This window comes from Oreochromis niloticus, linkage group LG3 (assembly GCF_001858045.2).
Source record: "Oreochromis niloticus isolate F11D_XX linkage group LG3, O_niloticus_UMD_NMBU, whole genome shotgun sequence".
Classification (NCBI taxonomy): domain Eukaryota; kingdom Metazoa; phylum Chordata; class Actinopteri; order Cichliformes; family Cichlidae; genus Oreochromis; species Oreochromis niloticus.
The window spans coordinates 33,971,848-34,043,407 of record NC_031967.2 but is presented as its reverse complement, the minus strand read 5'-3'; the positions used below and the strand labels follow the sequence as shown (position 1 = coordinate 34,043,407).

General features: G+C 38.8%; 4 protein-coding genes and 2 long non-coding RNA genes across 9 annotated transcripts in view; 4 read left to right on the top strand and 2 right to left on the bottom strand.

Annotated features, from left to right (window-relative positions):
• Positions 1–5,788, top strand: part of LOC102079358 (low affinity immunoglobulin gamma Fc region receptor II-a) — a 9,906-nt gene extending 4,118 nt beyond the window's left edge. The window contains exons 6-7 of the mRNA XM_025904513.1: positions 1,973–2,044; positions 4,350–5,788. Of these exons, the coding sequence (XP_025760298.1) occupies positions 1,973–2,044; positions 4,350–4,405 (128 nt within the window). The 3' untranslated portion in view covers positions 4,406–5,788. The remainder of the gene's footprint in view (positions 1–1,972; positions 2,045–4,349) is intronic.
• Positions 5,789–14,537: 8,749 nt separating this feature from the next.
• LOC106097008 (myelin-oligodendrocyte glycoprotein-like) lies at positions 14,538–28,320 on the top strand. The gene is made up of 5 exons (XM_025904515.1): positions 14,538–14,660; positions 26,408–26,755; positions 26,907–26,987; positions 27,354–27,469; positions 27,571–28,320. Exons 1-5 carry the CDS (start codon positions 14,573–14,575, stop codon positions 27,589–27,591), a joined length of 654 nt encoding a protein of 217 aa, XP_025760300.1. The 5' UTR covers positions 14,538–14,572; the 3' UTR covers positions 27,592–28,320.
• On the bottom strand, positions 16,096–21,448 carry LOC109199438 (uncharacterized). Of its 4 annotated transcripts, none has more exons than XM_025904483.1 (8): positions 21,102–21,448; positions 20,301–20,384; positions 19,019–19,213; positions 17,463–18,508; positions 17,291–17,360; positions 16,574–16,748; positions 16,287–16,452; positions 16,096–16,209 (listed from the first exon to the last, which is right to left on the bottom strand). In XM_025904483.1, the coding sequence occupies exons 1-7, from the start codon at positions 21,145–21,147 to the stop codon at positions 16,287–16,289; spliced, it is 1,782 nt and encodes a 593-aa protein (XP_025760268.1). In that variant the 5' UTR covers positions 21,148–21,448; the 3' UTR covers positions 16,096–16,209. The 4 variants fall into 4 exon arrangements, with proteins under 4 accessions (XP_025760268.1, XP_025760273.1, XP_019210325.1 ...); XM_025904488.1 differs by having other exon boundaries at positions 20,301–20,375; XM_019354780.2 differs by having other exon boundaries at positions 20,305–20,384; positions 21,102–21,116.
• An 8,024-nt stretch (positions 28,321–36,344) lies between the features above and the next one.
• LOC109199444 (uncharacterized) lies at positions 36,345–39,077 on the top strand. Its single transcript, XR_003217809.1, has 4 exons — positions 36,345–37,089; positions 37,298–37,671; positions 38,041–38,156; positions 38,299–39,077. It is a non-coding gene; the product is annotated as an uncharacterized LOC109199444 (long non-coding RNA).
• A 6,084-nt stretch (positions 39,078–45,161) lies between these two features.
• LOC100689811 (low affinity immunoglobulin gamma Fc region receptor II-b) lies at positions 45,162–51,587 on the top strand. Its single transcript, XM_019354783.2, has 4 exons — positions 45,162–45,537; positions 49,011–49,274; positions 50,338–50,586; positions 50,721–51,587. Exons 1-4 carry the CDS (start codon positions 45,507–45,509, stop codon positions 50,819–50,821), a joined length of 645 nt encoding a protein of 214 aa, XP_019210328.1. The 5' UTR covers positions 45,162–45,506; the 3' UTR covers positions 50,822–51,587.
• A 6,631-nt stretch (positions 51,588–58,218) lies between these two features.
• LOC112845013 (uncharacterized) lies at positions 58,219–60,367 on the bottom strand. Its single transcript, XR_003217786.1, has 3 exons — positions 60,244–60,367; positions 59,467–59,635; positions 58,219–59,117 (listed from the first exon to the last, which is right to left on the bottom strand). It is a non-coding gene; the product is annotated as an uncharacterized LOC112845013 (long non-coding RNA).
• Between the last annotated feature and the right edge of the window lie 11,193 nt (positions 60,368–71,560).

Below are 71,560 nucleotides of genomic sequence, written 5' to 3'. Positions count from 1 at the left end.
AGCCACAGCTTTGCACTTACTGTCATATTCTTTAGTTACTGTAAACACACAGTTTATATCGTTGAATTTCTTATACAGAATCCCGCCGCTAAAATCCAAAAGTGCACTGCTGGTTAAAGTGCCTCTAAGTTTCCAATAAATTTGGGTACTTTACTTTATGAAACTATATACATATTAAGATTAAATTATGAGTTTCAAAGAGATTAACTGTTAGTTTTTCAGTGTGGCGGTAAAGACTTTATCTCTTGTTCTTTTGGCTGTCACCACAGCAGAACCGCGTACTTGATTTAGTAGATTTTTTCCCCCTGAATGACATTTCTGGGAGGGTTGTGTCACATCAGATAACACCATGCAGTCTCAAAGAGTCAGATTATGCAAATTTCCAGAAGAAAATTATATGTGCGTATTCATCGCATACAAGTATCAGTGCGTCTCTGCATACTGAACCTTTGTGGCTCTTTATTTAGTAAAATGAGAATATTGAAACTTAAAAAGTGATCGGACGTAAACAGTGTCTTTGATGCCCTTTTTAAATCTTGGTTCTAGCTTTTACACTCTTAAGCTTAACAACCAATAAAACATTTTAAAAATGATGATACAGTCTAAACCAAGGTGACTGAGAGCGTCATTTCCTGCATAGTTTCTATTCATTTCTAGCCGACCAATGAACTTTGCCTTTCAATAGATAAAACAACAATCTTTTAGATTTTAGATCCACCCAAATGTATTTTTGAACTTAAAAAAGAAGACACCTTTTGCTCACAATATAAATATAAATGCACATTTTAAAAATGTGATTAAATCAATTTAAAATGATCTTTGCTTTTTTTGCAGATATTTCTGATGCGTACTGTTCATATACACTCAATGAACACTTTATTAGAAGGGCTGTAATGAAACTGGGCTAGACACTGGACTATTTTTGATTTTGCTGAGTGTTGATATGATTCTACGTATTATTTTCCACATCAAAAATGTGTTTTGCTGCATTTCGTTGTGGTTATTTTGGAAAAGCCATGTACTTTCGCTTAGTTCATATCTTTCCCCCTTCTGATTGAAGATTTTGGGTCAATTGTTGGCACCAGACGTGATTTTAACACAGCCCGGTACATAGATGAGCTGATATACTTAAAACACAGTGGTGTGACTAACGTAAAAAAGTATGAGTGCATCATGTCTTACGTATTCTTCTGTGTTATCAACTGTTCGATCTCCTTGGTATGTCTTTGTGTTTCATGAGCTCACTGCAGATCTGATCTCTGTTTAGTCACTATTTGGATGATGAAAGTGTTGAAACTCACTGCACAGAAACCATTTATGTTGTATTTGTTTGATTTAGGTCAAAACAGAGGGCCTGTGTGAAAAAGCACAATCAGAAAGTAATCAGGTCGTTGTTGGTTCTGGTGTGTTTAGACATAACTGTAAGACCAAAAATAATACTTGTAGTATTAAACCATGAAACTATGAAACCCTCCCCCACACTTTTAGAGGTTTATGTAAAGACTGCACATGTTCTCCTTGTGTGGGTTTCTTTCGGGTAGTCCAGCTTCCTGCTCACACTGCAAGCCTTAACTGAACTTCCTCGACTGTATCTGCACGAGTTTATGCATCGCTGAGAGCTCATTGTTGGGAAACAGCATAAAAAAGCAGCAGATGTTTCCTGGTAAAACAGTCAGAGAGTGTCATGTAGACGCATTCAGGTCACTGAAGACAAAAAACCTGGAAGAGCGCTACAGCTTTAAGAATCTCATTTTGATGAATCAACAGCAGGATTTACGTTGCAAATGGTTTTCTGTAATGTACTCTCTTTACTGAGCTGATCTATATTTAGTGATTTAACAGAACAAATTATATAAATGAGATCGATTACATGTAGCAGAGAGCTATATGTTTAACTTTTTACATGGTTGTTTTATGGTCGAAAATCATATTTCCAAGCAGATGTTTAACAGTGAGAAGTGTTGTGCTGCAGGTGAAACTGACCCTGATGTTTCCTACACTGATGTCACCATCGTACCGGAAGTGCAGCCAAAGAGTGACAAAGGTAAAAACATATGCAGAGATCTTTCCCACACGTACACAAGAGCCTGAAGCATATCATGTATGTTGTTTATATTACCTTAGTTTTTCCTTTTTGTTTAAAGTTATAAAGACTTTATTTGTGCTATGTTATCTGATCATGAGTGAAACTTCTTTGATCTTTGAGTCAAGTGTAATCGTGCATGAAACTACAACATCATTGTTTAATGACACAATAGTATCGGTCCTTATCAAGGAAGCAGACAAGCAAGGGAAAAGTTTCATTTTGTTAATGATTTATAGAGTTAATGGAGTATCAACACATAATAAGATACAAACAATAACTAAACATAGAAACAAACAAATACAGGTGGGTGACTCAGAGGGGATTCAGAGAGTTTTGAAAAATGTGGTTTCACTCGTGGTCGGGGGGATAGAAACCAGACATGAGTAACAAAAATATAATCAAAATCTGTTGTGTTCCCAGATTGTCACGTGTAATGACTTTTGGTTTCTATTTAAATGTTACTATTTTTAGTTTCTCTGGGTTTACTTCTGCCTGGTGTATGGGCATTTCTCATTACATTCTCCTATGCTCCTCTCCTCGCTTCTTAGTCCCCCCTACCATGAGGAGAGAGTTCTCTCATGTTTGATATTTAGGGCCCTGATTTAAAGTCACAATATGACACAGTGTGGCAAGATAGTATCAGTGCTGTGCAAAAGTCCTGAGCTAACCTCATTTTTTTATATTTGGTTTCCAAGGTCTTTCAAAGATTTATTTTGGACACTGGCTGCTTTTTCATGCATTTATATATATTTTTTATTTATTTTAATTTTTTAGGGGGATGTGTTTTTTATTTGTTAAGCTACTTAAAAGGAACCTAACCCACTGATGAACCAGAGTTGTGTCGACACATAACAACGAACACATTTTTATTTGCATCTTTGTTGCACCTAAATATTCGCATTTTGTCATCAGATTCTACAAAAATGCCAAATATAACACAGTTTGAGAAACACAAAACAGCATTTTTACACCAACAAGATGATTCCCAAAGAACCATTGGGATCTGGGACATCTCTGCACGTTTACTGATGCCTAATCACAAATGGTGTCAGTGGTAGGGCTGCCATCAAGAAGCCATTCTTAAGGTAGGAAAACAGGAAGTGATGGAGTGAATCCCAAATTTAAATATTTGGTTCAAACTGTCATCAGTATGTACAGAGGAGGTCATGAGAGAGGTACAGTGAGTGTCTGCAGCCATCTGTAAAACACACTGGAGCATTCCTCATGTTTTTTTTTACTTCATTTCAGCCAGTGTTTTGGAGATCTTGTCAAAACTGATGAAATTATGAATACAATGATCCCAAACACTGCCAACGCACTAAAAACATAGAGTGTTAGAAAAACACACAAAGAAACACTGTCAGTCATGGATTGGCCTCCCTGAGCCCGGGCCTCAACATTTTTGAAGTACAGGATCATATAAAGGCAGCCAACATCTAAAGAAGAGCTTTGAATGTCCTTGAAGAACCCCGGAGAACTATTCCTGAAGACGACTTAAAGAAACAAGAACGCTGCCTAAGAGAGTTCAGACTGTGTTAAGGAATAACACAACCTTCAACACTGTAAGAACTGTACAAGCTTTTATAGCCTTATATCCTGTGATTCTATGTTTGCACGTTTCACTGCATCATTGCACCCATTTTCCATGTAAGACAGGCTGAACTCTGTCCTCTCTCCTTTAAATGCATTTTAGGGATTTTTCACATGGAGTACTGACTTTACTTTCTGGTCATTGCTCAGCCTCCCTCAGCGTCTTGCATTTGGTTCCTCTACAAGGCCATGACTTGTCTTCATGACAGAAACAAAGAAAAGTGGCTTATAAATGACTGTGCTGTGTCCTGTACCATCACAGAGATTGTTTTAAATGTAAACTTACTGCATTTCCTATTATTGGTACACAAAGATCTTCCTTAATAATAATGTTAAAAACGTTTTAGCATCAAAATGTATGCAGTGCTTACGGTAAAAGTATTCATTATAAAGAATTGCCCATTACTGCAAGTGAGTACTGATTCACTGCAACACTTCAGTGCTGAAGGTAGAGGCAGTCATATTTTAAGGGGGCGGGGACAACCCCTTCAGACTGTGTGTGAGAGTCACAGAAAAATGAAGCGTGAAACAAAGAAAGCCCACACATCTGTTCCCTGCCTGGTGTCACTGTAAGTAGATGTTTTAAAAATGTATAGCATGTAATGAAGTGTAGTTGAACTTTAATGTCTGCATGTTGTTAGTAGTTTAACAGTTTGCATCTTTGTGTCTTTAGCAGAAACAGATTCTGAAGCAACTTTCTACTCAACAATCAAACCAGCAGCCAGCTGAGCGGAGACATCAGAGTCTGTGCTGGGATCTATTTTTGTTTTGTCTTCATGTATAAAAACTGTAAATGTAAACTGAGCTGAGTCCTGCTGCAGCTAAAGACCCGCTTGTTTTGCATGCACTGCTGTAAAATTATAGACTTTTGTTCTTAAACTATTTATTGTTTATTGTACTTGTCATTTTTTTGCCTGTGATTTTTTTTATTTAATTTTTTATATAACTCGTGAATAACAAACAAACACTTCCAGCTTGGTAGTTGAAGAAGTGGATGACAGAGTGCTCAGTTTCTGTTTTTCAGCGGTGTAGTAACCTGTTCTACCGCTATGAATGAAGCTCAGAAAATAGAAAACTGGAAAATGTACTCCAGAATTACCCGACTGAGCCAGTCCCTTGCAATTTCTCGTTACAGTTTCTGCTTTCATGTGTACAAGTGAAACTTCCTTAATATGTTTATTATGTGTGGATCTGTTTATAGAAACTGAGCAGACAGGGACTTCCCACTAATTTACTAATGATTAGCTCACTTCCTGTTTGATCTTTGCCTCTCCTTCTTCCCACTGTATCTGATTTCATTCAGATACTCAGAGCTCATCAACAGATCCTGTCAGGCTGTAATTTTAATCAGGTTTTTAGAAATGTGGTTTTCATTTAATCATTGTTTCAACTGCATTTAAAACTCTTCTTCAATTTTACCATCTATATCTTCAAATCACTGAATTTATGCTTTGTACTTTCCCCCAAACACTGACTCATCCACTTGTTTGGCTCAGGCTTCTCCATGTGAGAGGAAACTCAATCCACGTGTCTTAGAAATATCTTGTCATCATACTAATGAAAGCAAGTCATGACAAAGCTGTTTTTTCTATTGCATTGTTTCCAGTTTTTTTTTGTTGTTGTTTTTTCAGGTGCCAAGTTTCTGTCATTTTGTTATTTAACAGTGAGTGTGTCACATGCTAGTCAGGTGAATGTAAACTATTGTCTTGTACTTTTCCAGCTCTCCAAGAAAATGAATTATTATTTTAATCATAAAGTTGTTTAATATTTAATTTAAAAGATCAAATTTGTGGTCTAAATAAATAAAATATATAAATATCGTGCTTCTTTTTAAATTGAGTGATCTGTCAGTACAAAGGACCACTTCACTGAATGAAAGAGCAAACACACAGTAACAAAGTATTTTATTCTATTTGCACAGTATTTTATTGTATTTGTATAGTACTTATTCTGTATTCCGGTGGCTGGTATTCTTTCTATTTTTGTATGTTATTCTGTTTATCTTATTCTATTCTATTGTGTTTCTCTCCTAATTTTTACAGCTCTTGTACTTTCTGCCATGACCAAAAATTACCCACGTGTGGGTCTAATAAAGGTTTATCTTATCTCTTACCTTTCATTCTGAAACCTCAGCTTGTGTAACATTTTAAGACAAAAACCAAACAACAAGCAGATTTAACAAAAGGTTAATTTATTTACGTGAAAAAGTGAGCTCTGCAATCTCACATCACTATTTACTGAGGTCATTTCTAAGAACTGCACTGATTTTGACAGTATAAAGTCACGTTTCTCACCGACGCCACCTGGCGGGCCCCTTTTTTATTTGCCAAACATGGATCACTCATAGTGCTCTCTCTCCCATGTGTTCAAATGTTGTTCTTATCTTAGTCGGAGTCTAAGGACAGAGTTTCCTGTGCAGATACGAAAAACAAAATGATCAGAGAACATGTCACATTAAAATCGGTTCTGATTCATTTTTCTAGTATAAGATAAATGGCTGAAGTGGCAGGAGACGTTGATGAGAGCAAATATAAAAACTCGCTTCACTTTTTAATTTTATTTATGGATCCAAATCTCAACAACAGCAGTTGCTTCAATGTACTTTATATAGTAAGTTAAAGACTCTATAATAATACAAAGGAGACTTTTCAAGTGGCATCTCCAGCTATAATCATCGCTGCAGAGTGTGGAGTCGTTCTAAAATGTATAACAACTCTGCCCCCTAGTCGTCAGTGTATGTGCGTTGGTGGTTCTTGGTGTCCAGGGCTGGGCGCTCAGGTATGTACCGGCTCACTCCTGGTGGCTGCTTGACAGGACTGGGCGCCTGTGCCTCAGTCAGGCCCTCAGGCCTCTGGGCCTGCGGATCGGTTCACTCTGGCGCAGCTGGCTCTGGCTTCTGCTCCGTGGCTGCTGGGTGACCTCTCGTTTGGGGCTCTCCTCAGCTCTTCCCAGGGGGGGTTACACAGTTGACCCTCTGATGGTCCCTCTTGGGATCTCGCACTCTGGGGCCTGGATCTCCTCCATACCTGCTTCATGCCCTGGAGGACAGGGCTATGGCTCCCCCCCACACCCCTACTGTACTGTATGTAGCGGAGATGACAATAAAGTTTACTTTGACTTCAGCACAGCAGAAAGCAGGCGCACCGAGGGCTCTCATGCTCACTTTATAGAATTTCGAAAATCCATGGGTGCATATTATAAGTCTGTATCATAATGTCTGGTGTTTTCATGTTTGTTGGTTTGTTTTTATTTTGTGTTATTTTGCCAGTTGGTTATTAGATGCCGCCCCGCCCTCTCCTCCCTGTGCCGCAAGCAGCAGGCGCACCTCGCAAACGGAGGGCGCCCTTACTCCCAGCAAATGGGCGATAGAAAACCGGTAAAACCAGAAAATCGGTCCCTATGCGTCCCCAAAATGCGCTGGCATGATGTCGGGGCAGCATGAGTACGAGCAACTTTTTTTTTTTTGCTGATGCCCGTGATGCTGCCCCCACCACGATGCCGCCCGGGCAACTGCCCATATCAAAAACCGTTACTGGATGGTAGGCTGAGCTGAAGATGTTCAAATTTGTACAATTTTTCTCAGTCGATTTGCCATTCTCTTTTCACGCAGTTCTCAAAACACTTAGGGCATTTTTCACAACACAGAATATCAAAAATGAATATTCAGTAAATCATTTCAACTCTATGAGAAATAGATAGAAACCTTTCATTACACTTTACAGACTGAGTCATCAAAATGTTTACCTTTTTTTCCCCTCAAAAACTTTGTGACGTTGGAGAGAGTTCTGCAAAACTGTAGGCCTAATGTGGAGTAACATATAATCAGAAACAAAAATCAGATGAAACTTTACAAAACTGATGAAAAGTAAAAATAATGTGTGAAACTATATGTGTCAGAAAAAAGAGACAAAGACAAAATGTACAGCCTGAGAACATTGAACAACTACTGTACAGTCCAGGTAAAGTCAGCTATGTACATTCAGTAGCCACTTTATTAGATACACCTCTTCCACTGCTAGTCATGGCAATCCAAATATCTAATCAGCCAATTACATCAGCAACAGCTCAAAGCTCACACGGTCAAGACAGCAAACATTGAGAAAATATCCAGTGAGCAGGAAATTAACTCACCTGACCATTCATTACAAAGAAGCTACTGTATGCAGAAGAGCATCTCTGAAAGCACAACACACCTGACCTTGAAGCGGCTACAGCAGCAGAAGACCACACTGGGGACCCCACCTTTCAGCTAAGAACAAGAAACTAAGGCTACATTTCACATGGGCTCACCAAAATTAGCCAATAGAAGACTGGAAAACACTCCAATGGCCTCCAGTCACCAGATCTGAATGCAGAGCATCTTTGGATGCTGTTGAAAAGGAAAAGTAACACAAGACTGAAAAGTATGTATTTCTATTTTTTGCAAGTAAACCTCTGACAGTGTGTTACTGTATTTGCTATTTCACACATATCTACTAAAAGTTTTAAGTAATTTGATTGAAATGCAATGCTGGAAAGATTTCAGGAAAGTGAGAGACCTAGAGTTGTGACTGACCAAAGATGATGCTGGATATCTACTCTCATGTGGACTGGGTAATGCATTAGGGACTAAAGGATTGTTTGATGGAAATGAAAATGATAAAACTACAAAGAACAACCTAAAAATCAAAGCAGAAAAAATATATGGTAGGCTGACATTTCACTGCAGCATCTAAAAATGGTACTCAGTAGTTTGTATGGCCCCCACATGCTTGTATGAATGCTGGACAGCATCAGGGCATGTTCCTGCCTGCATGGATACACCTCCACAGACCATCGATGACCCACCACAAAATCGGTTATGCTGAATGATGTTACAGGCAGCATAACGTTCTCCATGGCTACTCCAAACCATGCCAATTCTGGTATCCTAGGGCAAATGCCAATTGAGCTCCACAGTGCCAGTTAATAAGCACAGGCCCACTAGAGGGCAACAGCCCCTCAGGCCACCATCATGAAGTCTGTTTCGGACTGTTTGGTCAGAGACATTCATATCAGTGTCCTCCTTGAGGTCATTCTGTAGCTCTGGGAGTGCTCCTCCTGTTCCTCCTTGCACTAACCCATCAGGGTCCTGCTGATGGGTTAAGGACCTTTTATTTCCCTGTCCAGCTTTCTTAGAGTAACTGTCTGTCTGCTGGAATCACCTCCATGCTCCTCAGACTGTGCTGGGAGACACAGCAACACACCATCCGGCAATGGCATGTATTGATGTCCCAGAGAACATTCCTTTCAGATTCACTCAGATAGTTTTTTTGAAGAACACTGCACACAATGCTAAAATATTCCAAGTTTTCTTTTCTAATAGTTTTTTACAAAATACCTTGTTGGTGCAAAAATACAGCTTTATTCCTGATAAACTGTGTCACACTTGGTGATTCATCATAGATTCAGCTATAAAAATGGGAACATTTTTTTTTTGTTTGCTTGTTTTTGGGTGTTTTTTTGTTTTTTTTTTACAGGTTGCTAGTAACAAAATGCCTAAACATGCTATTTAAATTGGTTCTTTGTTGTCTGTTTGTCTTTTTTTAATCAAAACACTGGTTCATCCCTTGAGTTAGATCCCTTTTTCATGCTGGGACCCTTCATAGTCAGTTGCTTAAGAGACAAAAACATTCCTGTGACAATACCGCTTACACGTACTGGCCTGAAAATAAGTGAAAAGCAGCCAGTGTTAAAAAAAAACAACTCTGAAAAACATTCAGAAAGCATGGAGATTAACTATGATCTTTGGTCATTTTATTTAAGGATCACGTTTTTGGGGAAGAGGAAGAACTTTATTGACTGACAAAGGCGTTTTCGGCTTGTGGCCTCCATCAGGGTCAAGGTCACAAGCCGAAACGCGTTGGTCAGTCAGTGAAGTTGTTTCTCTTCCCTTTAAGTACACACACAAACACACACACACACACACACACACACAAAACATATTAAGGATTGTACATTAACATAAAACTGTTGTCGGAACCATACTGAATTTCACCAGAGAAACACACACACATAGAAAGAGAGAGAGAGTATGCATAGTATGCAAACAGCTACCAAACAGCCATCATAATTCGTCATATAATGAGAACAGGACAAATCAACAATGACTAATTAATATTAAAATCTGTAACACAATGTATTGTTTGGAGTTTAGTCTGTTACTGTTACTATTTTTACCATTTCTTCTTGGAGCAGCTGTAACCCACATTATTTCCTTAGGAATTAATAAAATATTCTGATTCTGATTGTTTCAGGATGACCTGCCATTATCCAATGACACATCTGCTTACCTGTATCTTTTGCTCGTTTCTCCTCCTCTTCTTTTCTCTTTTTTCTAAACTGAGCACCTGATGGCTTTGAAAGTTTCTTGTCCATCTTCCATTGGTTTTAATTTTGCACTCCAGTATGAACACCCATCCCCCAACCAGAGGATCACCACAACATAACCTAATAGACCTACACCTTAGTTCACAGATTCACTTTGTCTAAGGTGTATTTCTGGGATTTCGCACAACCCAGGATTCAAATCATGAATACATAATGGGCTTGGATTTACAACATTATGAATGAAATGTGCTCTATTTGGAAGCAGCCAGCCCCCCTCCCCTTTCGACAGGTTGTGTGAGACTTTAATTCATCAAACTGTAAATTATAAATTTTAAATTGTTATTGATCCCTTTACCCCGAGTCCTAAAGTGTATATTTATTTTCTTACTCTTCTTATATTTATTGTTTGTTTTCTTGCACTGCTGTAACTGGAGCCTCGTCGTCTCGTCTCTCTATATACTGGACTGTATATAGCGGAGATGACAGTAAAGTTTATGTCTGTGAAGGTTCTCAGTCATTCAGGTCATCGTAGTCAAAGGAGTTTGCAAAGAAAAGCGTCTGGACTTCTTTAAGTTGCTTGAAGACGTTAAAGTTTACTTTGACTTCAGCAGTGAGCAGGCGCACCGAGGCCTCTCGCGCTCACTTTTCGCGTATAGAATTTCGAAAAAACATCGGTGCAAATTATAAGTCTGTATCATAATGTCTGGTGTTTTCGTGTTTGTTTTTATTTTGTTTTATTTTGCAAGTTGGTTATTAGACGCTGCTCCAGCCAGCCAGAGACTCCCCCGCCGCCTCCCCCTCCTCCCTGTGCCGCAAGCAGCAGGCGCACCTCGCAAACGGAGGGCGCCCTTACTCCCAGCAAATGGGCGATAGAAAACCGATCGGTGCCTATGCCATTCCCACTATGCGCTGGCATGACGTTGGGGCAGCATGAGTACGAGCAAATTTTTTTTTATTTTTTTTTTTATTTTGCCGATGCCCGTGATGCCGCCCCCCACCACGATGCCGCCCCGGGCAACCGCCCGTGTCGCCCGTATCTAAAACCGCTACTGGTGCTGCGTCACATCAAAGAACACTCACTATCATAAACTCATTCCACTTTTATCATACTGGCTCACTAAGCCAGTAAACAGAGTTCTCTAATGCTGAGAAGACGCTCATCATGTATGAGGATGCCACAGGGTGTTTTACAGCATTACTTCAGTCTTTAATTCCTGCTTATGTTGAAAATTGTCCACTGTGAGGGTAGAGGGCCGATTGCCACATAGCATGTTACTGCCGCATTACAAGGAACTGTGTAATTCTGTCGATATCACGTGTGGGGAAAACACATAACTTTGAGGGGAAGAGGTATTTCGTCATTTTCAAGAGTAATTTCTCATGTTTTTCGTTATTTTTCCTGTTATAAGCACACGCTTAGCTCTGTGACTCTGTTCTGCTTCACTTTTTATTTTTTATTTTTTTATTTTTTTTTATCATTTTGACACAAAGGCATCAACTGTATGAGTTTGTAATTGCCGAGTCTTACTTTGAACCTGTCATTTCCAGCAGAAAAACCCCTGGGTCTTAATAGGTTAAATAAAAGCGCAATATTATAACTGCTTTAGGATTTGTTCTTATTTTGGAAATCAACATATTTAATTTACAAGGTTTATAGTGTTCTTTCGACAGTACATATCCAAGAGAAATCATCATAATTATAAAATTTCTGAGTTAAAATCGAGACCTTGTGACAGTGATATATATTATTTGATTGCTTGTTTCTTTGTTTGCAGAATGTTTTGTAGTCATGCACCAACAGCCGGCCGAGGAGGTGTAGCTTTGAAGTGTTTTCTGCCAAAACTGATTTCACAAAAGAAGATCTATCTATCCATCTCTCTATCTCTCTATCTATCTATCTATCTATCTATCTATCTATCTATCTATCTATGTGTACACTGTACATTGTACCTGTCAATGGAAAATTGTACTTAGTAGTCAGTATAATCTTTTAATGATATAAGTTTCCATATATGCTTAGAGGTGTATAATCGATTGTGTAATGATAGGATGTGTGATCTTTAGTAGGCTTTGTGTGCATTCCAGAGGGCTCTGGCTTTCACACCCACATTTTGGGAGCATGGGAGAGGTCGTACCTTGTCTTATTGTTTTATGATAGGATAAACGTATCTATGTCTGTTTTACTCTAAGTGCATTTTGTTTAGATGAACTGTTGGACTTCCAGACCAGCAGGTTTGGGGAAGTCATTTATGGGGTCACACCACTGACCCCACACACACATACACACACACACACACACACACACACACACACACACACACACACGCTCACCCAATGATGTATAAATAAAGACCAGGGCAGTGGCACGGTGCAAGTCTCAGAGCCCTCACTTCTGTGCGAGTGCTGTGACTGCCCTTGCTTGCAAGTAACTGACTGCAGTGTGTGTTTCTCCTCTCTGATTCGAAGCTGAAGAAGTGTCTTAGAATACATCTCTTGACAGTACCACATACCAAAGATGTACATTTTCGCAATAATTATCACTTATTAAGTGGACATTACAGTTTTTCTCAGTTGCTTTGGTGCATTTCTCACAACAGAATTGATCTCTGCACCACTACTAAGACTCTTCTCAAAACAATTAGTGCAAACTGCAAAACATGGTGGATAACTTGCAAAAGTGAGTCACTTCATCAAAAAGAAAAGTCAGTTGTTCAAAAGCAAGTCAGTTGCTCAAAATAAGTAGTCAATGCTTCAAAAGCAAGTCCCTTAATCAAAACAGATAATATATTCATCAAAAGCAAGTACTTATATCAATCAAAGTGTCTGGGCTGTCACAATTACAAGTCAGCACCTTTGGTCACAAAATCAAATGGTTTGAACATGTTCTCATTGTGACGGATTTCTTTGTAGGTGCTTCCCAATGACATGTCAAGTCTGAAAACCATAAATTGTAAAGGAAACTCAAGACACTTCATATGCACTCTTGATAATATTTAATTGAAACTGTGCACAGCATTGTGCAACTGGGGAAATACAATAAATCAAACATTTTACAGCAAACATAAACTCACTTAGACAGTAAACCTTACTGCAGTAGTTATGAAACAAAAAACCCCCCTGAAAAACAGACACTGCTGCATATCAGTCATTGATATCTAGACGCTCCTGTCTGTCTGCCCACATATTTGCATCAACATCACAGCGAATGTCAGCTCTGTCGTTGCATCGGGGAAAGTATCATCTGGAGTGTCGAATCCACCCTCTGCAGGACTCTGCTGTGATGTCATCACAAGCTTTTGTAGATTCAGTATGCACCTCATGCCAATCCTGTCTGTTGGTTTACATTATATATATACTTGTAGAGTAGGGGATACTGTAACGCGATTCACCTATGACTGGGTAGAAGAGGCTTTTCATTGGTTGCAAGTAAGAGTAACACACACCAGTTTTCATTAGTGTGAGATAAGGTTCACCTGAGGTAAGTAATTTATGGAGATTTTCATGGAAACTCCTTAAAAATAGGGTTTTCAAAATGGATGTACAAATTGTTTGACAAGATGTTCAACAATTTTGAGTGCACTGACACAAGCAATGACATGAAGACTATTAGTTGTAAGGACAATGACTATTCAGCCGGTACAAGTATAAATAATTGTGACATTCATGATAGAAGCAAGGAGATAGTGATGAATAGCAAGTCAAAAGTGACCATTCTTTAGATATTTGTACTTACTCAACTGCTTCATGTCCAAAGGCATTTGCCTTTGGACGAAATGAACATGAAACCGCCACAAGGTTGTGCCAAAACGACTACATGTTGTGGAGGTTGAACTAACTATTGTGCAAAGTTTAATTCTGTTGTGAGAAATGCACCAAAGCAACTGAGAAAAACTGTAAGTGGTGTTCATTTCTAGACTTAGTGAATTTTCTATTTGATTTTTTTTCTCCCTGAACCAGGACCCTGAAGAGGATAAGATGTAAAGAGTGGAAATGTGTGTAAGTGTTACACTGAAGACACAGTTACAAACAAGTCTAACAGCAGAAGTAGAAAACAGAGAAATTAAACAGATGTCAGTGCGTCAGTCTCTCTGTTTACTTTCACTTTCAGACTCATGTGCGCATTCAGATCTGTTGAGCAGCCTGTTTTATAAAGTGTTCTCGTCTCCATGAAGAATACGATGGTAACGATCTGTTACTGAAGCTTCTGTCTGAACAGGTGAGCTGCTTCTTCTCTGTCGTTCAGCTTTTGTGGAACTCTTTATGATATTATTAAATATTTGCCTTTTTATTTGCGCGTTCTTGAACTGGAGGTGAATTTTAAAAAAGATGTACGAAGGGGCAGAGTGAGAGCAGACTGACCGACATTTATCACCAGCTGTGAGTCAGCCTCTGTCTGCTGCATGGCACCAGGAAACAGGGGGCACTGGGGTCTGGGAGAAAAAAATAACTGCTTCAGCTGGTGTGCGAAGTGGGCGGAGGGAGGGAGAGTAGAAAGATATGGTATTTATCAGCTGCTGTCAGTCAGTGTCTGTCTCACACTCACTGTAGATGGATGTAGCAGAGTTTAGGTGCAGTGTCTCTCTATCAGCTTTAAAGCTCACCTTTATGCTGCTTTTCGCTCTCACACCTGTTGAAGGTAAGATTGCTCTGCCATATGAGTCTACTTTTGTTTTAAGCTTTAATTCATGTTAGTCGTATTTTTCTAGTGTTTCTGATGCACCTTGAACGTCTGTCAATGATGCAAACTATTAAACTTGCTTTAGTTACAAATATAATTTAATGGTAGTATTTACAAACAGTGGCAAACTCAGTGATGATGTAGTAGCAGTCTGTTATACTGCACTGTTAGACTTTTCATCTCCACTTTACGGTAACATACTGGCGTCACTGTTGCCAGCGTCATACCGTGACGCCGTATTACGGTAGCTTACCGTTCTGCAGGATGATACTGTTTTTTGCTGTTGTGGTATAATACTCTTGGAGAAATTATGGTAACGCACCGTAGCTTTTTTTTTACGGTATCTCACTGGCGAGTGACGCCAGTGAGATACCGTTATGTCGTTATGTCGTAAATTACGTCAACAAAGTAACATTATACTGTGATTAAGAAATTGGTATACTACCGTTTATTCACGGTATGTCACTGTAAGCCCGCTACAAGGTAATAAACTGCAATATATTTACCAGTAACTTACAGTTATCACGCATCATCAGTACCAAAAATATTAATCTCTGCTAGAGGATACCGTGTTCCTACAGGCGGTCATTTACTGTTTAACACGTCGTAATTTACCGTAATTTAAGGAAACAGTAACATACTGTAAGAGACTGGAGGGTTCAAAAAAAAATTGTATTGTATTAAAAAAAAGGTACCATTTATTTATTTACATAAAAACATATATATACCCACTAAAGATCGATTGATCGAGATAGATAGATACACACACACACACACACACACACACACACAATAATTCATGTGCTTTACACCACTTTTTATTTCTGTTCTGATTTTTCCCTGCTGAAATACACATTTCCAAAATCAAGAACTGAAAAGAACTGAAAACATATTTTCATTGAGGAAGCACTTGTTTTTACTAAACCATGTAATCCATTATTTTCTCAGATGGTTGTACAAACAATAACGATATTATGTCATATCCATATCATGGCAGACAACATATACCCAAGTGTTGGGTTTTCTTAGTTATGTTTTGTAGGGTCTTAAACCTACATTGTGAAGTGCCTTGGCATTCATTTTGTTGGCACCATACAAATAAACTGAATTGTAATGAATATAATATCAAGCCCCACACTTCTGCCTTTATATACACTTTGTCCAAAATACTGGCTCACACCACCAAATCAATGCACAAAGCAGGGTCCACAAGGACATGGATGAGTGTGTGTGGTGTGAAGGAACTTGACTGACCTGCACTGAACCCTGATCTTGCTTTGTGGACTGAGTTCATTGATTTGTAGGGTGAGCCAATACATGTGACAATTAAAGTGTAAGTAGCTGAAATAATTTTTAACAAACGGGTAAAAGAAGGAAAAAAAAATCAAAACTGTTGCACTCAAAAAACCTATTGGACAGAGACAGCTTCTTGTAAGATGGTGAGAGAGCTTGTCTTCATTGGTGTTCGTCTTGTGTAAATGTCCAGAAAGCATGGGCCATGGATCATCTGTGGAGACACAGGTAACAACACATTGGTCACTTAAATTATACAAGAAATTCACTAAAAATGGCAACAACAGTTGCCTAATTTGAAGTTCTCCACTCAAATTCAGTAAGCCGCTGGAGGAAAGTTGTGACATGAGGGTTAATGTGAACAACCTTTTGCTTCACAGTGGTCCCAGTCCTTCTGCTTGTCCCAACCTTGGAGGTACATTTTGTTCCCTCTTCAGGGTTTATCCTTACAAAAAACCTTAAAACATGCCATAATAAATAGTAACATACAGTAACATTGAGTTGTGATTTGAAATAATGAGTTACTTAGGGATAATCTATTCATCATCTATCACTATTAGCTAACTGTTCAAACATACCTCTGAATTAGTTCCAATGTTGCACACGCTGACTCCTGGTATTCCAGGTTCAATACATAGAATGAACCAAAGAAGACTGACATCGCATCAGCAAAGGTGTTCTCTTTGTCCATCTCAACAATTCCACGCCCCTCTGCACTCACCATCCAGCAGGTGGCGGTCATTGAACTTTGTCCTGTATGTACAGGGGCAACATGTTGTCATTATGCAACATAAAATAATTTCAATACTTCACTTCTTCACACTGTCTAGATAGTCATAAAGCAAATAGCTACGTACAGTTAATTATTAATGGCCTTATGTACATAAGTCCGTTTTAACATATTATAATTGTACATAATTGGGAATTATTCTGCACATTAAACACACCTAACAAAGAGTCAGCCCAATTAAATTACCGGAGATGAATCAACTGTATGGTTATTTTGGAGTTTATAGTTTGTGCTGCTGTTAAACTTTACAGTATTGACTTCAGTATTTCTGCTGTTGGTGTAGCTAGACTACTATGTTGATCAGTAATATGTAATGTGACATTTGATATTGTTACCTTGCTGGGTTCACTGAGACACATGTCCAACAACCTTGGTTTATAAAGGAAATTACAGAAATTTGAGCTACGAAAACAGAGACTGGATACCCGTGTCCACGAAAAGCTCCTGTGCCAAACAGAAATTTTAATACGGTCTAATCAGCTCTATTTCATAAATGACTTCTTACCAAGCATAATCAGCCTTGGGGTGATTGGCAGGTTGCTCTCTGCTTCAAGGGACATCCTGGTAGATGTTTCCTGCCAGAAAAAGGACCAAGACATTTTATGTAACAAAAAACAAAACAAAAACAGGACAGCAAGCAACAGCATTAAACATAGAGCTGTATGTAAGAAGCTTACATCTGCTAAGACAAAGAGGGAGTCTTCATCTTCCTTGTAATACTTCATCATGAGAAGTATGGTTGCTGTGCCAACCTTGTTGTTGGTCAAAACTCCCTCACTTTCTATCTGCTGGATGAGTGTCCTTATACCAAGGTTCCATTTGAGCTTCTGGCTGGAGAAATAGTTAATAATCCTTCTGCCTTTGGTTATGAGGGCCTGACCTAAGCGCTCACTGATATCGATGCCTGTGAGTTTGTAAAAGTGGTTCGAAAGATCTTTCCGAGTAAACAAGAATGGCCACTGCTCCTGAATTTCAGCTACTGAAAGTGAGGGACAACTGTTGATAAGCTGGTGCTGAGAAATATATATGAGGCACATGAAGTCATGCACATCAGGTCTCTCCACAGCTCCAGGTCCTTCTGAATTAAAAATTGTTAACAAGATGTGCTTCTTTTCCTCTAAAGAAGCTGGTGTTTCCCCCTCAGGAAGTTCAACTGGTTGCCAATTTATACAACCATAGCTATCAACAAGGCATCTAACTTTTTTAGGTGAGGTTGCATTACTGTTGGGACTGTAGTCTTCCTCATTCCTGGTTCTCTTTGTTTGACGAAGTCTATGTGTTGTATTATCTCGATTAACATGTTCAACTCTAGATTTGATGCTTCTTAGTAGTGAATAATGTCCACAACCCAGTCTTTCTCCCTTTTCAGTAAAATCTGCAAATGTTTGAGGGTATCTGTTTACAATGATTTTAGCAACTTCTTCACAAGATGCACGTTTAGGGTTCCTGCAGAGAACTTGCATGGCCTCCACAACAATTCTAATCATACTTCTCCTGTCCTCTGGATGAGCTCTGTCTCCTCTTGTGATTGCATGCGACAGTCGGAGTGGAAATCTTTCCCAAGGAATCTGTAAGTGTGAGACCCAAGAGCTGGAGTAATGGTTGTACATAGTGGTGGACGTGGAGGAGGAGGGGTGAGGTGGATGGCTTGATGTTTCAGCTGATGCAGCAGGGCAAGGCTCCAGAGTAATGGTGTCATTCAGGTTCTCTGGTCTGTTGCCATCTAAACAAATAAATAAATAAAGATCATTGGAAAAGCTACCTTAAAAAGCTACTATGTCAACAAATATGTCCTCACTAAAAGATGAACCCTTCAATTAGGATTGAGTAGTAACGGCAAGGCAGTTTTGGGGACCTTGTCTGAAGATGAAAAGAAGCAATCCCAGGACTGCAAAAGAACTACAAACTCAAGGTCTTACATCGAAAAGACCTTGAGTCAATATATTTTACAGTATGTCACAATTTCAAACCCTTAGTTGTACCACTACCAATGAAAGGTTAATGGTGTTAGATTTAGTGTCTACTTTTCTTTATGTTTTCCGTGTTAAGTATCTACCAGACAATGTGAGCCCCAAAACGCTCTTCAATATTATACTGTCAAAGTACATGTGTAGTATGGTGAAGAGAAAAAAAAAGCTAATCAAGCTAATCAGTGACATATGAGTCTATGAGTGACCTTCAAATCATAGACTCAAGTCTATGAGTCTGGGAGTTGTACAGAACCTACAAAAACCTCCTTTAAATGCAAGAAGTAGTTTACGTATTTGAATTGGTGTGAGAAAGGGTTTGAGATCTTCCGCCTCCACAAACAAAAGATCACTTTTTTGTTGTACACCAATAACGTCCGTCAGATGTTCTACAATGCAGATTATTTTCTCTCTGTCTAGTGTCAGCAGGAGGCTTGTAAGTTCCTCTTCAATTTCCATCCCTGAAAGAGAATTAAGAGGAAACTGAATGGTGTAGGGAGACAACAAAAAGGCCTGCCATGTTATAAAGTGGTGGTGGGTAATAATCCATCAGACTGTCAGCATTTACACAAACACTTCTTTCTGTAGGGCAACGCAAGCAGTGAAGTCCAAGGTCAATGAGAAGTACTGAGTGATGCAACTCGAGCACAAAGTACAATTCAGAATCGTTAACAAGTATAACAGCTATCTTCCCAAAAACCAAGCCATCATCAGTGTCATGTACAATGGAAACATAGCCTTTGACATACTTGGTACCTTTGTAGACAACTGCTGACACATCCAAAGTTTGCCACAGCTTCTTGAATGAGAGCGTTGTAAAGATGATGATTCTAATCTCTTGTTTCTCCAATCATTTGGACTATAGGTGTAAACATTTGGCCCACTGAGAGGTAGGACTGCAGTAACTGATGCCGTTCAGTCTTGCATAAGTTGACAAAGTTATGCAAGACTGAACTTGTACATGCTTTGAAATACGAGTGCTTGCTCTCAAACCTAAGGGTGCACAAACGAATGAGTGGTCCAAAGTGAAGGATAAGCTCTGCATAATGTAACAAATAGTGATGTTTTGCTTTTAAAGCTTTGTCAGGAAACCTACTGTGTCTCAGATATATATAGTCCTCTATGAAAAAAGTTCTTGATTGATTTTGTCTACTTCTGCTTGTGGAATATTAAATGAAGATAGTTTGTCAGACAGTATTGCAAGAACATCGTGCATTGCACAGCTGAGAAGATCCTGAAATTCCTCTGTGATGCTCTGTATAGTGCTGGTTGGCAAGAGCATTTTAGCCTGCATTTTTAAATTACACAAAGCCAACTGTCTTCTAATAGATTAACTGTGTCCTGTCCTTGTATTATGGCAAATTCCCCAATTTCTTGTTGCCCTTGACTGCTGAACTGTCTACTTATGTTTTCGAGAAATACGGCTGGAAAATGATGTTCGGACACTGAAGTATTTAGAGCAACCTTCAAATGGACATAATACTTTTTTCCTGTCTTTGATGTGAAATCTGAGATGGGCACAGAGTTGTAAAGTTTTGTGCAGCATACCTACATCCAGGAACTTGACAGCTGAGGTCACCCGTGAACTCATAGAACTTCTCCTCAGTGGTCTCCCTTCTTGTTCTGTGATTCCTAGGCATATGTGAATGAAAGGCAGAAAATGTTCTGAACGCGGCAGGACAGTTCTCAGTTCCACGAGAAAGCCTATAGTTAGCTACATGTTTGTGGCTTTTAACATACAAACTGAACAATATAAATTTGTGTGCACGGAAGCCACAAAATTTACAAATACACATAGTTGCAAAAAGTTCAATGACCAATTACCTTTCCTAAATGACATATGCAATGCAAAAAAAATAAATAAATAAATAATAAGAGTATTGTCAATAGGGACCAATTCCCAGTTTTTACATGATCAAAATTATTAACAAAAGGCTTCAATAAACAGAAAATGTGTGCTGACAAAAGACAAGAGAGCAGTGTACAAAAATGAAAAGATATTTGAGCTCGACTCTTTAATGGGTTTAGCCTGACTAAGTCAGCACTCCGCACCGTACAGGTAGTACAAGCACACCTGACAACACTGACCAGCTAACAGCTTTAAGCATTTGGGCGCAACCTCGGGAGTTCACCGATTCACCTGTTGCAAACGTACAACTTTCTATCAAGTCTCATAAATCCATCGGCAACTATTACCTAACTAGTCTTTTGAGTCTCCACATTCATAGATATTGATATTTTGTCTTAGCATTTGAATAAAAATAACCTGGCACGGTAGCTGAAAAGTCAAAACAAACAGTAATAAGAACGCATTTCTGACTTCTCTCGAATAAGTGAAAAAACACTTACCTTCAGACTGATTAGCTGGTGTCAATCCAACTTTAATGTTTCCCATGTCAGTCCGTTTTAGGGAAAAAGTGTTAAGTTTAGTTGTGTCATTTACTTTTGAGATCCTCCCTCATGGACGAGAAATCTGGAGTCTAGCAGAGTTGTCACGAATAGCATACGATCTTCAGATATAATCCAATCAACCGTGCATTTAACCTGACTGAACTCCATCCAGTTACCTCTGACTACTTCTAAGTTGCACATCTTAACGGTCCGTAAATTGTCTCTGTTGTTCTTCCACCATCTCATCATCACTCTGTGCTGCAGCGAACTGGATCTGTGGCACAGAATAGTTGATGGCCAGTAGCGGTTTTAGATACTGGCGACACGGGCGGTTGCCCGGGGCGGCATCGTGATGGGGGGCGGCATCACGGGCATCGGCAAAAAAAGAAAAAGAACGCTCGTACTCATGCTGCCCCTACGGCAGCCAGCGCATATTGGGGATGGCACAGGCATCGATCGGTTTTCTATCGCCCATTTGCTGGGAGTAAGGGCGCCCTCCGTTTGCGAGGTGCGCCTGCTGCTTGCGGCGCAGAGAGGAGAGGGCGGGGCGGCGGGGGATTCTCTGGCTGACTGGAGCGGCATCTAATAACCAACTAGCAAAATAAAACAAAATAACAAACACGAAAACACCAGACATTATGATACAGACTTATAATTTGCACCGATGTTTTTTCAAAATTCTATACACGAAAAGTGAGCGCGAGAGCCCTCGGTGCGCCTGCTCGCTGCTGAAGTCAAAGTAAACTTTATTGTCATCTCCGCTACATACAGTCCAGTATATAGAGAGACGAGACGACGAGGCTCCAGTTACAGCAGTGCAAGTAAACAAACAATAAATATAAGAAGAGTAAGAAAATAAATATACACTTTAGGACTCGGGGTAAAGGGATCAATAACAATTCAAAATTTACAGTTTGATGATTTAAAGTCTCACACACAACCAGTCGAAAGGGGAGGAGCCCCGGCTGCTTCCAAATCGAGCACATTTCATTCCTAATGTTGTAAATCCAAGTCTGTTATGTATTCATGATTTGAATCCTGGGTTGTGTGAAATCTCAGAAATGCACCCCAGACAAAGTGAATCTGTGAACTAAGGTGTAGGTCTGTTAGGATATGTTGTGGTGATCCTCTGGTTGAGGGATGGGTGTGCATACTGGAGTGCAAAATTAAAACCAATGGAAGATGGACAAGAAAAGTTCAAAGCCATCAGGTGCTCAGTTTAGAAAAAAGAGAAAAGAAGAGGAGAAACGAGCAAAAGATACAGGTAAGCAGATGTGTCATTGGATAATGGCAGGTCATCCTGAAACAGTCCGAATCAGAATACTTTATTAATTCCTAAGGAAATTACGTGTGTTACAGCTGCTCCAAGAAGAAATGGTAAAAATAGTAACACTAACAGATTAAAGTCCAAACAATACATTATGTTACAGATTTTAATATTAATTAGTCATTGTCAGTTGTTGATTTGTCCTGTTCTCATTGTATGAAGAATTATGATGGCTGTTTGGTAGCCGTTTGCATACTATGCATACTCTCTCTGTCTTCATATGTGTGTGTGGACAACAGTTTTATGTTAATGTACGATCCTTAATATGTTGTGTGTGTGTGTGTGTGTGTGTGTGTGTGGTGGAGGGGGGCACCAGAGGGAGTGTTCGCCCAGGGCGCCAAACAGGCTAGGACCGCCACTGTTGATGGCCATGTTTTTCTCCTGCTTTGCAGCTTTGTTTAAGTTTGAATTGCGTCTTAAACGTGCAAAACTAAGAAAAGCAGATAAATATTTTCTTCTTGTTGTTATTTAATGGTGGTTGGCAACCAGCGAAAGGAGCATTAGCCGCCTCGATCAATATCTTCTATCCGCCATTGTTGTTTTGAAAGTGTGCGCCATACATCACGTTGTACGTCAGGTAAAGGTGTGGTCTCGACTATTGCTCTCCCATTGAGATGTGTAACCAGTGCTACACACACCTGTCGCATAACACGCTTTAAAAACGTAACATTCGCTTTAAAAACACAACCCAACGTGCTAAACATGAACAAACAAAAACACCCGTGTTACATTATCACGTATATCCAGGACATCTCTTCTGAACCAAGATGAAGTGGTGCTACAAGGAGAGTGCATTTTATAGTAGTCTGGCCTGCCACAAAATGCACCGCTAAAAATACAGTTTCTGCTTGTCCCAGAATTTATTAAATTTGAGAGTGAAGTTGTAGGACTGATGCTGGTTAGTGGTGTAGGTTTCATGGATGTGACACCTGAACTTGTGTAAACCACCAGAGCATATTCCGAGACTTCTGGTTAGTTCACTGTAGTTAGGCAGAGGTGTCTTAAAAGTACCACCTTATACAGAAAAAAGGAAGTTCCAGTATAAAAAAGAATAAGAAGAGAAAAAAGCTACACCCTGCTAAATGAAGTAACTTTTAAACATTAGTCTAAATGTAACATATAGAAAGGAAATCAGTCTAAGTATACGTTACCTACTAATGCTTCTTGGGGACTACATTGGCCCCCGTTTTAGTATATAGAAGTATACTTGAAAGGAACTTTTAGATGTACTTTTTGTTCACTATAACTGTACTAGCATAATGTCCTTTCCAGTCTATAAGAGTATACTTAAAATATACTCTACTCTAACACAATACTAAACTTACAAGTATACTATTGATTTACTTTTTAGTTTATATTTGAGTTACTTCTGGTTGAAACATAGTAATTAAAATCCAGTTGAAACATATTTTTCACATGTAACAAATCACTCCATTCCCCAGACAGTCAGATAATAGTTCAAACTATCAGAAGGCTTCCTTTGCAGAGAACTACACTCATAGTTCACGTACCAGAATTATATTGCAAACAGGTGAGAAAATGATTTGAGAGTTGAGGTTTATTAACTATTAACCGTTTTCACTCACGGTTTAAACATTTTTTTTATCCCACTTACTCTGTTCAGAAGGTAAAAGACATTACACAAGAATTTGTGACAAATTCTTGTTTAAAACATCAATTATTTGTTTCATAGTTGTTTTAATTTTACAGTTAAAGCACTGCAATGCTTGCTGGGTATTTCGTTGTACTTCTTAGTATACTTCAGTTATACTTCAAATACTTCAAATAGTGTAGCTGCAACTTACTCAAGTTAAAAATGATGCTGTATATTGTAGTTTACATGTGATACTAATCTCACAATGAATTGCATTTTATAGTAATACACTCTGAATGAGGATTTAGGTAATTACTCTTAGATCTACAGTAGAAAACAACAGAAATCCCGATGGTGTAATAGTATAATCTCAGTAACATCACCAATTGTTACATTTGCTGTATTTTACAGCTGTTTCCATGAGTACGGTGAGTTACCGTAAAAATAATGTAATCTCATGGAATTTTCCCACAATTACTTGCAAATTACAGTACTGAACTGCAAACATCCTTTAGAGTTTTTTACTGTTGATTTTGCAGTACTAAGCTATGGAAATTACTGCAAAGGCTAACAGTGTGGCTGATGTTGCAGATGTTTCACACTGTAAATAAAAGCAGACGCTGTATTCAAGTGTAAATTAGTCTAAAAATACCGCACCAAAAATTGTGCCTTACTCTTCTGTGTAAAGTTATGTTGTGGGTTTAGAAAGGGAGCTCAATTTTTTTGTTATTATGCCATCAGAGTTTAGCTATTTCTTTTTGTATATAGGCCTATATGTTTTGTGTTCAGAAATAACGGCTAAAGTCAAATCTTCTGATATTTCTTTTGATGTAAAACAAAACATAAGAGCAGATTTCCACAAAGAGGAATCAACCAAAAGTGTAACAGATGTTTAAATCATAAATAACTGAGCTGAATCTATTAGTCAGGTTTGAGCATTTCAATATAGAGATTTCGAGTTTCTGTGTCAGTTTAAAGATTTTTACTAACTTAATTCATTTATTTTTATTATTCTTTATTCATTTATTTTTAAACCTGTAGCTAAACAGCCAAATAGAAACTTTCTGAAATGATCAGTTATTCTGGGATGGTGGTGTTAATTAGCTGTGAAAATGATTCATTTTATTAATGCTTGTTTGTATAGAGACACATGTAGCATTAACCAAAGCCACATTTCCACAGTGTTTACAGCCTGAGCCAAGCTAGCTTTCAGTGCATGTTGTAAATGAGCTATTAAACTATAATGCATGAATTGGAACATGTAAATAAAGAAGGAAGAGCACAAAACATTCAGTTTATAAACAAGGATAAAGTGCATGTGACTGATTCCTTTTTGTTAACTGACGTGTAATCGATGAGAGTCAGGATCCACTTGCCCTCCACATGCTTCCCAAACAGAGGAATCTTTCTGTCAGTGATTTGATTTTGTTCTTCTATCACTTCTTAATCACTGTTTTGAAGTTACATTAAAAAATGTTGCACATTTTACTGAGACGCATGTTTAAGACTGTTAGAGCTGCACTTTTTCAGCATTTATCAGCTGCTGTGAGACAGTTTCTGCCTCACTCTCACTGTAGATGGATGTAGCAGAGTTTAGGTTCAGTGTGTCTCTCTCAGCTTTATGCTGCGTTTTGCTCTCAAGTCTATTGAAGGTAAGATTTCACTGCAATTAAAAAAGTAATAATTCTGAAATACTAGTTACTTCATTTCTTTAGAAAACATTTAAGCTTTAATTCATGTTAGTCATCTTTTTTTGGCCGTGCTTCTGATGCGCTGTCACCGTGTTTACACTCGAGTTTATACGCAAATATAGAAATAATGATAATGGAAGTGATTTAAAACTGTGATAAAAGTCAGTGATGAAAGTCTGTTATACTGGCAGATGATGCAGAAAACGTGTAGCATATGTGACTTTTGCATTTATTTATTTTAAAATATTTCTTTCGCACACGTATAACTGGATAACGTAGTGGTGACAACATTGGCCTTTGGAACTTGATCGGGGGTCCAACTCCGAGGAATGTGTCTAAGGCGGATGTTAGACCATAACCAAAGCAAACCACAAGTTCCTCAAAAGAGATTTAAAAACCCCCAAAAAACTTTTGATCTTTTGTTCGTCTTGGATTTATTCTATTGTCTTATTCTTCGCAGCTCTGCCTTTTCTTTTCCTGAATCAAGTGGTACAAAGTAAAGTTTGCTCTTAGTCACATTTTATACTAAAAAGTTGGATATAATTTCATGGAAAGTTTTAGCATCAATAAAGACATTTTTTTGAATTGTCATACTTAACTTGGTTTTCAGCAGGATGCATTTCTTTATTTACTTTATTTTTTTCCTCCTCAGGTCAGTTAGTGGTTGGATCTCCTCAGCCTATCGTAGCTGCTCCAGGTGATGATGTCATCCTGCCGTGTCACGTGGAGCCAAAGGTTAACGTGGTGGGACTGACGGTGGAGTGGTCGAGGCCCGATCGTAATATGGAATATGTACATCTATACAGGCACAACAGGGAAATGACTGACATGAAAATCCCATCATACTTCGGGAGGACGGCGTTGTTGAAAGATGGCCTGAGAGAAGGAAACATCTCACTAAGAATCACTAATGTGACACAAGAAGATGAAGGAAGATACAGATGTTTCGTCCCAAAGTTAAAGAGTCAAACAAAGTCTTCAACTGTTAGTCTGATTGTTGGTGAGTTAGACTGAAAAGATTTTTGTTGTTTGGTTTTAAACTTACTGCGTACTTGGGTTATTTTACCAACAACTTATTTTTGCTCATTGAAGAATATTTGAATATATTGTTAATAATTTAAAATCTTCTGTTCTGCCAAATTTAAATTCAGCTGAAACTATGACAACAGAGACACCGCTGCATCCTGAAACTCTCCAAACTCCTGATCTGGCAGAAGAGTTTCCCAGTAAAGGTGAGAAAATGAGGAACAAATCAAGACAGTCAAAAAGTCTTAAAATAACCAGTTTACAGCTGGATCAAAATCATCTTTATGGTGTGGTTTTCTCTCACTGATGGCAGCCTCTGTGCTGTCCTTAACACCTTCACCTCTTAATTTGAAGCACATACAGGAAGTGTAGTGTACTTTCCTTAAGCAGCTCTGATCTCTTGTCTTTCTGTGAAGCAATAAAGCTACCAGTCCTGACCATCAGCAGTGATATCTCAGTGATTCAAACTTTATTTCATTATTATGTAACTTCTGTGCTTGATAGTTTAATAAATGTGACATTCATGTTGTGTCTTACAGTAGATCTCATCTCTGTTTGGTTTTTCCTGGCAGGTGGTTTGTCCCGTCGGAGCCGACTGATCCCACTTGTGGTTTTCTGTGTTTTTATTCTGCTCTGTGTCGCAGTGGCAGGACGCTGGTTCACTGAGTCAAAGCGTCGAAAAACAGAAGTATGTAAAAGACTTGAATCTTTGATTTTATGCATTTACCTCATGGCTGAAGGATGGAAATCAAGGAAAACTGTGTGTGTGTCTGCTCTTTCTTACTCCAGCTTGCGAGTGCAGCTTCATAGGTGCCTTGCTCTTGGACACACTGGAAACATTAACAGAGGTGAAAGCATCACCCACTTCACTTAATTTTTTGTTGAAGGATTCAAAGCAACAACGTTTCCAGCCTCATGTGGATACGGCGGATCTGCAGCAGGAGGATTTCATAATGTCCTGTAATTTATCTGGAGTCACGCTGAACCCCTGGTTTAAACAAGACAGTTAAAATACAGAAACAACAACCATCATTTGTGCCAAAGTTGACTTCTGGGATCAAACTTCAAAAGCGTGAAAAAAAGATTTCGTGACTGTTTGAGCAAATCTTCTGTCCAATTTAGTTTCATGTGAGGAAACCTGTACAAGGACACAGAGAAGCATTTAGGTTGATGTTCTTTTCTGTGGTTTTTTGTTTTGCTGTAGTGGTATCAAGTAAAATATATAAAAATTAAATATATAATATATATGTAAAATAAAAAATATTTAAAAAAAATATTTATAAATATACAATATTTTAATATTTTTGTATAGTTTTTTTAATCTAGTGAACTTTAAAATGCCCTTCAGTCACTTTACAGTCATAACTAAAGTACTTTGAGCAGAGCTGCTGTCTTTGACTAAAATAATAACCAGTGTCATCAAAGCTGATTTATGGTAATGCTGTTTTTAAGAGGTTGCCTTTTTTAAATTTTATTTAAAAATACAGGTCAGTCTCTTTCAAACATTGCTGTTTCTGATTTATAAAGTATGAATTTTAACGTTTCCTCTCTTTATTCTTATGGATCAGAAATCAATTTGTGTTGCAATTTAAAAACATTAACTGCAGTTAATTTTAATGTAACAAAACCTTGATGCACTGAACAACGATGCGCCTTCTTTAGCAGCAGGTTTAGTGACGGCACAGATGGGGAATTCCAAATTATTTAACTGGTTTATTAAAATATTTATGACCACATTTTGGGCCCAGACTTCTCCTCCAACCTCTGCCAGTTTCTTAGAATTGAATCAGGCTTGTATGAACCTGTTTCCAGTCATACGCTTGCCCTCAGCATTTAGCAGCAGAATTCAACCTACAACACTGACCTCAAGTAGTAATTTCCATGCCTACACAGTGCTGTTGGCCCTGTGTAGGCACAGCCACTCAGGGCTTGTGTGAGACAAACGTGGGTTTTCCCTATCCACACAGCCTCATCGTTCAGCTGCACTGACTCTCCTGGTATCTTTGGTCAACTCAAATGCCAAGAGTGCCATCAGTGCCAGTGGAGAGCCTGCTTTTTAAACTTGCTATTCAAAGTACAGAAGTTGAAGCTTCACCACCAGCTTATTTGAATCACCAGCTGATGTTCACCATCCAAAGCTCTGAAACCTGAGCTACTAACAAAAACTAAGACAATAACAATAACACAAGCCTGACCCTGGTTTCTGGTTATGGTAGCATTCTCTGGTCTCTCTGGGATGTGAGTGTGTGACAGGCTACGGTTTCTCTTAAAATGTCTTCTAACAACAACTTTTTTACTCAGTTTTTTGTGGTATATACACCAAAATACCAAAAAAGAACCATTATTACCTCTCACAAGTTGCCATAATAACTATAGTAATTTAAATGTTACACATAAAATTGAAAGGTGAGATAAAGAATTAATTTGTTTTTGCTACAAACAGTTCTACCACATAAATCTAACTAACAGCCGACCTGTTACATGTACGACCCCGCGTTACTTGACAGTTGGTAACCACCGTAAAAACATATATCACTTAGGGGGTTTTATCCTTTGTCGAACTCAAACCAGCAGTTTGAAAGCAGCTTGTTCTGAATTGTGGCTCTCATGTTGACATGGAGAGTGAAAAGCTCAGTTGCAGTATTTCTCTTTAATGGTTTAGTCATGTGTCTTCTCTGAGGAAATAACATAGCAACCAGAACCAAAGACAACAAATAAATAAAAATAAAATAAAAACAGTAATATGAGCACCGGGCACAGTGACTACAAATGCATCTGTTCAGATATCCAGCAGTTACACACAGATCTCAAGTTTATTCAGGAGCCTTTCTGCTCCCATCCGCTGGTTTTTTGGAAGTGTCTTCACGTTATTTTGTCCCGCTGTTGATTGATTAACCAAAGCATCTTACCTCAAGCAAGAACTGACAATTAATTAATTTATTTCAAAAAAATCCATCTCAAAAGCTGTCAGTGATTCCTGGTTTACACCATAATGAGTAATAATAAGACACTTTTGGGCAGCACAAAGTGCAAAAGTTCATCAAACACTGAAAACACTGCAAATAATCCAAAAAGTCAACAACCGTCACATTATCTGATGAAGAAACCTGACTTTTTCATATTCCTTCTGTTTATTGATCAAACTGTAATTATATTCTATATTTACACAAAATTTACCATTTTTTTCTAATTACATGCTCTTTTAGAGGAAGCTTTTATTGTGAAACAAATGTAGAGACTACTACTCTAAAAGAGAATAAGTGAAGAACAGAGAGAGCTGGAGAAGAAATATATGACAGGGAAAGAATGGGAAGAGGGAGGAAGACAACCCAAGCAGAGAGCAGGGGATGTGAAGATGATGTTGTGGATGATGAAGATGGTGAAAAAGGCAGAAATGATTTCAAGAGCTGTACATGTGAAACTAGCGTTTGATCATGTGAGCAGTTATAATTGACTGATATCACTCATCGCGTGAGCCTGGACTTAACCACAGAGCCTTACACCTCTGAATGGACTGTAATCTGTATGTATTGACATGAATGTGGTTTTGCAATAGGAAGCATGGGGGTGTAGTTGCCTGTGCTGTCAGCTCTCAGTGTGAAGTCTCTGAGAGGTGCTGTTCTAAACTTCCTTAGAAATCTGTCTTATAAAATGTGCTTGTGTAGGTAAAGAGCCCAACATTTCTGATCACTTAACGATGCCTCTGACTGGATAGGTGAACCTGGTGCTTCTCTGTGATTCAATTTTCACTTTGTGTCAGAAGGAAAGAAGAGACTCATAGCTGCTGCCCTACTCGATTCAACTGAAGACGTCAGGCTTTTGTTGTAATTTTGATTTTTTTTTTTCAGTTGTGATTCGTTTTCAGTAAATCAAAAGGAGGAACAGAAAAAAAAAATAGATTCGATCTTTAATGTCACTGTTACCAGAACAATGAAACACAGTTTGGCATATCTCCATTGGCATCATGTAGTTTTACATTGTTTGTTTTAGGATAGGAGAAGTAGATAAAAATAGACATAAGTTTCAGGAGTATCTACTCAGGGAATGTGTGTAACACACTATAACGTAAGTATCTACCCAATAACACAGGCATTTACATTTACACCAGAAAGATATGTGCAAGTTATACATGCACATGCGTACATACGCATACATGTATATATGTATGTTTATATTTAAGTTTGTGCATTTGTCACTCTGAAGTGTGAATGTTGAAGAAAAAGCACTTAGTGTGCATGCATGGATGTGTAAATGGGACATGTTGTATAAAGTGCTGTGCGTGCACACATTGAGTAGAAAAGTGCTGTACTCTAAAATAACATGTCCATGGATGTATCACATGCTGTGTCCATGTAGGGTGAGATGGACACAGAGGTGACTCATGTTCATCAGTGACTCCGTTTCTTGTCTCTTTCTCATATTGAAGATGCTAAAGTTACTGAAAAAAAATACTTTTGAAAGCATCATCAGGAAAACTTTGATGATGGCCTGTGTGATTTTGAAGTGATGTTTATTTGTTTGGGGAAAAGTTTAGAATTAATGCAAAGCACAATAATGTCTGAGTCAAGATTGTTTCTAATGTGTGTCAAAAATAGATGATTAAAATACACAAAACACAAAATAAAGTAGGATCACCACAAAACAAATAAAATAAAGCAAGAATCAGAAGATCATTCGTGACTCTTTGACTAATTACTCTTTTCAAAGAACCAGTAGTTATGTCATTGTTATTTACATCCCTGAAGTGACCACTTTTTTTTCTTGGTTATGTTGTCAGGAAAATGTATTGATGCTGCACATTGTAAATAATTTAATAAAGTTACGGGTGCTGAAAGGTTGGTATGAATTCATGGAAAGTGTTTAACTGCACTGGGAAGTTCAACACCTATGAGGACTTTATTCTTTTTTTTATTGCCAGACTTATTCTGAATTTAAATGACCAAACAAACAAATAAATAACTCGATAAAACAAAATGTAAAAACTCACTTCCACAAACTCTCCAGAACATGATCAAAACACTGTGATTTTGTGATTAATGAAATACTATAATCTAACAGCTCACCTGTCACATGTGTGGAAGAACACATTAAAAAAATAAATCAATGTTATTTCAGCAGCACTGTCAGGTTTCATCTGTGTGGTAACGTTGATCCAATATTTCTTAAACATTTATATTTCAGTTTCAGCCATGATAATGATGAAGGTGAAAACTTAGCTCTTTGTTTCACAAATCTCACTGCCATTTCAACACCTACGTCACCTTCCCCCGTTTTATGTGAGAGTGCAGAGCCTGAAGTAGGAGTAGGTTAACAAAGTGAGAGAGCCACCATCAAGTTACACAACAGGTTTTACCCTTTGTCAAATAACTACAATCCTCAGGTGGGCAGGCTACGTTCCTTGAAAGCACAATTTTTTAATGTTTGCTTTTCATATTGACATGAATATTGTGGAGTTCAGTTACAGTATTTCTCAAATTTAATTGCTGGCTTTTTACAGTTTGTTATTGCCCTCGTACCTTTTGAAGGTAAACTACAATGCGTATGCACACAGACACACACATTTATGTGTTCCTTTATTTGTAAGGGTAGAGGTGGTGGGGTAGTATTTGGTGACTAATCAGCGTGGGTGGCTCTAGGCTGCAAAACTTCGTGTTCAGTTCCCACTCTTTCATGAGTCATTACTCTCACATCCATCTTCCTGCTTCTAAACAATGCTGCAACTTTACAAAAACAGAACAGAGGAGAGAAGAAAAAAGAGGGTCAGAGGTGGGTTAGCATGGAAACAATGACATATCCTGTAATATCCAGTAAGATGACCAGTAATGTCCTCATTTACACACTTGACACCGTGACTTCATTAAAACAGGCATGTCCTGACCGTAGAAGATGATTTGTCTTCTTGTGAAGATGTTCAAACAGGCAGAGATGATTTTAAGATCTGCAGATGAAACTAATTTAACATTTGATTGTGTGAGCAGTTATTGCTGACTCATATCACTCTGCATGTGTGATCGTGGGCTCTACCACAGAGCACTACGCCTTTCAAAGCGATGCAATCTAGCTTTTGCAGGAATGAGGCTTGCAGTGGGCAGCATGGGGGTGTAGCCTCACTCAAAAACCAGAAACTTTCTGCCTTTCAGTGACAAGTTTCTGGTTTTTAATCTACCAGGTGACTGTGAAACATGCCCGTTCTCTGTTAAATTGACTTATTTTTAAAAAAGGTGAATTTTGGGGTATGTGTCATAAAAAAGTTTTTTTTTTTTCAAATATTCATATATATATATTATGTAGGTCATAGGGACAGCAGTCTAAGCAGAGATGCCCACATCTCCACATGCATGAACAACATCCCCAGATTCTTAAACCGCTCCAGCTTTTCCAGCTTAGGACAATAGCCTCAGATTTGGAGGTGCTGATTTTCATTCCCACCGCTTCACACTCTGCTATGATCTGCTGTAGCACTAGGACACCACCTAATGAAGTGAATAGAACCCCATCATCTGCAAAAAACAAAGATGATATTCTGAGGTCACCCAAAGTGGAAACCTTCCATCACCTGGCTACGCAGTAAAACTACCCATAAAAAGTAGAAACAGAATCAGTGACTTAAAACCCTACAGGCGGAGTACAACACAGACAGCGATCGAGTCAAACTTGCAAAGCATTGGAGCTCCTGCAATGGTTGTACAGGGACCAAATGGCTCGTAGCAATGGGCCAAACACCTCATACTCAAGACGATCAAATGCCTTTTCCAGGTCCACAAATTCAAACTCCCACACACCTTTAAATATCCTCAAGAGGACAAAGAGCTTGTCCAGTGTTCTCCAACCAAGATGAAAACCACATTCTGGTTTTTATGTTCCATCTTTGGGGACTGAGAGAGTGAGTCAAGGTGCTTTCCAACGTATGTCTCAGATCATTCATGATTGTGACTGATCATTTTGTGAAGTTATTGGTGGTGAAAAGTTGATATGAAGTCACAGATAGTGTTTAATTTCACTGAGAAGTTCAACACCAGTGAGGATTTTCTTCTTTGTTTTTTTAATATCAAATTTAAATTACTTTCATCTATTTTTTTTTTCTGTACTCAGGTCAGTTTCATGTGGTTGTGGGTGTCTGTGGCTCAGGTGGCAGAACAGATCAGCTACTGATTGGAAGATTGGTGGTTCGATTCTTGGCTTCCCCAGTCTGGATGCCAAATATCCTTGGGCAAGATACTAACCCCAAGTTGCCCTCCGATGAGTTTATCGGAGTGTGAATGTGTGAATGTTGGTTAGATTGCACTTGATGTTAGAAGTGCTTGTATGAGTGGGTGTGAATTGGGTGAATGAGGCTTGTTGTATACAGCGCTTTGAGAACTCTGGGAGAGTAGAAAAGTGCTATATAAGAATCAGGCCATTTACCATCTCTTCAGCCTATAATAATAATAATAATAATAATAATAGATTGCATTTATATAGTGCTTTTCGAGACCCTCAAAGCAATTCCACTATTCATTCACTCTCACACTGGTGGAGGCAAGTTACTGTTGTAGCCACAGGTGCCCTGGGGCAGACTGACAGAAGCAAGGCTGCCATATCGCACCATCGGCCCCTCTGGCCATCACCAGTAGGTGTCTGGCCCAAAGACATAACGACCGAGACTGTCCGAGCCGGGGCTTGAACCGGCAACCTTCCGAGACGAACTGCCAACTCTTGAGCCACGATCGCCCCAGCCTACCGTGGCTACTCTAGCTGATGATGTCATCTTGCCTTGTCACATGGAAACAAAAGTTGATATAACTGAGTGTTCCAGCCCGACCTCCAGCCTGAACCCCACCGTCATCTGAGTCAAGATGCATATGATCATCTCAGCACAACAGGAAGGTGACTGACGTGAAGATCCCGTCATACGTCAGGAGGACGTCGTTGTTTACAGATGGCAAGATGGAAGATACAGAAGTTTTATCTCAACATCAAAGACTCAAAATCAGTCTTCGTTTCTGCTTGTTGCCAGCTGGTGAGTTAGAAAGAAAAGAGTTTTTATTAAAACTGAAAAAAACCCCACTTAGAGTCATTTTCGTAGTAACTTATTGCTCCTTAAAGAACTACTAAACATTGTTTTGTAAATAATTAAATGTCTTCTGATATTTCACAACCAAATTCAGCTAAAACCATGACAACAGAGACAACTCCAAACTCCTGATCTGATATAGATGTAAGCTGCAGGTGAGAGCACGAGAACAAAAAAAACCCCGAAGAGAGTAAAAATAATTTATATAACACATTTATAGCAACAGAGTAGAACACAATACACAACATTAAAAGACAAAAATAAAAGCAGACCTGATAGCCAGCTGGGGATTGGACCAGGGACTCCGCTCTGACCACTGACATCTATGTGGGCTGGGCTCAGCCCATTGGGCCCAGTGAGTTCTTTGAACTGCCTCCCTAGGCCTGGCTCCAGGATGGGGTTTTGAGATTTGAAATTCCTGTTCATTTTAAAATCTCCAATTTAAAAAAAATGAAGGAACTACAAAACAATATGGGAGCCAACCATTTAAAATGATGTTTAACAAGAAGCCACTCTCATGCTGCTCTGTGTATTTTCCTTTTGACAAAGCTACTGTGCCTGAATCACTTTTAGAAAACGTCTACTTAAATGCAGTTAAAAGTACTGACTACCCAATTATTCTTTATTACTATCTGTTAAATTTCAAATGTGTGCAATGACCACAAGGATTCTGCTGTGCAAGCATGAACAGGAGGCTGCAAGCTTGACTGCTCGTCACTGCCTTTGTTGTCCTGTTATATTTTAGATAGCAAGGAGCAGACGGGTGAGTTCATTAAACTTCACTGAGACAATCTGCAAATTTCATTAAAAGTTTAATAAACTGTCATCTTGTCTTAATTTTTAGTTAGCACATAACTTAAACACTTCAAGCTTTAAGCTAATGATAGTTATATAAGTGCAGATGCATGCTGGTGCAATAAGCTGAGAGGATTTCTATCATTTTTTTGGACCCAAGTGGACTTTAATAGCTGTAAGTGTTTTGACCAAAATAGTGACAACAGGTTGAAGTACTGAAACAGCATCTATCATCATCACCAAAGCAGACAGTTCATTTCAAAAGTGTTACACTGTAAAAAGAACCAACTTAATTGAATTGTTTCAATTGGTAACACCTAATTTAATTAAGTTCTTTGAAATGAAGTTAATACATTAGATAAATCAGTTGTGTTATCTAATGTATTAACTTCATTTCAAAGAACTTAATTAAATTAGGTGTTACCAATTGAAACAATTCAATTAAGTTGGTTCACCCATTTTCTTTTTACAGTGTAAGTGGTGTGTTGTCCAAGTTAGTGTTTTTCTGAGCTCATCTGCAAATCCACATCAAAAAGCATTTAGTGTGTTGTGTGGTGTTTTTCTGTCCTTTCGTTTTGTTGCAGTGACAGTTCACAAAGGTCACAAACAGACAAACTGATTGTGGTCACAACTCAAAGTTTTAGCTTTGGCACATTTTGGATTATATAACGTGGATGCCATTTTAGAGTCACACTTCCTTTATGGGTGGTATGGTGATCCATTAGCTAGCACTATTGCCCCTGGGATTAAATCCAGCCTGCTGTGTTTCTGTGTGGAGTTTTTAATGTTCTCTCTGTGCTCTGTGCAGTTGGGGTTGGGGTTAGGGTCGTGACACAGACATACTGTGGAAGAGAGCCAGAGATGAATAATAGCTGCTGATTAAATGCAGATGCAGTGTATATAACTTGTATATGCTATAGATAATAATGTTATTTTAAAATATCTTCAAGTACCAAATCATCTAGCCTGTGACCATCCTTACCAACTGCGAATACAAAAATTCCGAAACAAATTTCCCTTGCTTAATGTGTACAGATGTGGTTTGTGGTGAATCCATGTCCCAGTTCCTCTAAAGTCCGGTCTGAACCTGCAGGATGAGCTTTAGAAAGCCAAGCTTGCAACTAAGGAGAAGTTGTAGGTGCTTCAAAAGAATTTTTCTGTTTCACTTTACAGGCTGCCGGTCTAACATAAGGCTGACACACAGAGACTTTGCAACCACACACTGTACAGTAATTGTTTCTCTAATGGGGAATTCACTGGTTAGGACAGGCCCCATGAATAATGTGTTTACTCATGTATTTATAGATCGTGTTCAGACTCATATTAAGCTGGTGTGAGAACGCTTTGTTTTCTGCATTGCTGTCTCATTAAAATGGGCGTAGGAGAGTTCAGTTACAAGATTTCTATCTCAACTCTAACGGTGGCGTTTCTGCTCATTTTCATCATCAGGCTTGCTCAAGGTAAGCTTTCACTACAATATGTAGCCTTCCTTCTTTAGTCATATTAAATCATATTTAAAAAATCTAAGATTCAGTTTATACTGAATATACTGAAGTTTTTTTTTTATTGCATTAGCAAGTTAAACAACAATAATCCCATTTCTCTCTATTGCTCTTAAAAAATGCCAGATGTAACTTACTTTAATAAGTTAGTTTTTCTTCTCCTCAGGACATTTTCATTTATTTTGCACACCTCATCCAGTCAAGGCTACTTCAGGTGATGATGTCATCCTGCCGCGTCACGTGGAGCCAAAGTTAAATGTGGCAGGGCTGACGGTGGAGTGGTCGAGGCCTGACCTCCACCCTGACCCCAAAAATTGCCTGAGCCTAAATGAATATATTCATCTTTACCGGCACAATTGTGAGGTGACTGACATGAAGCTCCCATCGTACATCGGGAGGACTGCGTTGTTCACAGACGGCCTGAGAGAAGGAAACATCTCACTAAGAATCACTAATGTGACACAAGAAGATGAAGGAAGATACAGATGTTTCATCCCAAAGTTAAAGAGTCAAAGTTTTCAGTTGTTCATCTTATTGTTGGTGAGTTAAACCTAATGCCAAAAAATAATAAACAAATTCAGTGCCTCAAATAACTTTGATAAAGGACGAGAAAGTTGCTAAAGGTGAGAAAATGAAAAAACAAAGCAACACCTCCTAGATCAACATGTTTCAGATGTTATTTTTAAATAACAACTGTATAGTAGTGAGGTTTTCAAAGTTTTTACTTTGTTTATTTTTATTTTTATTTTTTCACACTTTTAAAAAATGAAATAAATTCTGATTACAGGGTATAATGCTTCATCGACATCTTGATTATTTTTTTTTAAATCTAACTGAACACCAAATCTTCATGTTCTGTCTGATGTTTTTCAGTTACTGTACGTCTCATCTCTGATTTTTTCCTGGCAGGTGGTTTGTCTGATCGCAGCAGCTGGATCCTACTTGTAGTGTTCTGTGTGTTTATTCTCCTCTGCGCTGCAGTCCAAGGACGCTGGTTTACTGAGTGAAAGCATTAAAAATCAGAAGTATGTTAAAGACTTGAATCTTTATTCTGTGGAGTAAATATTTAAGATTTACATTTTAAATCTTGGGGTTTGAGCAACAGAAAATAAGCGATGATGCGATAAAGCCACTTATGGTAGCTAATTATTTATTTTTTCCCTACAGGTCAAAAAACTACTACCACTCTTGGAGCTTTGCTGAAGGGAGGGCGAAAGTTGATCCCACATCTGTGTCATTCATTTAAGGATTCCAAGGATCAGCTCCTCCAGCAGGGAAGGTTTCATTGTATGTACGGAAACAGACTGTCACTTACAAAAAGCTGTTTGGATCTGAATTCACTCTGATGAAGGAATGGTCAGGTGACACCCAACAAAAGGAGTGATAGACAATTTCAGTGATATGGTGTTTCCTGGCACCTGATCAGGACAAAGGTCATTCTGTATCAACTTTACTTTTGACACCTGTAAGATAAGAATAATAGTGAAGAAGGGGGCAGAAAACAGGTTTCAAAGTGCAAACAGGTGGAGCAGCCTGTGATGTTTGTGTAAGATATTCCATTCATGGTAAGCTTTGGTGTTTTTTTCTTTCACATTTGCAGAGGTCATTATTTGTCTGTTGCTATTTCATTAATGGAGTGGCAACAACATCTACATATATATCATAATCGAGCCTGGGGTTATCAAGGGGGCACTGAATTCAATTCAATTCAATTTTATTTATTTAGCGACAAATTAAAAGACATTAGTTTCAGCATCACTTTGAGACAGGATGTTTCTAGTTTTAGAGATATTGTCCAAATGCAAGAAATACGTATTCGTTTAATATGTGCATTGAGGTGCATATCCTGGTCAAAAATGACACAGTGAGTCCATTTAATCTCATATATATAAATCTTAAAGAAAAGAAAAGAAAAGAAAAGAAAAGAAAAGAAAAGAAAAGAAAACACTTCCAGTCTTGCAGTTGAAGAAGAGGATGACAGAGTGCTCAGTCTTTGTTTTTCAGCATGTGCTGGCAGTGTAGATAACAGCATGATGATAAACCTGTTCTGCTGCTTCGGAGGAAGCTGACTAATTGAAAAAAGTACCTGATCTCATGAGAGTACTCAAGAATTACTTGACTAAGTCAGTCTCTCGCAACCCTTTCCTTTCACGTGTCCAAATCAGAGTGAATATTCATTAATATATCTGTCACGCGTGGGTCTGTTTATAGAACCTGAGCAGATATGAACTTCCCACTAATTTACTCATGATGAACTCACCTCCTGTTTGATATTTGCCTCTTATTTTTCCCATCAGTTTTCAGAAACTGCATTTAAAACTCTTCTTCCATTTTACCATCAACAGCTTCAAAACACAAAATTAATGCTATGTACTTTCCTAAAAAAATCCAACTCCCCCACGTGTTTGGTTCAGGCTTCTCCACATAAGAAGAAAGAATCCACGTGTCTTGGAACTATCTTGTCAACATGACATCATCATAAAAGTATCCTTATGAGAAAGCTTTTTTTCCCCATTGCGTTGTTTACCTGAAGAAGAAAATGTGTCACATTAAAATGTGTTCTGAAGTATTTTTTCTAGGAGGCTTTAATGAGAGCAAATATACAAACTGGTTTCACTTTTAAGGGTCGAATTACAATCTCTGAAATGTCCACCTATAGTCAGCGCTTCCAGACTGCGGACTTTTTCAAATACAATACGGTCCTGCCCTCTAGTGGGCATTTCTATCTAAACCTTTTTACTTTATTTTTCATAAAGAAAGAAAAAAAAAACTAAACCTTTTTCTCAATTGTCAATAAATGAATAGTCAATCAGTCAATTTAACTGTGTGACGAATGAATAAAAACCTTTCACCAGACTTTAAAGACTGAGTCAACAAAATGTTATTTTTTTGTTTTTGTTTTTTTGTCAAAACCTTATTGATATTAGAAAGAGTTCTGCAAAAACTCTTTTAGGAGTGGCCATCAGGACTCACCAGAAATGAGTACAGAGGAACAGCTCTGGTAAGAGAGAAAGTTAGAGAGTATCGTATATCTTGTATAAATTATGCAAATGTTCAATTCTTTGCACTCTATTTATGTATGGTGTTGACTGTTTCTTACCTTTATTGTCTCAGTCTGATTTTACTGGTCTAAAACCAACTGTGATTGTACACAGTTCAAAGGTTAAAGCAACACTGTGAAAAAATGTCAGATTTCAGTAGGTGGAAAATTCATGCTGGATATCCACACTCATGTGGACTGGGTAATGTGTTGGGAACGGAACCTACAGTGGGCTGAATTCAAACACCACCTGAAAATCTAAGTAAAACTGGTGGATCTGCTAAATCTGGCATTATGATATTATTCCAAATTCTAATCAGGCTCAATATGGCAGTGGGCAGTGAGCACAGGCCCACTAGAGGGCATCAGCCCCTCAACCTGAACTCATAAAGTCTGTTTCTGATTATCTGGTAAGCGAAATTCACACCAGTGTCCTCCTTAAGGGTCATTTTGTAGCTCTGGCAGTGCTCATGCTGTTCAAGCTTGCACTAAGGAGCAGATACTGGTCGTGCTGATGGGTAAATGACCACATAGCAATGTCCAGTTCTCCTAGAGTCCTAGAGGATCTGTCTCCTGGAATTTCCTCCATACTTATGGGACTGTTAAAACCTTCTGGCAGTGGCTCGTATTGATGTGCCAGAGAATATTACTTTCAGATAGTTTCCATCTGGTTTAGATATTTTTTAATTACACACTGCACACGATGCTAAAATATGCCGGGAGTTACTTTAAATAGTCTTTTGGGAAATCACCTTGTTGGTTTAAAAATAGCTGGTTCTTTATGAAGTTGTTTGTCATGTGTAGACACAATACTGGTTCATCCCTTGAGTAAGATCCCCTTTTCATGCTTGAATGATTCATAGGTCAGCGTTAAGTTGCTTAAGAGACAAACATTCCTGTAAAAATGGCCACATACAAGAACCGGACTGAAAGTAAGTGAAAAAGCAGCCAGTGTTCAAAGAAAACCATGAAAAACCTGGCAACACTGTATGATTTGCCCCACAACTAAGAATGTAATTACACTGTAAATCTAATTTCAAGGTGCTTTACTGAAATTGGAGTGAAGATGGCACCTGTGTGTGTGGTTTGCCGTCATGTGTTACCTGTTCTGTTTGTGGTCACTTTGTTTACATCTTTTTTTCTTCTGGTTTATGACTTCTAATCACTCCTAAATATCCAAGCCGCTGTTGAAAAGCAGTCCTGACCAGCCCCAGGATGTCAGCAATGTCATATACTTTTTATAATTTCATATAATTTTAATTTTAAAATCCAAATTTAAATACACTTAAATACACCGTTGACTAATACCTTTTTAAATTTTATCAACTCTTTTAATCTTGTTCAGTCAGTTAAAAGTCCAACACATGAACTTGGAAATACTTTGGATCTTGTGGTCTCTAGTTGCTTGCCTGTAATATTTGAGATACCCCTTTCATGTCACTCTGTCAGACCTGATGTGCCCAAATACCGATCTCACATCATTGCCTCAGATACAGCTGATCGTTTTGATTGTTTTATCAAAATTGTAATTATGCCTTACTTTTAAATAGGTCCATGCTGGGACCAATTCATTTTGCATTATACGTGCTTACCTTAGGCAGTATTATTAGATGGAATGGCAAACATTTTCACTGCTATGCAGATAATACCAGACTTCTTATCTATCCTATAATGAGTTTTCTGTGTTCGCTCCCTGTTAAATCCTGAAACAAACTTAAAATCTCTCTCCTCAAATTCAAGGTCTTTAATATTTAGGCCCCATCTTATCATCAGAATCAGAATATTTTTTAACCCCAGGGGAAATTATTTATTATCTTAAAGACCTCATAGAACCATGTCACCCCAATAGAGCACTTACCTCTCAGATTGCTTGCTCACTTGTGGTTCTTAGTATATTTAAAAACAGTATGGGAGGCAGAGCCTTCAACCGGGATTACATTTCACATCAGGTAGACTGTTAATCGTCATCATGCTCCTCATTCCCCACATGGCCATTGATGTCTTTCAGTAAGACAACTGAGTCACTAGATGAAGCACCCTTGTGAACCCCACCCAGGTCCCAAGAAGGTTGGGTACTATGAACTTGTTCTAAGCACAAATGAAAGACAGGACCCATTCCCTGATTGAAAGGCACAGGGAATCACCCGCTAGTCCACTGAGAAAAATATTAATGTAGACACAGCATTCCTCTTACTGAGGGCAACTCCAGACTGGTACAAACTCGATCCCCTCTCCAGAAGACTGATCTGTGCAAAAGGTGAGGCCAACCATATCAGTGTCTCTCCCTATGAGAGAGGTCATTTTCCATGTCCCAGTAGCAAGCCTTGAATTGGACCACCAGCTCCTCCAGTTGGTAGTGGACCTACAGAAGAGTGGACTGATGTACATTTTCCCACAGGGCACTCTCTATGAAGCTCACTTCCAAGGCCTGGCTCCAGGGTAAGCCCTTAGTAAACCTATCCCAGGCAGTGCTACACAGGTCCCTTGTTTTTTCCTCTCTTATAGAGGTCATTTGAATTGCTGTTTGTCTGACCCTTCACTGAGGACCAATTTACCTTGAAAGACCCTACCAGTGGGTGAAGCAAACTATCTGGTCAGCATAGCGCCTGGGATCACTTGGGCACACAAACCTCTCCACCATGGTAATGCTTTTTTTTTTTAATGTATTAAAATCCACTGTGGTGGTTAGGGATGGGTATCGAAAACCGGTTCTTGTTGAGAACCGGTTCCCACTGTTTCAATTCCTTGGAATTGTTTGCCATTTTTGCAAACGATTCCCTTATCGATTCCAGTCGCCCCGAATGACGTCACCACGTTGCGGAGCGTCGGAGCGTACCTGGCAGGAAACACGGCGCCTAAGCGGCTCAAACGCTTAAAAGTTTGTTTATACTTTACGAGAACGGATGACAACAGGGCAACTTGCAATACTTGCAAAGTGGATATTTCATTTAAGGGAGGAAACACTATGAATATGCAAAAGCATTTGCTCACAAAACACGCGATGAACTTAAATGAATGTCGTGTTTTTAATTCCGCTCCGGACTCGTGAATCTCAACCCAGCAGCAGCGGTTTGCACGTCCTCTCCCGTTAATGCGGCAGGTAAATAATCAGCTAACAGTGCATATTATGTTAGCGCGATCTGCTTTATTACAAAACCTGCCATTACTGTGCATTTAGGTGACCGTGATGAGAGAGACAGAGTCTGGCTGGCGCTCGCTGGCAGTTGTCCCTGCAGTCCACCGGTAGCGTCTCTTTTCAGGCCTGAATGTCACCGAGCAGTGACTAAGTTTGTGGTAAAAACCTTGCACCCGTTTGCCACAGCAGATGGTAAGTGAATGTGTTTAATTGTAGGCAGGGACATTACTGGATATTCTTGTGTAATTGCTACAGAATAATTTATGTTATACTTTGTTATTGCTACAGAAGAATATTTATTTTATTATTTTACATTTACAATTTTCCCCGGGGACCCTGTGACGCCCCACTGAAGAGCCATAGGCTGTGGATCTCTTAAGATCCCACTGTTGGGTTTATAAGGCCATGTTACTCCTAAATTTCTATCTTGTTCAAAGAGAAGATATAAAACAAAATTCTAAGCTAATCGACCTCAGTGTTCTCCTTTTTAAAAATAAGAATCGATAAAGGATCGAATCGTTAAACAGAATCGAAAATGGAATCGGAATCGTTAAAATCTTATCAATACCCATCCCTAGTGGTGGTGCATAGCAGCAACAGTAGAAAAACTGTGTTGTTGTCTGAGTTTATGCAAACCACATTTACATGAGTGGGTATCAAAATTTTAGGTAGAGCTTTTTGACATTATTCATTGCCCTTATGCAATCTGTGATTGCAAAACAGCACAAACTCCACAAATCTACAAAGAGGAAGACAGTAATTGATAAAAATCAGACAAAGAAATGTCAGAGAACTTTGAAGTACTCTGAACACTGCACTCTATCTATGGTAATCGACTTCAGAAGAACAAAGCGATCTGAGCACTCTACCCTCTACATTGATGGGGAGGAGGTAGAAAGGGTAGAAAGCTTTAAGTTCCTCTGAGTCCACATCTCGGCCGACATTACCTGGTCCACAAACATCTCCCACCAGGTAGGGAAAGCACAACAAAGGCTGTACTTCCTCAGGAAACTACGTCAGGCCCAATTACCCCAAAGACTGCTAGTAAACTTCTACCGCTCCACCATTGAGAGCCTTCTGACTTACTGCTGCACGCTCTGGTTCAACTGCTGCACTGCGGAGGACAAGAGGAAACTGCAGCGGGTGGTGAGGGCAGCAGAGCGGGCAATCGGCACTTCACTAACTCCCCTCAGAGACATCTATACTGGCAGACTTCAGCAGAAAGCCAGCATCATCATCAAAGACCCCTCGCACCCTGGACACTCACTTTTTTCCCCCCTTCCCTCTGGTAAACGCTACAGGTCCATCAGGTCGAAGACAAACAGACTCAACAGAAGTTTTTACCCACAGGCTGTCAAACATGCCCTACCTCCTCCCTGATTGGAGGATAACTGCACTGCCAAAAGTCATGGACATTACACCTTATTTATAAATCGTATTTCTGTTTATACTTTATACAATGCAAACAACACCCTTACCTCTTTAAACTGTATTTATTATAACATTATTTAGTATAGTTCCAACAGCACCCCCCCCCCCACTCAATGTGCAATATCATCCCCCCGCCACACACTCAATGTGCAATATCACTGATCACACTGCACCTCTCAATGCACCTGCTAGTTAGATGGCATGTATGTGTATGTATATAGATGTAAGCGTGTATGTGGAAATATGTGTGTGTGTGTATGCATGTACGGATGCAAATATGTATATATACATATATGTATGTATGTGCGTTTATGTTTGCAGGTGTATGTATAAGTTGTACATATCTTTCTTGTGTAAATGTAAATTTGTCATTGTGTAAATACTTACGCTATTGTGTACTTCACACACATGGAGAGATGCCAAACTGCCTTTCACTGTTCTTGTAACAGTGACAATAAAAAGCTATTCTATTCTATTCTATTCTGTCTAATGTAATTATATATTAAAATACTCCCCAAAACTCTCAAAAAAGAAAAAAAAATCAGTTATATATTTTTTATTCAAATTTTTAGGAAGGATTAAATATTCTATAACTTCACTTTGATATACTTTATATCTTCAGGGTGGAGACTGTAAGTGTTTGACACTTGCGGTTTTAAAAAATAAATTGATGACGTACATCTTGGTCAAGTGACTTTTTCACAGTCAGCACTGAGGTGTGAAGAAAGCCCCTAAAACTGTCTGTGAATCAAACACCTGCCAAGCAGCATGGAGATAACAGCTCTGTGCACTATTATTGGTATGTACTAAATGTGTGTGAAGTCTGTGATCTGTTTCTTTGTGGGCATCTGCTTTTGTTTCATAATACAGTATTTTATTACAGATGTTTATAATAGATACATTACAAAAAGGTGCTCTATGCGAGGTACTGTATTTCATGTTGATTTATTGTAGATTGTAGATCGCGTGGGCGATCGTGGCTCAAGAGTTGGGAGTCCGCCTTGTAATCGGAAGGTTGCCGGTTCGAGCCCCGGCTTGGACAGTCTTGGTTGTTGTGTCCTTGGGCAAGACACTTCACCCGTTGCCTACTGGTGGTGATCAGAGGGCCCGGTGGCGCCAGTGTCCGGCAGCCTCGCCTCTGTCAGTGCGCCCAGGGTGGCTGTGGCTACAACGTAGCTTGCCATCACCAGTGTGTGAATGTGTGTGTGAATGGGTGAATGACTGGATATGTAAAGCGCTTTGGGGTCCTTAGGGACTATTAAAGCGCTATATAAATACAGGCCATTTACCATTTACCATTGATTTAGTTGAAATAAATACAGTACATGTAACTTGTATTTATTAGTTTAAAATGTGTAAACTCATCTTATAAATTTTATATGGCATCAATACAGCTACAAACTTATCTGCACAGATGAAAAACCAGACGTTCCAGTGTTTAAAATGAAACCTTGTGGGAGGTAATGCAACTATTTTGTGGGTAGCATGCAGAAGCTGCAAAGGTGTAAAGAGGAAGGAAATGTCAGTGCTGTGGGTTTTAGTTTTACATTGCATCATGTTTGGTGGCAAGAATACATTTAGTATAAGGTCAGTAAAATTAAATTTGTTTGATTTCAACAAATACAGATTTCATCTGTATTTCCAAAATACAGCTGTCAGAGAAAAAAGTAACAACATTTTAAGAAATTTTCATGTTCATGTTCATTTTTGATTTTCTCAAATAAAAAAGGCAGCCCTTGTTATGACTCCTGGGTTTTGAATTGTATTTATTTTTGTTTCCCCACTCAGTAATGTTTCCACGTTTGTTTTTATTTTGTCTATGCCTCTGTCTTAGTGCTACTTTTCTATATTATTTTAATAGTCCCTTGCCCTATGAGCATTGTGTGTATTTGAACTTGCGTCCTCCTGTGATTAGTGTCACCTGTGCTCCCACCAGCTTCCTCTTCCCTAGTCACCTACCTGAGCGTTTATTGTTTTAGTCTCTTTATCCTTTGTTGTCCTTGATCTGTTACAAGTTCTGGGTTTTCCTCAAGCTTCCGAGTTTTGTGGTGCTGGCTTCCTGCCCAGTTTGTGTTCAGGATGGATCTTGATTTAAAGAAATAAAGCTCATTTTTATGTTTACACACCTTTTTTATAAAAATCTGCAATTTGGCATGACATCTTATTAAACTTCTGCTCACACACCACATATATGACAGCCCAGATCGATTTCAAGAGCCAAATAATTTTTTTTAAAAGTTGAGCACATTTCTTAAACTGGGATGGCAGAGAAATCAATATCTTAAAAAAAATAGGGTGCATGGTAAATCAGTGTAGACTGAATAGTTATTTTTGGTGATTGGTAATCTCTGTGATATGCAGGAATGACTGTATATCTACAGGGAGTGCAGAATTATTAGGCAAATGAGTATTTTGTCCACATCATCCTCTTCATGCATGTTGTCTTACTCCAAGCTGTATAGGCTCGAAAGCCTACTACCAATTAAGCATATTAGGTGATGTGCATCTCTGTAATGAGAAGGGGTGTGGTCTAATGACATCAACACCCTATATCAGGTGTGCATAATTATTAGGCAACTTCCTTTCCTTTGGCAAAATGGGTCAAAAGAAGGACTTGACGGGCTCAGAAAAGTCAAAAATAGTGAGATATCTTGCAGAGGGATGCAGCAGTCTTAAAATTGCAAAGCTTCTGAAGCGTGATCATCGAACAATCAAGCGTTTCATTCAAAATAGTCAACAGGGTCGCAAGAAGCGTGTGGAAAAACCAAGGCGCAAAATAACTGCCCATGAACTGAGAAAAGTCAAGCGTGCAGCTGCCAAGATGCCACTTGCCACCAGTTTGGCCATATTTCAGAGCTGCAACATCACTGGAGTGCCCAAAAGCACAAGGTGTGCAATACTCAGAGACATGGCCAAGGTAAGAAAGGCTGAAAGACGACCACCACTGAACAAGACACACAAGCTGAAACGTCAAGACTGGGCCAAGAAATATCTCAAGACTGATTTTTCTAAGGTTTTATGGACTGATGAAATGAGAGTGAGTCTTGATGGGCCAGATGGATGGGCCCGTGGCTGGATTGGTAAAGGGCAGAGAGCTCCAGTCCGACTCAGACGCCAGCAAGGTGGAGGTGGAGTACTGGTTTGGGCTGGTATCATCAAAGATGAGCTTGTGGGGCCTTTTCGGGTTGAGGATGGAGTCAAGCTCAACTCCCAGTCCTACTGCCAGTTTCTGGAAGACACCTTCTTCAAGCAGTGGTACAGGAAGAAGTCTGCATCCTTCAAGAAAAACATGATTTTCATGCAGGACAATGCTCCATCACACGCGTCCAAGTACTCCACAGCGTGGCTGGCAAGAAAGGGTATAAAAGAAGAAAAAATAATGACATGGCCTCCTTGTTCACCTGATCTGAACCCCATTGAGAACCTGTGGTCCATCATCAAATGTGAGATTTACAAGGAGGGGAAACAGTACACCTCTCTGAACAGTGTCTGGGAGGCTGTGGTTGCTGCTGCACGCAATGTTGATGGTGAACAGATCAAAACACTGACAGAATCCATGGATGGCAGGCTTTTGAGTGTCCTTGCAAAGAAAGGTGGCTATATTGGTCGCTGATTTGTTTTTGTTTTGTTTTTGAATGTCAGAAATGTATATTTGTGAATGTGGAGATGTTATATTGGTTTCACTGGTAAAAATAAATAATTGAAATGGGTATATATTTGTTTTTTGTTAAGTTGCCTAATAATTATGCACAGTAATAGTCACCTGCACACACAGATATCCCCCTAAAATAGCTAAAACTAAAAACGAACTAAAAACTACTTCCAAAAACATTCAGCTTTGATATTAATGAGTTTTTTGGGTTCATTGAGAACATGGTTGTTGTTCAATAATAAAATTATTCCTCAAAAATACAACTTGCCTAATAATTCTGCACTCCCTGTACACCATCACTATTAATTAGCTTTTTTTTAATGCAACACACAACTGAAAAAGAAACAAAATATCAGCAATAAAACTCATAAGATTTTCTGGGCAGTAACTGGGCAGTTACAGTTGTTTATGGAAAAACAGCACAGCAAAAAAGTTCTACTATAGTTGGGAGTTACACTATATAAATCCATATATCCATTTAAATTCAAATGTGAGGAGCCCCCTGCCACTGTTTCCTTGGATGCATAGGGTGGCCAGACTAAACTGTGCCCACCTCATTGTTCTGCCCTTAAATCCAGCTCTGTAAACACAACTAACTTGTCTTTCTCTGTTTCTTTCAGCCACTCTGAGAATATTTCCCAACAGATCTCAGTTCTTCACGTATGAGTCTGTTACACTGAGCTGTGGAGAGCATAAAAACTCTTCTGATTGGACAATAAAGAGAAACACGTCTTTAAAAACAAATAATGAGTGTTCCAAACACTGGGGTTCAAAAAATGAGTCACACTGCTTCCTTGATGATGCTTACCCAGCAGACAGTGGGTTGTACTGGTGTGAATCTGGAGCTGGAGCCTGCAGTGAAGCTGTCAACGTCACTGTGACTGGTGAGTTTATACAAACTACAGAAGATTACCATTAAATTCAACAGGGAAAAAAGCAAGACCAAAGCCATTCAATAATAGCCATACATAGTCTGCGATGTTTATATTGTTTCATCTATTAGCTAGTTACAGTAATGGGCTAGTTACAAAACATGCCATCAAAGTGACACTTTAAGGTTTAAGGTATAAAGTATGTATTTACTTTACTATGTAATTGAAAATACTCTTCAAAAAAAATTCCTCATTGATGGCAATAGATAGATAGTGTTTGAAAAGCGAATACTTGAAAAAAAAGTAATTAAATACTTGCTAAAAGTGTGATAGTTGAAATAATTAGCTAATAGTACAACATGATAATAGTATTAATAGTACAATTGGCTAATAGTACAATATGATATGTATTGACATTGAGCAATATAATATTGCTCATCTTGTAACCGGGAGGTCGCCAGTCTGATCCCCAGCTCTGTCCTGGTCGTTGTGTCCTTGGGCAAGACACTTCACCCTATCGCCTACAGGTGTTGGCCAGAGGGGCCGATGGCGCGATGTGGCAGCCTCGCTTCTGTCAGTCTGCCCCAGGGCAGCTGTGGCTACAGCTGTAGTTTGCCTCCACCAGTGTGTGAATGTGAGAGTGAATGAATAATGGAATTGTAAAGCACTTTGAGTGTCTAGAAAAGCGCTATATAAATGCAATCTATTATAATTATTACGTTATGGTATGGTATGAATAAAAATGTTAGTTAGCTCAGTTATTAAGCTAAACGTACTGGCAGCATTTAAAATAGTATAGGTCAAATAATTATTTTCCAGGGGAAATTGGTTACTAAGTATATTGTAATTAAAAGCTTTTAAAAGCATTATTATCTTGAAGTGGTTGAAATGAATTCCTTCGAACGTGAAAGGTGTTGAGGTTGAAGAAAGGCATTTTTCTTTTAGCCCATATGATTGGAATATGTCTTGGCTTAAGCACGAAGCTCTATGAAAGTTTGGGCTCCACCTCCGCTACATGAATTTCTTTTTTCCAAAGTGCAGCTTTAAAGCTCTAAATATTTATTTTTTCATATAGGAGGCAAAGTGATTCTGGAGAGTCCGGTCCATCATCTGCGTGAGGGCGATGCCGTCACTCTGCATTGCATATATAGGGAGACTTCTTTTTCCAACCTCACAGCTAAATTTTATAAAGATAACCTCCTCATTGGGCACAGCTCCACAGGAGTCATGACTATCCCAAAGATTTCAAAGTCTGATGAAGGTTCCTACAAATGTAATGTCTCTGGTACTGGAGAATCAACATACAGCTGGCTGTCTGTCAGAGGTGAGATGATGTTAGGACTTTTAAGCAAATATTTCAGATGGGCTCTCTGTACTTAGCTCAGCTAAAAGCCAACCACATAGTTATTGCTGTATTTGAATCGAGATCTATATCTTTCTTTATTTCCTGTGTTAAAGGTGGGCAACCTGAACCTTTTCACTCCCCTCTACTGCATGACTCACTTCCTGTGTTGAGGGTTTCCGTCTCTCTGGCTGTGGTGATGGTGCTGCTGCTGTGACTCTACAGCAGTCACAAAGATCAGTTTGTTTCTCAAACATTTGATGAATTTATTTTGAAATAAAATTAAAGAAATTCTAATGGCTAACGTGTTCATTTGTTCCTCTAAGCTCCTGGAGTATTTTGTCAAAATACTTCATTGACCATTCTGCTGCCAAAAAATACTCACTGTTCACTAACGCTGAAATGACTCATGCAAAAAATATCAGTGCACTTTACAAAAGAGCTTCAGATCTTTTTTAGGGAGAGGTAAAATTGCCTTTGTCCTCTGTTATATGATAGTTCTTAACCTTTATGTCATGTGTAACTGTTGTTGTAGCCTGATTTCTTGTGATCAGAAAAGTGTTGGTTAATGGTGGTGTCTCTGCTGGGGACCAAGAACCAGACAGGGAGCCTTCGTGTTTAATCAAAATCTAATTATTAGAAATTGTTTTAGTCTCTTTATCCTTCTCCAGTTTGTCTTTTATGTTAATTGGTTTCTGTTTTCATATTGTTTGTTTATTTTGATGTTTCTTGTGTTTCCAGTGTTTCCCTCTGTCTGTTCTGATATTTATGATGGCTGTCACCACTCAAACAAAAGTTTTGTATTTAAGCAGCTTAAGTCAACATGAATGGTTTCCTTCCATTTACCAAAAATGTTTCTGATAACACCAGATTTACACAAAGGTTAATATGCTGTATCTTCATTTGATGTCATGAAGCCTGACGCAAAGAAGCAATTACAAACTGAATCAAATCAATAAACGTTATTCATATTTATCACATGATATAAATCTCTATCCTGATGATAGATCTCAGCCCTCAGTAGTTTATACATTCATTTTTTTATGGACAGTTGCAATCAGGGGAAAGTTGTGGGTAGAGCTCAGTGACAGCTGTTTCTCCAGGACATTGTCTTTCATCAAATGCTTTGATTCCCACTTTTATACGGAGGCTTTCCAAAGTCTTAGTCTGTGTGTAATCTTCGTTATATTCATTGTTCCAGCCCCAGTCTGCACTTGCCAGCCATATTTTCAGCCTATTGCTGTAGCAGCAGAATGCCGACCACAGCCTATGTGGAATATTGATCCTATTGTTATGGGTTTTTTGTGGCTGGGCTGTGCTTCCATCACTACAAAGGCTTCTGTATAGCTGTTGTTACCGCAGTAATTATTCATAACAAATTTAATGCAGTTCTCCACTCTCTTCCAGCTTCCCCTGTTGAATGAAGCATTTTGTGGAATAACGTTGGTCGGGGTAAAAGTAGATCTTCTTTGAATTTCGGTAAATCCATAAGTACTTGGAAATAACTGTCCTTTGGTAAACCCACTGCTATTGGCATAATCAATGTTACTAGCCTGATTCTTCAAGGTGAAACTTGTTTCTTCTCTCATGTCTTCATTGTTTTCAAGCTGTGTAAATGGAAAGTTTACAATAATGATGCATGTAATGTTGCTGCAAAATGGATGAAATATACTAATTGTTTCCAGAATATTGTGTTGTTTAAAACCTAATTACAGGTCCGCTTAGATTATTACCTGCACTTGTAATATCTGATAATGTGGTGTTTTTTGTTATTATTATTATTTATGACGATTATTATACCTCTGGTTCAATCATCCATTTGTCACTGGGTTTCCCACATTTTTCCCCTCTGAACTTTGCAGCAGAAAAAAATGGAATCTTGTTGCAGGTGTCGTAAAGCATCACAAATGTACTGGTGCCATTTAAAAACTCGCAAATCACTTTGTATCTGGCCTGGACAGATGGACAGAAGTAGGAGAGCAACGTGGGGCAGGAGATGGTGTATCACCAGTGATGTCATTGTTGGCCCTGTGCCAGCAGATCAGGGGAGAAAAAACAATTATAGGACATGTTTTTCTTATCTGCTGTTATATAAACTCTTGCAATAGTATGTTATTTATATATATATTTAACATGGACAGAATTACAAATAATGAGGTCAGTGTCTATAATATCACATGATCTACAAGCTTCGACTTCAGACTGCTCAAAAAGCATTCTGAATTTTTTCTACTCCTGGGTTTGTCTGCTGTCTGTATAAAACACTGACTTTGCAGTTTTGATGTCACAAGTTTACAAAACCTTGAGTTTAGCAGTTTTAACATTCCTGTCTAGGTTTGTATAAAACAGGTATCAGCTATTAATAATCTCCTGATTGCAAAGTAAGAAAAAAATTGTATTCTGTGGAGGTAGGGGGCACTGATTGTATAGTTGTTGTGCAATTGGAGCACATTTAAATTTTGATTTTGCACTTTATCTAAGAACATTAGCAGTGCAATGAAACAATCATGCTTTCATTTCCATAAACGCAAGGCAGTAATAATCACTGAGTGAAAGCATCACTTTCTGTCTGGCTTGTTCGGTATGCACTACCGGTATTTTATTTGCTGCAAACATATATCTATATCAATATTTGATAGAAAAGCTGAATCTGCCCTAACTATAAAATCCCTGAACAAATTTAAAAGATATAAATATGGTGTGATATAATATGATATGAAAATGGTGTCACTGGGGAGGAGATCATTACGACCACCCATCAGTCGGCAATTCCACCAGGGAGTCATACTGGGCTGTCACTGATCATAGGTGCGGCAATTTTAAGTGGCTGGCTTGACTTGTCTTACAAAGTCATTAGGTAATTATCATATTATGGATTATCCTCCATTCTGATGCTAATAATGAAAATAATTTACAAAATAGGCAAAACGGGGGGCGCTGGAGCCTATCCCAGCTGTCATAGGGTGAGAGGCGGGGTACACCCTGTACAGGTCGCCAGTCTGTCGCAGGGCTAACACACAGGGACAGACAACCATTCGCACTCACATTCACTCCCATGGGCAATTTAGATTAACCAAACCTATCCTCACTACTGCATATTTTTGGACTGTGGGAGGAAGCCGGAATAGCTGGAGAGAACCCACGCAAACACGGGGAGAACATGCAAACTCCACACAGAAAGACCACGGCCTGATGGTGGAATTGAACTCAGGACCTTCTTGCTGTGTGGCAACAGTGCTAACCATCGTGCTGCCCAGGTAAGGTGCATAATTTAAACATCGAGAAGTTTGCTTCTTTTATGAATTGTGTTGATAGAACTGAGTTTTCTTTTTTACATCTGTTAAAATTTGCTCTGGCCTAAGCAATGCTGCGTATTGGCTCATACAGCAAATTGTTTTGGTTGCTTACATGTGTTTTCTAAAATCCAAGACATCCTATACTCCGTTCGGGAATAGCAGATAGAGCGTAGGCTCTGAGAGGAGGGCCAGCGTTTACGTTATGAAAACACGTTTTAACCTGACAGCCTGAGGTGTTCTTCAGTAAACTGGACTACCCGACAGAAGGACCCGAGGCCCCGCTGGACCCCGCTGGAAACGTGTTTATAAGCTAAGTTCGTTTAGCTAATCTGTGCAGGTGAATGAATTTACCCTGACTAAAGAAATCAAGAGAAACGCCCCGGGCTACTCAGTCACTAATTACCGTTACTGTACTTTTATTAGAAGTTTTATACTGTAAAAGCAACAGGCTGCACGCTGCCTCAGCTCCTGTGTAGAGCTGATTATTAAATATCTTCAAACAGCAGCATGTTTTCAGTCTCTTGCCACATCTGCAAAGACAGTAACACCAATTTTTATTTTTTTAAAAGCTTGTACTTCAGTCACTCATTAATCAGTAACTATGGATTAAACTGTAGAACTGAAAAAATGTAAGAGAAGAACTTCAGATCCTGACTGTGAGGACAGAGAAGTATCAGCTTTATTTCAGATTTGAGAGATAAACTTTATATTTCAGTGTGTGATGGTTCTGTTGTCTTTGTGATTACAGGAGCTGCCCTCAGATTCAGACCTCAGCCCCATCGAGTGACAGCAGACAGATCATCCAACATGTTCACATGTTAACTGCAAAATGAACTGATGAAAACAGTACAAAGGTTAAAGTACCACATGTCCTGTAGTGAAAGCTGCAGCTTTATTGATAAAGTTAAAGACAAAAAAACAAAAGGATTAATCACTCATGTAGCTGTGTCACTATATATCAGCATTAACAGGACCTCAGTTTGGTGTTTCACAAAGCTGCTGATCTCAGACCTGCACAGCTTCCGTTTTAAACACTTGATGTACTCAGCTGCATGAAGAGCACAGCTGATTTTCTCTGACACAATTAAATAAAACCTGATTAAGGTCAAAGGTCGTCACTTGTATGTCAAACTACAAACTTGTCATCTGGAATTCTTTCACAGTTTTTTGCAGATAGTGTGTTATTTACCATAAAGTGATGCAGAGTTATTCATACCAGAGTAACCAGAGAGGATCATATATTTTTAAATATATAACTTTCTACAGGACTGAATATATTATGTTTATGTAAAAGTCCGGAGCATCTAGGTAGTATCCGAGTATTTATAACATTCACAAACCAAAGGTCTCCATCACAGTGTTCATGAAATGCTGGGTTTATCCATCTTCTGGGGCGGGCCTACGGAGGAGTGCTGAAGATTTCCTTGTGAGGGAGCTGCTGGTGAAGATCATGAGTCCTGCTTGATCAATGCGATGGGCTTCAGTCTTCCTGTTGTTTCTTAAACGAAGCCTCTTTCAGCGGGTCAACAGAACATCTGGCACAGGACAGCTGTGATGAAAGAAAGTGAAGAAGTTTCTCCAAACCTCTGGACACAGGAAACCCAGCTTAGTCCTGGTGGTCTCCCTCACTAGTTTCTCCCCAGGGTGAATGTAGCTGTTGATATAATATGGACTATTATTAAATTAACAAATCACACTACACTACTGAAACCTTCTGCTGCTGTTTTTAAAGTTTCCATGTTACCAGGCTGTAGAGGGCTCTGAAGATTTAAACAGTTTTAGATCCATTACACTCACAGTCTTATGTTAAAATCTCAAAGGACAGCATTTTATTTTTGATATTAACAGTAACTCTGGGCTTCTGTGGAGTGTGCAGCTGATCTTATTGCTTTCTTAAAATGGATAACAAAACCTAAGGAGTCCTGAATCATTCAATAATACAGACTATTAGAGTAACAGGTGTGTCGCATCGCTAACTAGCTAGCAACAAGCCTCCAACACATTGCGTATGCTAGCGGCTAATCTAGCAAACGACACCAACAGCACCTGGCTGCAGCCACTGTGGAGCGCCACAGTAACCGGATACACGTGACCTCCACACTAACCGGAAACACGTGACCTCCACAGTAGCCGGAAACACGTGACCTCCACAGTAACCGGAAACACGTAACTTCAGTTAAATCGACTTTAACAGCGAAAACTAAATTGTGTTCTTGTTACTATTGATGCTGCTGAGAAATAAAAATGGTTTTAAGTGGGGGTTTTTTTTAACACTCTGGGTTTGTTCAAAAAAATTCAACATCCCCTAAATTGTTCGTGGCCAAAAGTGTACAGTGGTCCCTCGCTATAACGCGGCGCACCTTCCGCCACACTCGCTGTTTCGCTGATTTTTTTTTTTTTTTTTTTTACAGCACATCGTGTTGTGCGTTCTGATTGCTGTAGACCATTGTCAATCAATCTAGTCCAGTGTCTCCTGTACAGGAGCGGTCCCCATTCCGCGAGAGTTGAGGCTCCGGTGTGAAATGTATGGTTGTAGTTGTGTGTCTTATTTTGAAAGAACTATTTACGCGTTACCATAGCGACCAGAGAGCATTAAGAAGCAGAGAGGAGGATGTCACTGTGTTGTTGGCGCACAGCTCAAGTCACCTTTATTATTATATTTACAAAATACCACAGTTTCTTTTTTATTCTTTTGCTGTATTTATCCGCGACACCTTAAAGGTCGTTCCCTGAAAATATTGTCTGACATTAAAGTGGTCCGTGGTGCAAAAAAGGTTGGGGACTGCTGCTGTACAGTACAGAATGCGTTTAGCTTGTCGAATTTACATAAATCTTCGATCGCTAGCAGTGTAACTCTGAAGTGCTGTACTGTATGTTTGTAAGTTTTCTCCCAAACAAACACAACAATGCCGACGAAACGTTTTGCACCCTCAAATGCACCTTTTGGTTTCATTCCATAATACTGGACTATGTTTCTACGAAGGTTTGAACTCTAAGAGTGTTTGAACAAAAGAGAAAAGTGTGACAATGTTCATGCCTGTCTGAGAAAAGTGTATAAAGCATGTAGTGAGGGGTTTTACAGTCTTAACATCTATAATAATTGTAAAAAATAAAGTTGGCTACTTCATGAATTTCACCTACCGTGGGTTATTTTTAGAACCTAACTCCTGCGATAAACGAGGGACCGCTGTATTATTAATAGTAGAGTCTGGGACATCTAATTGATTAACATCAACATTGATTATGCACTGTTATTTTTGTTCAAGGAGAGCAAAAAATATAAAACTCTCTCAGCTTGTTTGTTGCCAAAAATGGCCACTTTTTGTGTATGTTCACAAAATGCTATAAAATGTATATTTCTTAAAACATTTATCTACTTTTACCGACGTGACTCTTTAAAATAGCACCAGTCCTTTTCATCAAAATCAAAATTGTATCTAAATTTTTTACTTTTTATAGCCAGTTATATTACCATTAACTTTTCAGATAAAACGGTGATAAAGTCCTAATGTTTTCATGAAACTTCCTTTTTTCCCCCATCTGAGCATCGGGGAAAAGGCTTGCAATTGGTGAGGTCACTAGTGTGTGCCCCATTTCTTCCAGGATCACTCTCTTTATAGGTTTTAGTGGACTCCTAGTACTGTGAAGTGGTTTCATGGTACAAAAGCATTGTATTCCAAGATCTGGGAGATTGTAGAAATGAGCAGTGATGCCCTTCCTACCATCTTTCCAGAAAAATAAGTGATCTGGAAGCTGTTAGGCTTACTTACAGCAACAGCACTTTCTGCACCTGCATAAACTCCCGGACACATTTACTAACAGTGTTTGTTGCTGTATGTGCTGCAGCTTTGAATTTTTTTATTAACCTCCTAAGACCCGAACTCTTCCACGACATGCATTTTTAAATTCTCTTTGATATTTGGGCATATTGGGGCCCGATGAATGTAAAAACAAAGAATTTCCAGATTTTTGTTTTTTAACTTATTTTTGTTTTTAAGAAAAATGAGAGCCACAAATGAGGATATTCATTTAAAATTTTGATAGAACAGTAGCAGTATAATGTCCTCGTAAGTGGATATCAGGCCCATGTAGAGCAAAATTGAGTATTTTGGTCAAAATAACCAAAAATGTGATGTCCACATATGTGGACGGCAGGTCCTAGGAGGTTAATATATATTTTGTTAATATTTTGGCTATGGTGTCTTTTTATGAAATGTACAAGAGTAAAAGTGTTTTTAGCATGTGCTTCAAAGCTAAGTTTGACTGGGAAACTCAAATCTCAATAGCCAGTATCAACAAAAATTCACTGCAGCCTGTGTAATATTTGATGAGTCATTATTTATTTCAGTCTATCTTGCAAATACATATTTGCGTTGCAATGTCATGCACAAACACACACAAGTATTAGATCCTTAAGATCAAACCTGTGTCATTCTTTTGGTCCACTGCAGTGTGGTAGTCAAAAAAAAAAGAAAAAAAAAAGAGAGGTCAAGCCACAAATGGCCAGGATAGAGCCCAGAGGGGTAATGCGTAAAATGTATAAAAATATTATTGATTACAGGGTAATATATTAATGTTAATATCAACAAACAATGCTGTTGCATTTACACTTAATTTTTTTACTATAACATGGAAACAAGTGAATATTTAATAATAAGTTTAACTGGAATTCTGTACACTGAAAAACAAACAACAACACATAAAAAACACAAACAAACAGCCAGTGCCTTCATCTGTCCATTAAATGTCAAACATCGCATTGACCCGTAGTCCCTGCTCATCAGCATAAGCTTTTAAAAAGAGCTCCATGTCCTCTGCAAACTGAAAAACAAAGAGGAAGAAGTCCCTCTACACAAAAACACTGCAGATGACAAGCCAGGCAAACATCTATTTGAATGCCTCCTCATCATGTGAGCCTTGAAGTTTTTTTTAAGAAGACTAAGACCACAGTGAGGGCATTTCATTTTCATGGACTTTCCACAAGCCACAGTTTCATTTAGCACAGAGGGTAGAACACATGAATGTTCTACTGAAGATTCAGAAAATGGTTTAGATACTGGAGACAAGACATCGAGAGGGAGATGGGGCTCCTCGGAGAGTTCAGTGGGGAGCAGTCCTGAATGCTGACATGAGAAAAATTGCCTTGCCATATCCCAACGCTGTATGACTGTCATGTTACAGACAGGGCAGTGAAAGTGCACCGGTGTATCATTTTGTCTGTAAGAGAGAGAAAAAAAAGAAAACAAACAACAACATGTAATTTAAATGTAGTTGTATAGAATGCAATCAGTTTATCTAACAATCGGATTGTACATATTAACAAAAATATCCAAGCCATCCTCAATAATGAAAGCAAAATGGTGTGGATCACAAGAGCTGTCAGGAAATGTGGTGAACAGGAAAAAAAAAATATTTAATGAAAACACGCTTTTTTCTCTCGCTGATGAATGCACTGAACTGTACAATGTGAAAAGCAACTTTTAAGTCAACAAAGAGACTGCAGAAGTGCTGAAAAGAAGAGCATATTTATAACTTTAACTATGAGGTATATTTAATACCAACATACCTTTGAAAGGCAAAGCATTTTTAATGTGTCCATTTGTATGCTCCTCAATCTTTGCCTTGACAGTAGGGCTGAAAGTGGGGCACAGAGGGCAGTGAAAGAGTCTTCTGCAACATGTTGTGCATTCCTGCAATTCTGGATTGGAGGCAGAATTCCAATTTGATATGAGCATCTAAAACAGAGAGAAAAACAGATAAACACCATATACACATTTAAGTTCAGGTTTTAGCAGAAATAACACGTTACAGTTAGCATGTAAGAGATTTGGTGAGAAAATTCTTTACAAAAGCATAATTTACAAAACACTTTTATTTGTGGCATACGTATCTATTGACATATAACAGACAATTTAACAAAGGCTAATTAAAGTCTGTGCAATAAAAAAGCAGAACAGAATGGAATAGAGAATGTTAGTATTTATACATATATAAACCTCTTTGTGACGACCTTGTTACAATGTTTTTGCAGGTGGAATGAAAGACATGAATAAAGTGCAATATGCAGTAAATGGAACAATGTGCATTGATGTTACAGATAGTGAAAAGTAGTTCAATAACAAGCAAAAAATAAATACGTTTGAAACTGACCACTAAATGCTAACCAGAGGTGTCAAAAGTACACACACTCCTTACTAAAGTTTAGATACTTCGGAGGTATGACCGTTGTTGTAACGCTAACAAAGTGCCAACGTAATCAGTGTAAGCAAACTAGATGATTCCTAAAATTATATAATTATTAACGGCAAAAAAAAAAATTATACATGAAAGACTCTGTCCCAACCTTTAGGATCCACTTGCAAGATTTCCACAGTCGATGATCCACGCAGGAACGTATTCCTGCCTACTGTGGAGGTCACGTGTTTCCGGTTACTGTGGAGCTCCACAGTGGCTGCAGCCAGACCCTTCTCAACGACACAGTCGCTCCACCTCAAGTCACTACTGCGCAGACTCTGGCTCCAAAAATGCAAGATGGCAGCCTTCACAGGCGGGATATTTTGGCTTCATTTTTGCACAATGGGAGGAGGCGGTGTCACGTCGTCCATGTTTTCTACAGTCAATGCTAAAAACAATTAAAAACAAAAAAATATTGGGAGTGTCATTTTGATATTTCTGCACATTTACATGCACAAAATTAAAAAGCTGAAAATGAATGAAATAAATAAAGAAATTCTTACCTTTTGCTGAAAATCACTGAAACCCTACTAAATTGGTGTTTTTATAAGTTCCCAAAGCATAGAAAGCAAGACAGTCAGTGTGGTGCAGTATCACCCTCTTAATATGAACTGTGGTTAAGAACTTTTCACTCTACATTCATAAATCTGTGTTCTCCCCCAGATCCACTGTATAAAAATTATTAGAAATTTTTGATAACTAAGATTCCTAAGTTAGAGTACATTTTGGGTTTACTTGAAATATCAAGTAAAACTTTCCTAAATAATCAGACAACAAGCAGTGCTTTACAAATAACAATTCAGTGTAAGGTCTGTGCCATGGCTGCCCTAAATCAGCACTATTGGTAATTACTAAAATATTTTTTGGTAATTACCAAATCTAAATATGTTTCTGTAGTATGTGCAAGTATGTCCAAACATTTTAAATTCTAAGTATTTTTAAATTATTAATGATGTTATCCATGAATTTTCAAATGTACCGTATTGTAAAACAAAGAAAACAGGCAAAATAGTCAACCACGTTCTTATTTTTTTTATTGACATGATAAAACTACAGTTATTTCCCTGCAACCTAACATGCATCAACATAAAACTGACTAACTTCTCAGAAAAATCCAGTTGTCTCAAATTTAGGTATGAAAATATTAATTGTTTTTATTTTCCTATGAAATGTCAATATAATCTTTTGTTTTAAATGACTTTTATATAGACTTAAAGCAGTTTTTATATTTCCTTTTCTGCTGAAAGATTTTTTAATAAATGTGTTAAGCGCTGCACATTTAGGGGTTCACTCAACTGTGTATAAGTGGTCCCTGCGAAAACACACAGGAAAGCCCTCCATCAAGAGTTTTCCCCCTTGGTTAAAACAAACTTTTATCTTGCTAATCTATTCAAGATATACTGACACATTCGGTCTGATACACTGACAAAGTAACTCTTTTGGGCATCACTGAGGTCAATCTATTAATCTAATATTTGATCTCAGACATTTTTTCATAGTAACTAGCTTTAATTTAGCAAGTTGGAATTTCACATTGTGTCAAATCTGAAACACATCGCATCTTTTCAAGTATCAGAAATAAGAAACCCAAGTCTCCGTGATTAACAGTGGTGTCAATGTTTTGTATTTTCTTGCTCACCAAGACATCAAACTGGAAGAGAAGAGGAACTTCTTTTCTCACAGTCAGACTGTCTTAATTTGAATGTCTGTTGATTAATTTGTTTCGGTGAGGTTTGCTTTTGGATCAATGTTTCACAGAAAAGTCTGTATGCCATTTAAAAACACCATTTATCACTCGATAAAGAAGAAGTGTGATTTTTCTATTATTATTTTATTGTGACACTGTACATGATGAATATAATACATATATTTTCAGTTTGGTCTTAACACATGTGGTGCTAATAACTAGCAATTAAAGATTGTGTTATTGGGTTATTACATTACATGCAATGATAATAATCTTTGTGAGAAGTGTCATGACTAGACCAGATAAAATTCTGGGACATATAATCTTCTGTATCTTTAGAAACAGAAAAATAAACCACTGAGATATGAAGAAGTCACACATTGGTGACATATAAAGTTAGATAACACATAATCTGCTGCATATTATTTCACAAGAAATCAACCACAGTGAAAAATATTCAACTTTCCCATACAGATGCAGCACTGAATAAAGGAAGAACCTAAAGCCTTTTACTCTGTGGACCGACTGGAACTGGCTGTTGGAAGCATTTGGGTATCAAAGTGGCCTGGGAGCCAGAACCAGTTCACCAAAGGGGCCGGAGTAACTGTTACAGGTTTGTATGTTATGTGTGGTGCTGCTCTGTCCAGGACCTGTCACTCCTTATCTCCAGTCGACACTTTGGCTTTCTCAACAATAAACTCAGATATTATAAAGCTGGATTAATGGAGGTGGGCCCAGTGTTCCACGTCATCAGCCCTTCAACACTCCCCCGGTAAAGGAGAAACACACCGCATACCGGCAAGGTGTCAAGAGGGTACACGCCAGACTATGGTGGATTTGGGCTGCATCCAGACTCTGGTCCACCAAACTCTGGTTCGTTGTTTTAGGTTTTTTTAGTTTTTGTGAGTCTGGTATGTCAAAAATCACATACAGATTCCAGTTTTAGTACAAAGTCAAACACAAAAAAAGATGTAACAGATAATTCTGATGACATGGAAAATTAAGTTCAGTTAGGACTTTAAAAAGTCATCTGCTTGCTTCCTGGCTGTTTGGCTGCTAGTCTATTCTTTACATTGATTTAATTTTCTCGTGCTGTCAAACTCAATACTGACATAATTTTGCCTTCTCCAAACTAGCCTTCAGCCTTCTCTCTGCATGGTTTATATCTCACTGGCCTTCTGTCATTCTGTCAATCAGACAGCCACATAGTCATGCAACCAACCTCCTAATCATGTTCTTCTCACCCTGGTCTGAGTGACCAGCACCCCCACTGCTGCAGTGCTACGTGTGGAGTTAATGAAAGAGAGGGAGGCAAAGATGCTTGATAAGTCTGATATCCTTAGCCGCAAATAATCCACCTTCAAAACGTAACTAAATCTTCCATATGGACTTACAGGCGACTTAAACAATTTGCCATTAAACTATCAAGGTCTGTGGAGAACTGAAAAAACAGCTTCAGTAGGCAAGAATCAAACGAGAACTTCAGAGCCCCGAGAAGGGGCGGGGGGCTGGAGACTATACCAGCTGGCATAGGGTGTGATGCAGGGTACTTCCTAGGCAGGTTGGCAGTCTCTTACAGGGCTAACACAGAGAAACAGGCAACAATCCACTGCACTATAAGTGTATCTTGAATTTGATGAGAGTGGAGCTGGACTTGTGTGTTCCTGTTTGGTCTAGTGGTTAGGATTTCTGGTTTTCAACAAGGTAGCCTGGGTTTGAGTCCTGGTATGAGCAAAAGGCTTTAATAGGAGAGAAAGTCATGGTTCTGACCCCAGGTAACAAATTCCTTCCTCCATTGTAATGACCATTTCATACAGGCCCAGAGAGCAGATGTTGCTGCACCGCAACAGCGCTTTGCTCATGGAGCACCATTTTGAGACAAATAATGGTGCATTCATGGGCCTACAGACTATTTCAACACAAGTGTCAAAAAGTTAAAAAGGAATTGGCTGAAATGGTAAAGCTGTATTTTGTAGCTTTAGATAAATATTTTAAAGCACCTCTGATAAATGTTTTTATGTTATATCCACATTGTTGGTTTGGTACTCTTATCTCTACTTGATATTTTGAGTTTCAAGTACAGATCTGATTCAAGTAAAGTTTAGGAATTAATAATTAGTTTTAAAATGTTAAACATTTTAAGCTAATAGAACTCAAAACTTTAAAATCCACATAAACTCTTTCCGGCTGAGGACCCTGGCCTCAGATTTGGAGGTACTGATTCTCATTCCCACCGCTTCACACTCGGCTGCGAACAGTTCCAAAGCGAACTGGAGGCCATCACCTGATGAAGCCAACAGGACCACATCATCCGCGAAAAGCAGAGATGAGATCCTGAGACCACCGAAGTGAAAGCCTTCTGCCACTTGGCTACGCCTAGAAATTCTGTCCATAAAAATTATGAACAGAATCAGTGACAAAGGGCAGCCCTGGCGGAGCCCATCACCCACCGGGAACAAGTCCGACTTATTGCCGGCTATGCGGACCAAGCTCTTGCAACGGTCATATAAGGACTGAATGGCCCGTTCACGGTGGGAATGAGAATCAGCACCTCCAAATCTGAGGCCATGGTCCTCACCCAGTAAAGGGTGAAGTGCCCACTCTGGGTAAGGGACGAGACCCCGCCCCAAGCGGAGGAGTTAAGTATCTCGGGGTCTTGTTCATGAGTGATGGGAGAAGGGAGCGGGAGATTGACAGACGGATTGGTGCTGCGGCTGCAGTGATGCGGACACTGTACTGGTCTGTTGTGGTGAAGAGAGAGCTGAGCATAGAAGCGAAGCTCTCAATTTACCGGTCGATCTACGCCCCTACCCTCACCTATGGTCACGAGCTGTGGGTAGTGATCGAAAGAACGACAACGCGAATACAAGTGGTGGAAATGAGCTTCCTCCGAAAGGTAACTGGCCTCTCCCTTAGAGATAGGCTGAGAAGTTCTGCCATTCGGGAGAGGCTCAGAGTAGAGCCGCTGCTCCTCCACTTCGAAAGGAGCCAGTTGAGGTGGTTCGGGCATCTGACAAGGATGCCTCCTGGGCGAGGTTTTCCAGGCATGTCCCAGCGGGAGGAGGCCCCGGGGTAGACCCAGGACACGCTGGAGAGATTATATCTCTTGGCTGGCCTAGGAACGTCTTGGTGTTCCCCCGGATAAGCTGGAGGAGGTGGCTGGGGAGAGGGAGGTCTGGGCTTCTCTGCTTGGGCTGCTGCCTCCGTGACCCGGCCCTGGATAAGCGGAAGAAAATGGATGGATGGATGGATAAACTCTTGTAATATCCAAATCTACTGTATCTTGAATTGAATATAAAAAGAAAAATGATTAGATTAGATGAAACTTTATTAATCCCTCGGGTGGGTTCCTCCGGGAAATTCAGTTTCCAGTAGCAAAGCACCGAAAGAAGTTGCATGTTACAGATACAATAAGGGGAATGAGAGTAAGGATATAAGCATAAATACACCATATATACACATATACACATATATAGATACAGAATATACAATATGGATAAATAGGATTGCTCATTTGAGTGAGTATATTACACAGTGATTATTGCACAGTCGAATATAAGAAAAAACAAAACAAAAAACAAAACAATTATTGCAAAATGTCTGTGAAGATTCTCAGTCATCCAGGTCATCGTAGTCAAAGGAGTTTGCAAAGAAAAGCGTCTGGACTTCTTTAAGTTGCTTGAAGACGTTTCACCTCTCATCCGAGAAGCTTCTTCAGTTCTAAGGTCAAATGGCCGAGAGTCCCAGATTTAAACCCAGTGGGAGTATCCCCCCAAGGAGGGACAAAAGGACCCCCTGGTGATCCTCTAATCACATGCGCCAAGGTGTGAAAGCGGGTGTGGGACCTAATCAGCCAGGGTTTCGGGTGAGCTCATGTGAAACCTGGCCCCACCTTGTCATGTGAATTCCTGAGGTCAGATGGCCCAGGATGTGAGTGGGCGTTAAGGCGTCTGGGGAGGGAACTCAAAACTGGATTATAGATGGCAGACAGTTGGTGTCGTAAACCACCGCCTCTGTTCAAACAATTATTGCAAATATTGCACAGTGTAAAAAAGCACCTACAGCTCAGTTGTTCCCGCCCTCCCTTGTCCCCCTGTTTCCCCTCCCTCTCCCCTCCAGTGAGGAGTTAAACAGTCTGATGGCCTGTGGGATAAAGGAGTTTTTAAGTCTGTTGGTTTTTGACTTTGGGAGAAGCAGCCTGTCGCTGAATAGGCTCCTCTGATTGTTTACGACCGTGTGCAGAGGATGCCCGGCATTGTTCATAATGTCCATCAGTTTCTTTAATGTCCTCTTCTCTGCCACTGTCACCAGAGTGTCCAGCTTCATGCCGACCACAGAGCCCGCCTTCCTGATCAGTTTCTCCAGCCTGGATGAGTCCTTCTTTGCTGTGCTGCTCCCCCAGCACACCACGCCATAGAAAAGTACTCCTGCAACCACCGACTGGTAAAACATCCTCAGGAGCTTCCTGCAGATGTTGAAAGACCTCAGCCTCCTGAGGAAGTACAGTCAGCTTTGGCCTTTTTTATACAGGTGCTGCGTGTTGCATGTCCAGTCCAGTGTGTTGTCCACCCACAGCCCGAGGTACTTGTATTTGTTGACCACCTCCACCTCCTCCCCCTCTATCTGAACCGGCAGTGTGCTCAAAATAAGCAATTACACTTGTAAAAACATAAGACAGATAATATAAATTCAAGTTACAAATTTATTGAGTAACTTCAGCACATAGCTTGTCTGACAAAATGTCTTAACATTTGTGTCTTTTCAGAGAACCAAAAACACTTATGCATAGCAAGGGAATAGAGCTGAGATCCTCTTTCACTATGACAAATGGAGGACAGTAATAAATGACACATTAAATTTCCTTGCATGTATGTTCATAGAAGACAAAAAATCTCTGGCAAGCCCAAACACATTAATCCACCAAATGTTACTGGCAATAATTTCAGAAATAATCAGTTTGGGCACAAGGTTACAATATTAGCAATAAAGAATTTAACAACATGTTTTAACAGTATTCAGATTTGATTAACAAATGAGTATTGCATTTTTATTTTAAAACACAAGAAAAAGAACAAAACCTCAGATAAAATCCTGCATTATCAGGTGGGAAAACTGAATCAAAGTAAATTACAGTGCAGCTAATACAATGACATATTATTAGGAACCTTTTAAATATGCTAATACTACGGTTTTGTAAAAACAGGAAAGGGTTACTGCTAAACCAATATGCACATCTGTAGAGTGCAATCATGCTGTCAACAACAGATCAATAAAACCTTAAATAGAAAAATTCTTCTTTACAAACATAAAACAAAGTCTTATGAAACTCCTTAAGTGACTTTCAATATCCCCACCTACAAACCAGAGATTTAATGAGATTGTCTTTCATTTTCTGAATGGATTTACAGTTATGTGACTAAAAAACACAATCAAAACACAAGTGTTGATGTGGAAAAATCACCTTCCCCCTCTTTTTGGATATTTGGCTTTTAGATAATCAAGTATGAAATAGAGTCTGCAAATACCAACATTTTCTTTATTCTATTCTCTCTTTTTTAAACTTATCCAGACTTGGAAAAAATATAAACTGAGTTACTTGTTTTAACAGGCACTTGAGGGCCGTGTAGGAACCCTGGAAATTATTCTGCTGCCAAAAATGTTTTTCAGGGCAATCTTCTCAGGGCAGAAGAATGTTGCATTACTGTAATTGGCTCTGATCAGGAGGAGTCCAAGGGGGACTTCACTAATATCTAGTTTATGCACCGCTCGTTTACACACAATATAACATACCCGAACATAAAACTGATTAATGTCTCAGAGAAATCCAGTGGCTCACATATTAGTGAAATGGGTGTTATATTCAGTGACAAAAATATGAATTGTTTTTATTTTCTCCTTAACTATCTGGAGAAAATAACTCTAATAAATTTATTGAATGCTGAAGATTTAGGGGTTGACTCAACTATGTATTAGTGGTCCTTGCGGGAACACACAGGAAAGCCCTCCATCAAGAGTTTTTCCCCAAGGTAAAAATACATTTTTAACTTGCTACTTTATTCGAGATATACTGACACATTTGGTCTGATACACTGACAAAGTAACTCTTTTGGGCATCACTGAGGTCAATCTATTAATCTAATATTTAATTTCAGACATTTTTCATAGTAACTAGCTTTAATTTAGCAAGTTGGAATTCCACATTGTGTCAAATCTAAAACACATCGTATCTTTTCCAGTGTCAGAAATAAGAAACCCAAGTCTCCGTGATTAACAGTGGTGTCAATGTTTTGTATTTTCTTGCTCACCAAGACATCAAACTGGAAGAGAAGAGGAACTTCTTTTCTCACACTCAGACTATATGAATTTGAATGTCTGTTGATTAATTTGTTTCTGTGAGGTTTGCCTTTGGATCAATATATCACAGGAAAGTCTGTATGCCATTTAAAAACACTGTTTTTCACTCGATAAAGAAGAAGTGTGATTTTTCTATTATTATTTTATTGTGACACTGTACATGATGAATATACTACATATATTTTCAGTTTTATTATGGTCTTAACACATGTGGTGCTAATAATTAGCAATTAAAGATTGTGTTATTGGGTTATTACATTACATGCAATGATAATAATCTTTCTGAGAAGTGTCATGACTAGACAAGATAAAATTCTGGGACATATAATCTTCTGTATCTTTAGAAACAGAAAAATAAACCACTGAGATATGAAGAAGTCACACATTGGTGACAGATAAAGTTAGATAACACATAATCTGCTGCATATTATTTCACAAGAAATCAACCACAGTGAAAAATATTCAACTTTCCCATACAGATGCAGCACTGAATAAAGGAAGAACCTAAAGCCCTTTACTCTGTGGACCGACTGGAACTGGCTGTTGGAAGCATTTGGGTATCAAAGCAGCCTGGGAGACAGAACCAGTTCACCAAAGGGGCCGGAGTAACTGTTACAGGTTTGTGTGTTATGTGTGGTGCTGCTCTGTCCAGGACCTGTCACTCATTATCCCCAGTTGACACCTTAGCTTCCTTAACAATAAACTCGGACATTATAAAGGCTAGGCTAGGTAAGGCTCGCATCCGCAGAGTCATTATTAGTTGTCTGTTCTGCCCCTGTTGACTTAGAGTGTGTAAAACAAGGCCAAGAACAAGGAAAACCTGGTGCTGTGTTTTGTGTTTGTTGGAGCAGTGTGGATTTGTTTTACCATGTACTAACAAACATCTCACTTTATTGTAATTGGACATGACCACTTCATATTGTCTCTGTCCTGTATTTGTTTATTGTACATATAGTTAGTAATAGTAGCTTTTTATCTCTTAACTTTACCCAAATTTAGTGAGTTTTATTATTTATTTGTAATTTCTAGTCTCACATCTCTTGGAGATATGGTTTTTATACTCTTATGAATGCACCATCGAGGGCTTGAGGTGAAACGGCATTTCAGTACGCCGTATACTGTGTATATTGTTGTACTGACAATAAAGACCTTGAGTCTTGAATCTGAATCTTGAATCTACTAGTAAGGAGTGTGTGTGTTGTGTTTTTTCTTTTTGTTTTGATACTGATTTAGCGGTTGAGCTTCCAGGCATGAACTGATGGTTGGACATGCTTATTTAGGATGTTTTGGCAGACAGCAGAAGTCATTGTTCCATTTACTATAGCACGTCTTCAAGGTGTTGAGGCTGCAAAACTGCCCCAGTCCATCACACTAGCACCACCATATTTCACACAGAGCCATGTAGGTTTGGATTTTTTCTCCCTTTGATAATAAACACCTCCATCTGTGTTTACTTGTATTATCTTTTTCTAGCATTTTAATTTATTTGATCTGAGGGATTTACAGTGGCTTGCAAAAGTATTCGGCCCCCTTGAACTTTCCCACATTTTGTCACATTACAGCCACAAACATGAATCAATTTTATTGGAATTCCACGTGAAAGACCAATACAAAGTGGTGTACAGGTGAGAAGTGGAACGAAAATCATACATGATTCCAAACATTTTTTACAAATAAATAACTGAAAAGTGGGGTGTGCGTAATTATTCAGCCCCCTGAGTCAATACTTTGTAGAACCACCTTTTGCTGCAATTACAGCTGCAAAAAATTTCCTTCCACAAACTTCCTATAATACTTCGCTGGAATCTTAGCCCATTTCTCTCGACAGAACTGGTGTAACTGGGTCAAGTTTGTAAGCCTTCTTGCTCGCACTTGCCCTTTCAGTGCTTTTCTATGGGATTGAGATCAGGACTTTGTGATTGCCACTTCAATACCTTGACTTTGCTTTCCTTAAGACACTTTGTAACTAATTAAGAGGTATGCTTGGGGTCATTATCCATATGGAAGACCCATTTGTGTCCAAGCTTCAACTTCCTGGCTGTCTTCAGATGTTGCTTCAATATGTCCACATAATTTTCTTTTTTCATGATGCCATCTCTTTTGTGTAGTGCACCAGTCCCTTCTGCAGTAAAACAGCCCCACAACATGATGCTGCAGCTCCCATGCTGTGTTCTGAGGCTTCAAAGCTTCTCCATTTTTCCTCCAAATATACTGTTTCTCATTATGGTTGAACAGTTCAATTTTTGTTTCATCAGCCCACAGGACATGTCTTCAGAATTTTTTTTGTCCCCATGTCCACTTGCAAACTGTAGTCTGGCTTTTTATGGTGGTTTTGAAGCAATGGCTTTCTCCTCCTAGAGTAATTTTCAGCTCATGGTAGTACAGGATAGTTTCAGCTGTGGATAGTGACACTGTATTACCAGTTTCAGCCAGCAGTTTCACAAGGTATTTTGCTGTTGTCCTGGGGTTAATTTGCACATTTCACACCAAAAAAATGTTCCTCTCTGGGACTCAGAATCCGTCTACTGCCCAAGTAGTACGATGGTTATACATTCCCATGTTTTTTATACTTGCGTAGTATTGTCTGAATGGATGAACGTAGGACCTTCAGACATCTGGAAATTGCACCCAAGGATGAGCCACACTTGTGTAGGTCCAGAGTTCTTTTCCTTTATATGCGTCCACAGGTGTGCCACCAATTAACTCAAATGAACACAATTAACCAATCAGAAGCTTCTTAAACTCAGAACTGTATCACCTGGATTTTTCTTTTTGTTTCATTGTGTCCTCATTTTTTTATAGATCAAGGCCTGAGTAACCCAGCCTTAAGTGTTCATTAAGGTGTTTGTCACATAGATATAAAATAAGCTCAGAGATTAAGCGGGTGTTATAGACAGGGTGATTAATTTATGTAAAAATGTAGTTTATTGTTGTTCTGGTTTACGTGCTGAAAATGGTTTTATTTGTGTATGTTCAATGTGATAGACTTGTACATAGTTAACCATATATGATCAAATAATGTTGAATCCTGGATATGGATTTGTAAGCAATGAAATTTGAAATAAGGGGGTAGGAACAAGAAAAGTGTAAACTTCATCCTACTCCTTTTCGAGCACACGCATTCTGTAGACATAGACATTCATGAAAACTTGATGATTTTTAAGTTTTTTTTTTTTCTGTTGTTATTTCAATTATATTTGCATGTTCGAAATAAAAAAATTATCTATCTATCTATCTACCTAAATTATCTAAAGACACAATAAGCTTAGTATATGTATACTTCTTTGATGAAAGTAATAAAAATGTTAATCTCTCTTCATTCTGGCATTTCATAAATTTAAAAACAATGTTAATATTTATTGATCTAAAATAAAAAAGCTTTACT

Excerpts from the sequence above, each read along its gene's own strand:
- LOC106097008 (XM_025904515.1), top strand. The coding sequence starts at position 14,573 with ATGGATGTAGCAGAGTTTAGGTGCAGTGTCTCTCTATCAGCTTTAAAG. Across the intron at positions 14,661-26,407 it reads CGCTCTCACACCTGTTGAAG|GTCAGTTAGTGGTTGGATCT; the intron begins GTAAGATTGCTC and ends TTTCCTCCTCAG. Across the intron at positions 27,470-27,570 it reads CAAAGCGTCGAAAAACAGAA|CTTGCGAGTGCAGCTTCATA; the intron begins GTATGTAAAAGA and ends TTCTTACTCCAG.
- LOC109199438 (XM_025904483.1), bottom strand. The coding sequence starts at position 21,147 with ATGGGAAACATTAAAGTTGGATTGACACCAGCTAATCAGTCTGAAG. Across the intron at positions 20,385-21,101 it reads ACCAGCTAATCAGTCTGAAG|GAATCACAGAACAAGAAGGG; the intron begins GTAAGTGTTTTT and ends ACATATGCCTAG. Across the intron at positions 19,214-20,300 it reads TGTCAAGTTCCTGGATGTAG|GGATGGAAATTGAAGAGGAA; the intron begins GTATGCTGCACA and ends ATTCTCTTTCAG.
- LOC100689811 (XM_019354783.2), top strand. The coding sequence starts at position 45,507 with ATGGAGATAACAGCTCTGTGCACTATTATTG. Across the intron at positions 45,538-49,010 it reads AGCTCTGTGCACTATTATTG|CCACTCTGAGAATATTTCCC; the intron begins GTATGTACTAAA and ends TGTTTCTTTCAG. Across the intron at positions 49,275-50,337 it reads TGTCAACGTCACTGTGACTG|GAGGCAAAGTGATTCTGGAG; the intron begins GTGAGTTTATAC and ends TTTTTCATATAG.